The sequence below is a fragment of the Solanum lycopersicum genome, chromosome 1 (genome assembly GCF_036512215.1).
Source record: "Solanum lycopersicum chromosome 1, SLM_r2.1".
NCBI lineage: Eukaryota > Viridiplantae > Streptophyta > Magnoliopsida > Solanales > Solanaceae > Solanum > Solanum lycopersicum.
The window spans coordinates 7,201,664-7,273,752 of NC_090800.1; the positions used below are offsets into that span (position 1 = coordinate 7,201,664).

A 72,089-nucleotide genomic window follows, 5' to 3' on the forward strand; every position below is an offset into this window, starting at 1 on the left:
GGCCTACAAATTGGACATGGGAAATTGATTTGGGGTTGAGGGGGATGGGCTGAAATTGAAATTAATTGTTAAAATGTAAAGGGAATTCAATTTAAATAATAGCCAATTGAGTTAAACGAAAATGAATTTGGTGTAAATTTATTAACGAGCTTATTTATTTAGTAACATAACTATTTAAATTGTAAAAATAATGATTCAAAATATAGTCGTGATTTAAAGTAAACTAGTTTAATAGAATACCTTCTAAACTTAAGATATACATATATACACACACACACACACACACACACACATATATATATATATATATATATATATATATATATATATATATGTATATGTACATATATATATATATATATATGTATATGTACATATATATATATTTTTATTTTCGCAAAAATTTATAAAACTAACTTAAATAATTTGAAAACTCAAGAAGCTCGATAATTAATTTATACTGACGTGGGTCAAAAATTGGGTGTCAACAATGTCCAGTCTCCCCACATCCATAACACTCTCTGGAGTCAAGCATAGGTCTCTCAGAGAAGTGTTGACCGGTCTGAGGTGGACCCCAACTACAGTCTGCAGTGAAGACTGAATTGGTCGGACTGAGTAACCTCCTGAACCTTGTCCTCTAGAGTAAGAACCATTAAACTCACCTCCCTTTCGAAACCTTTTTGATGTCGATGCCATGGTGAAGTCATTTGGCTTCACTCCTTCCACCTCTATCACGAAGTCTACCACTTTTTGAAAGGATTTTGCCGTAGCCGCTACCTGTAAGGCTGAAATCCGCAGTTCTGACCTCAACCCCTTCACAAAACAGTGAATCCGCTCTTGTGGACTAAAACAAAGTTGGGTGGCATACCGGGATAATGCACGAAACTTAGCCTCATATGCAGTAATCGACATCCTACCTTGCTCTAGGCTCAAAAACTCATCTCTTTTCCTATCCCTCAAAGTCCGAGGGATATACTTCTTCATAAACAAGCTAGAGAATGATGCCCAAGTCATAGGTGGTGCCTCTGTTGGTTGACACTCAACATGTGACTGCCACCACATTTTGGCGTTCCCTTGAAACTGATATGTCACAAACTCAACACCAAACCGTTCTACTATACCCATCTTGTGTAGTAGCTCATGACAGTCAACCAGAAAATCATAGGCGTCCTCAGATTCAGCACCCTTGAAGACTGGAGGTTTCAATTTCAAGAACTTACTGAAAAGTTTATGTTGATCATTTGTCATTATAGGCCCTGTAGTCAGACGAGGAAACGTGCCTATTTCCAATGGAACATCCATGCGGGGAGCCGCAACAGTTGCCTGTTGTACTTCCGGACCCTGAGGTGCTGGTGCAGAAAACACTGGAGGTGTTTGACCTTGATCAGATAACCCACTAAGATAGGCAAGAACCTGATTTATCATTTCTGGGGTAGGTTGGGGTGGTAGTTCCTCGTTCTACACCTGCTCAGTTTCCCCTTCCTCACCATCTCTTACTACTTCTTCAGTCGGTGGAGGAGTCACCGCCCTAGTATTAGATGGGCTAGGTGCTCGTCCTCTTCCTCTAGAGGACGTCCTCCCACGACCTCTACCACGGCCTCTTGCCGCTATTCTTCCTCGAGCTACAGCCCCAGTGGCTGGCTCAGACGCTTCTTGTCTTGCCGATGTTGGTGTTGGCGCAGTCGTTGCTCTAGTTCTAACCATCTGCGAAATAGATTGAAGATGGTCAGATACCAATTTGTATCGCCTAGATACCAATTGGATCCAAGTAATAAAACGAAAGAAAGAAAGAATGAAATTTTCCTAAAGTCTTATAGCCTCTCAAAGAAAAGTAAAGGCGTCCCCCAACCGCTCCTTAAGACTCTACTAGACTCGTTCTTGTGTGATGAGACCAACGAACCTAATACTCTGATACCAAGTTTGTCACGACCCAAACCGGGCCGTGAGTGGCACCCACATTTATCCCCCTATGTGAGCGAACCAACCAGTCTAAACCCCATCATTTCAAACATAAGGAACTAAATACCTTGCGGAAGACTTAAAAACTCATTAACAAAATAAATCAAATAACTTCAAAAACACAAACATTTATTATTATCCCCAAAATCTGGAAGTCATCATCACAAGAACATCTATCCTCAAATTACTAATCTAAGAGTATCGAAGAAGCTAAAATAAGTAAAAAGCTAGTCCATGCCGGAAGTTCAAGGCATCGAGACATGAAGAAGAAGATCCAGTCAAGGCTAGAAGCGTTAGCTCACCCTGAAATCCGGTGTAATGGAGACTGGCTAGAGTTGCGATTGAGTTGAAGACGACGGCACGTTTGCTGCACTCCACAAATAACAAGAAAAGAAACATACAAGTAGGGGTCAGTACAAAACACGGTTACTTAGATATCATCGGCCAACTCAAAATAGAAAACAATATATATCAGATCATATCATAAATCAACTACAATACTCAATCTGTAGCAACATGTACAAGAATCTTTGATAAATAACGTCAAATACACTCATGAGGACTCAAGCCTCAATACCATACTCATTTGGGAATTAGGTTTTATTCATTCGAATTTATTACCATAATTTCAAGATTCATTATCTTTATTCCTCTTGTGTCGGCACGTGACACTCCGCTCCCCTACTACTATGTGTCGGAACGTGACACTCCGATCCCCTAATTCTACGTGTTGGTTTGTAACACTCGATCCCCTAATTCTACGTGTCAGTTCGTGACACCCGATCCCCTAATTCTACATGCCGATTCGTGACACCCGATCCCCTAATTCTACGTGTCAGTTCGTGACACCCGATCCCCTAATTTTACGTATCGGTTCGTGACACCCGATCCCCTAATTCTACGTGTCGGTTCGTGACACCCGATCCCCTAATTCTATGTGTCGGTTCGTGACACCCGATCCCCTAATTCTACGTGTCGGTTCGTGACACCCGATCCCCTAATTCTACGTGTTGGTTCGTGATACTCGCTCCACTAATCTCATTCTGTTAATTCATCAATCCTTCTTTTATACAAAGGCATCACCATTCTCATTACTTTAGATCATCAAGCCTTCTTCTATACCAAAGCATCATCATTAACAAGGGGTTTTCAAGATTTGGGATTCAATAGCTTCATCATGCTTATTTCATCACAATTATATAATCACATTCATGCAAGCATACAATTAAGCATATAGAAGACTTTACAATACAACCCAACACATATCATTTACTATTAAGAGTTAATTACGAATAGTATAAAAACCATAACCTACCTCCACCGAAGAATTTTGATCAAGCAAGCCAATTCCCCAAGCTTTTGTTTTTCCTCTTTGTTCGTCTCTCTCTAGCAATCGTTTTTCCCTCTCTTGTTCTTTCTATTTTTCTTATTCAAACCCTCTTTCTTTTACCCTAATTAGCATATAATTAAGTATAAAAGATGGCAATAATAACCCACTAATTAACTCAAGGTTACCTCTTTTAACCCCCAAGTAGTTAGACTTATTAACATTAACCCACTAACTTTATAATTGAAGCAGGAATAGTCCAAAACGCCCCCTTAAATTACTTAACAGAAATCCGACCCAGCTTGGGATTACGCAGCCTGTGACGGGCCGTCGTGCCTGCGACGGTCCGTCCTGCTGCTCCGTCACAGAGTTCAGAGACTCCATTCCATTAAAGGGTCTGTGACGGTCCGTCGTGCCCACGACGGTCCGTCCTGCCATTCCGTTACGAAGTTCAGAGAGTCGATTTCAGTACTCAATTTTCAGAATTCTAAGTATTTTGGAACGAGACATCCTCGACGGTCTGTCGTGCCCATGACGGTCCGTCGTGGGTTCCATCGTTTCAGCCAGTTTATCCAAAAATAAAATCTACTGCTCAAAACGACTAAACAGGATGTTACAGTTACACTAAATATCCAATTTTAATTTCAAATTGTTTCTCACTCAATCAAACACATTTCAAACACTAATATGCAATTTTGAATTTTGAATTTCAAAATTTAACTTTCTAAAATTTGTCTGATACATCGTCTTCTTCTTTGATACTTCTTTTTCTTCTTACTTCATTCGAACTTTTGTCAGTTTTTTACTTTGATATTTTTTTGTTCATCGTTTATCTGTCTCATGTTTGTGTGTGTTCCCATGAAACGAACCAGTGCCACATTCCGCTAGGATACTAGCTGGAGTTGCTCTCACTGTAGTGATGAGAGAGAGAAAGTGTGTGTGTGTGCGCGTGTGCGTGTGTGTGTGCGTGCGCGTGTGCATGTGCGTGTGCGTGTGTGTGTGCGTGTGTGCGTCTGAGTCTGTGTGTGTGTGTGCGCGCGCGCGTGTGTGCGCGTGTGCGTGTGCATGTATGTGTGTGTGTGCATGTGTGCGTGTGTGTGTGGAGTTTTATAGATTTGAATATTTTAATATAGGAAAAATACCCAAGTACCCCCTCAACCTATGCCCGAAATCCCAGAGACACACTTATACTATACTAAGGTCCTATTACCCCCCTGAGCTTATTTTATATGTAATTTTCTACCCCTTTTTAGCCTACGTGGCACTAGTTCGAAAAAAAGTCAACCATCGTTGGGCCCACAAGATAGTGCCACGTAAGCTAAAAAGGGGTAAAAAATTATTAATAAAATAAGTTCAGGGGGGTAATAGGACCTTAGTATAGTATACGTGTGTCTTTGAGATTTCGGGCATAGGTTGAGGGGGTACTTGGGCATTATCCCTTTAATATAAATAATGATTTAAAAACTTTAATTCTTCATTTTAATTTCTAATTTGTTACGTATTTGAAAATTACATTAGAAAAAGTTTAAAAACGCAATGTAACAATTTAAGATATTTTTAGAAAAATATAATTAAAAAACATAATGAAATGTGGTTGACTCCCTTATTTTTATTGAAACAAAAAAAAAGTTGCATATATTGTTTGAAAATAATGTAAGAACTAAAAAGTACTATGAATCACAGTAAAATGACAAATAAAAATGAATCATATAAGAAATTACTTTGACTTTCCTAAAATCACATAAAATAAAACAGATGTAGTAACATATATTATTCGAAAACGACACAAAAGGTACATAAATTAACAATTTAAAATATTTTTTAAAAAAACACATATAAAAAATTTAGTTCACTTTTTCAAATTTCATTTGTGTCACATAAATTAAAAGAAAAAAACTAACATACATTGGGCCTGCGCTAGTGTGGACACCTAATATCTAGTTATATAAAAGTGTGATGGAGAGGACGATAACTGACAAAATAGACATTATATCAGGCATACAAGGGTAAAATTGTAATTATAATTTGGTAGCCCTCATGAAAATTTGGCAAAAGATATTTTATGTTCATTATAGAAGATTTACTTCACTATAGAAGTATCTTCTCTCCACTCTCTCACTCTCCTCCAAAATAATCGCATTGCAATAAGAAAGTATCATCATCTCCTTACTCCTCCATGGCCAAATCCTCGAGTAGTTATCATCAACCAATCGAATTGAAGAACAAATCACACAGAATTTGACTCCGATTAAATCAAACACTTCAAACGAATCTCGATTCACCCATTTTTATGAAAATTCTCTGATTTTTTTTAAACAAGGTACGAATTGATGCTTCCTTTTTGCGTTGTTTGGAGCAAAATTCTTTTCACTTTCTTAGTTGGATGGATATTATGGTTCTATCTTATATTTCTGTCAATCCTATCTCTCTAAATGTTTCTTTTTTGGTATTTATTAAGGGGATTGAAATTACGTTAAATAGTTAGTTTGATCAAGGTGGAAGAGTGTGTAAATTGACTAGAAATTACGTCGGAGAAATTGCAAATGGGTGAGTATTAGAGTTTCTTCAGTTTTGATGCTCTGTTTCAGATCTTTTTGAAGTATAACATGTTGCTTCCTTGATGAAAATGTTTGTCCTTTTATATATACAATAGATACTTATTTATTCAAATTTTATTTAGTTGTTAGAAAATTGAATTAAACAAGAAGCAATTTGTAGCTAGACTGAACCAACAACTTGAATAGGGATTATTTTTCATGTTTTTTTCACTTGACACTTTTATAGTACTTCTTAATTTTAGTGTATGCTCTTTTACGTCAAGAGAAATTCTGCATTATAGGATTTTCAAAAAAAAATTCAATGCTCCATAGAAAATAGATTCAAATAGTTTTCTAAGCTATTTCAAAGTCGAAACGTTGCGACGGAAACTTTGAATCTTGTAAGCTAATGAATTTTATATCTACATTGGCGTGAACAAATGATATGATTAGGAGTAAAATAATAGTGTTGTTTAGTGGGATATTTTGATTATATTTGAAAGTTAATTTTGTTGATAACTTTCAAATTGAAAATGATTAATATGTCTCAGAAGTCGAGTCATCCAATTATAAAATATCAGTTTATCTTATAAACATTGATATGTTATACTAGAGGCCTTGAACTTCTCTTTTGCAAGTTGTCAATTAATGCAAATTTCTCCTAGATGAAACTTATATATTGTTAAATTTATAGCTCTCTAATTTTTATTTTTGCACCCCGTCAGGCCAATTGAGTGCATTTGACAAGATGGAATAAATATTGGTTGTTACAGGTAAATTACTAATTCATTTGACAAATTACATAAAAGAACAATTTTTTTTAAACTTTGTGTAGAAGCTTTAATTCATGTCATCAAGAAAGATAAAATATGCATTGAGGCTCATAAAAAGATTGTTTCCTTAGTTTGTAGTTACTACTTGAATATGTATGTTAGTGTGTCAGTTATTTTATAGGTCTGGTATTTTATATGTTCGTGTGAGAACTCTTTTAAGTTTCAGGTATATGCAATTCTTATTTGTGTTTTATATTGAGTACATTTGGTGCAATGAGTTGCCACTGTTTACTATGTCAATCCTAACAAAATTAGCATATTCATTCCACATATTCTTTGTTTTGGTGTATCTATCTAATTTTAGTTTGTACGAAGCTTTAGGACATACAAAGAGAGCAATATAATAGTCCTATGCGTAAACTTATAAGATGACTATTTGAGAGTATTTTTTCCTATATTGCAGCCTGCAATTTTCAATACTAAATTTTTTTGTTAATAGGTAGAATTAAGTGCAGAAAAGCGAATATATATTGTTATAATTTGTTTTTGTGACATGGCACAATGTATTTGATAATCCCAAATAGTCTTAGTATGTCTAAACCTATCCTCTTCACCCAACAATTTCACATGAAGACTAAATTGGGTATATATATTGTTGTATGTTCAGTAGTAGTACTTAAGTAGAACGAGTTACATTAAACCTTAAACATACCAAAGTATCTAATAGTTTTAGTTTCATACCTCATTTGTTATGCTAATAATAAGTATACAAAAAATCAATTGCTTCATCACTTCAAGAGGTGAATTGTTGAGAAGCGAGTGCTTTGGCAAAGCGATGTTAAGTATGAAAACATATTTTATTTATATTTTTAGCATTTAAAAAGGTTTATTTCTAAATGAAAAGAAGTTTGACATCAAAAGATTACATTTCACATCTTCTCCAATGATTGAATTTCAGGTAAACGTCTTTTTTATCTTCTTCTACTTCTCCATCTTGCTATGTTTTCTTCTTCTTTCTTCTCCAACGCTCTCTATTGTCTGCGAAACTTGTTTTTCTTTTCTTTCGTATTCTACTTTCTTCATCCTAATTTAAAATGTAACATGTAATTTTGATCAAAGACAATTCAGAAGAAATTGATCACAACATATAAGATGCTTTGTTAGTGTTTGATTTATAAATGTAAGTGTAATTAGTACTTTCACATATGTAAATATTCCACTACAACATCCAATAGTATGACGTTTGCAAAATATATAGACATTTTGTAGTTACTATGTTCAAGATAGTAATATTTTAATTTACTTTATATAATAGTGTTTATATGTGATTTGGTCATTTAAATTAATCTATCTTAGACAACAAATAAGACTACACGTTGGCATATTATATTTTTTATTTCTATCTATTACATAAAAGAGCCATGATTAGGACGACCAATGGAAATATTATAATTTTAAATATTTTTTAAGGGCAAAGCTATAACTTTATAATTGTACAATTAGTGGTCAAAATAATTTTCTAGAAGAATTCAATAATATTTTTCAAGAGTCACAAAAGATTTTGTTTCATGTGTGACTCCACATAATCATTTCATTTAATTTTTAAAAATTAATTTGTAGTTGTTTGATTATAATAATGTACAAAATTTTTATATAATTTAAATAGTTCATATATGTTTATTGCTACTACTACATATTCAGTATAACCTATCATCTTCCATAATGTAATTTTCGTTTAAATTATATAAAATGCTTTTTAAACATAAGTATTCATATCGTTTTAACAGAAAATGGTCAAAAATATCCTTAAACTATTCGAAATAGTTCATATATATCCTTAAATTATATTTCGGCTCAAAACTCTCCGTCCCGTCTAACTATTGGGTCAAAGGTGCAATTCTTATTAATGGAAGTTGTTAAATGTCATGTGAATGTCACATTGCACGCCAATAGGGTTCCACTGCCACTTAGACTAAAAGGAAAACGGTAAAAAAATACTCTTAAACTATCTGAAATAGTTCATATTGACTCTTAAACTATATTTCGGCTCCAAACTACCCTTTCCGTCAAACTATTGAATCAAAAGTGTCTTTCTTATTAACGAAAGTTGTTAAGTGCCAACTGAATTCCATATTGCACGCCAATAGGGTTCCACTGCCACAGACTAAATCCTTAAGTCTTTACTACTCTTTTTTCCCCTCATTTCATTATTTTCCATTAATGATTTTGCTCCTTCTCCCTTATTTCGCGGCTAAGAGTTTTAAAGTTTTCTTCGTCACTGGGTTTCAAAGTGGATCTTCGTGGTTGTAGGTTAGTAAATTTTTTTTCTTATTTTACCTCCAAATAAGTACTTATTTAATCTCCAAAATAAAATTTGTTTTATGTTAATAATTGTCACTTAAATAAGAAAACAAAAATATCACAATTCTAAGAGATAAAAAATCGAGTTGATAATGTAAGAATAAAAAAAATGACAAAATAATGAGTGCATAGTTATAGTTTAATAAAACATATAACCAATTAACGGTATAAATTTATAAATAGAATATATATATATATATATATATATATATATATATATATATATATATATATATATATATATATATATGGAAACAAAAATTAATTTGACATAGAATTATATATTATATACATATGAAACTTCCACAATAAATAAATTACATATTGACCTTCATATAATAATGAGTTGCACTTTTTAGTCTTGATTTATACTTCTTGCAATCTTAAATTATTATAAATTAGTGTCATTCGTCGAGAGTAAGGAACACATTAAATATTAAATTATGAATGTTTTACAACTAAAAAATAAATGTTTTCTTTATTGATATTAATACTTGAATTTAAAAATTAAAATACTTTATTGCCTTTATCTAAATTAGATTTTTTTATTATTATCGATAGATTATTGATTAAACCAAAAAAAAAACTATAAAAATAATTGTGAATTATTTTCATTTTAAATTTTGTTAAAAGACAAAATAGTTACAAAAACTTATATTTTATAAATATGAAATTGATCTAAAGTTTGTATTCACTCCCTTTCAGTTTATATAATTTTAATTTAGCTTAACATGGAGATTTTTTTTAAAAGAAAAAAACAATTTTAAAATTCGTTGTCTAAAACAAACCATAGATGTTCATATGACTATAAATCATCTTACTAAGAATAAAATAAATATTTTAAAGTCAAAATGTTATTTAAATATATTATACACTATTCTTTTAAAACTAACTACAAAGAAATGTATGTCACGTAAATTATTTTAAAGTAAAATTTTCATAGTGTAAAGAGTTAAATACATCATATCCCTACTTTTTACAAATTATAAATTTTTTTAGAATTAAATAATTTCAGATAAATCAGCACACATGCGGATACATCGATCGTAATATATTGCTATTGAGAAAACTTGCAGACACATAGCTCACAGATGAATTCGAGAGGGGAGGGGTGTATTTGAGAGAGAATATGTATGTATCCAAGAGGGGAGAGATGTATCAGATAGAAGATAAGGATGTATTCAAGATGGTATAAAGCTGTATTAAAGAGAGGATAGGAATGTATTGGACTGGAGATATTGCTGTGTCTGAAAGAGGATACAAATGTATTTAAGAGGAGATTTTTGTAATTCTTTATATAGTAGAAATCTTTTAGAAACTATAATAAAATAAGATATTAATTTGGATAATTTCTTTAACTTAAAATTGAAAAAAAGATAATTATTATATTGGGCCCTGAACGGGCCTTCAATTATCTAGTTATATAGAAGATATAGAAGAGCGATGATGAGGACGACCAATGACAATTTTGTAATTTTAAACATTATTATGACAAAATTCTAAATTTATAATTGTATAATTAATTGTCACAATATTTTTCTAGAAGAATTCAATTTTCATTTTCAAGAGTCACAACATAATTTGTTTCATGTGTAGCCCACAAACTCATTTTATATTATTTTTGACAATCAATTTGTATTGGTTTGATTATAATAATAATGTGAAAAATACTTTTACTTTTTATACTCTTGACAATTCGAATCGTTCATCTATGTTTGTTACTACTAGAACGACTTCACTATAATTCTACAATATTTCATGTATGTAATTTCCTTTTTTATTATATGTAATGTTACTTAAACATAAGTGTGTATATAGTTTTATTTAACCTATTTTATCTTCAAAATAATATTTATTTTATCTTAATTCCATGTATATAATTTTCTTTTAAATTAGATATAATATTTTTAAACATAAGTATTCACATAATTTTACTAAACCTATTTTATCTACAACATAATATCTATTTTATCTTTAAAAATTGTGACTTAAATAAGAAAATAAAAATAGCACAATTCTAAATAGATAAAAAAAAAAGGAATATAGAGTTGATAATGTAAGAATTGATAAATAATGACCGCATAATTGTAGTTTAAGAAAATACATAACCAATTAACGGGATAAATTTTGAAATAGTATAAATATATGGAATCAAAAACTAATTTGCAGAGAACTATATATCATATACTTAGGAAATTTCCACATTAGATAATCTACGGATCGAATTTCATATAACAGTGAGTTGCACTTTTTATTCTTGATTTTTACTTCTTACAATCTTGAATTATAATAAATTAGTGTCATTTGTCGAGAGTAAAAAACATATTAAATATTAGATTATGAATTTTTATATTTATTTTTATATTGTATATATTTTTTATTTATTATTTAATATATTTTATTATATAGATGAGTAAAGCCTAGGACTACCAAGGGTAAAAAAGTAATTTTTTGCTAATAAAAATCTATTAAGAAAGATATCAAAAGAAACAAATAATTCTAGAAACGTCAGTTTGTATATGAAGTGAATGATGATCGAGGGTAGGGCTGGCAAGGGGACGGGGAAGGGGACTGGGGGACGGGACGAAGGGGGACGGGACGGGGGACGGGGAGGGGGGATTTCATCCGGGACCGGGATTGGGGGGACGAAAATAGGTCCCATTCCGTCCCACTATATGGGATGGGATAGGATTTGGGGGGACGGGACGAGACGGGATGACATGGGACGGTGGATTCTTTTTTTTTTAATATTTATATATTTTTATTGAAATGGTACGTCTTTAGCTAATAAATTTTAAATTTAATTTTTGATTTTCAAATATCAAAATAAATTTTCTAATTTAAAGTTTCAATTTTCAAATTTTAAGATTCATTTTTCAAATTTCAAGTTTCAACTTTAAAGTTTTAAATTTCAAATTTGAGAAGTTTAAATTTGTAATTTAAATATTTTAAAGTAATGTAAATTGTAAACTTTAAATTAAGTATTTTAAAATTAGTTTAGTACTTTAGTATATATAATTAATTGTATATATTAAAATTAAAATTCAAAACAATAATTGTATAAAAAAATTTATTCAATAGAACTTATAAGTTACAACTTACAATTAACAAATATTAGTGGAGTAACTAATCTACGCAGCCACCTTCTAGGAAGGGTTCTGTTTCAATAAGTTCTCATACGTAAAACTAATATTTGTTACAGATATTAGATGAGTAACTAATTTTACGGAGCCACCATCTAGGAAGGGTTCTGTTTCTGTCACGACCCAAAACCGGGCCGCGACTGGCACCCACATTTACCCTTCTATGTGAGCGAACCAACCAATCTAAACCTTAACATTTCAATATAATATCAACAGAAAGTAATGCGGAAGACTTAACTCATTAATAAAATCAATAACTATTATTATCCCCAAAATCTGGAAGTCATCACCACAAGAACATCTACGATCAAATGACTAAACTAAGAGTATTCTAAAAGCTAAAAATACATAAGAAGCTAGTCCATGCCCGAAGTTCAAGGCATCAAGACTTGAAGAAGAAGATCCAGTCCAAGCTAGAAGCATTAGCTCACCCTGAATTTCCGATGTAGTAAGACTGGCTTGAATTACTGTTGAGTCGAAGACGACGGCACGTTTGCTACACTCCACAAATAAACAAGAAGAAAACAATAAAAGTAGGGGTCAGTACAAAGCACGGGTACTGAGTAGATATCATCGGCCAACTCAAAATAGAAAACAATATATATCGAGTAATATCATAAAATAAACTATGATACTCAACTTGTAGCAACAATAAGTACTATATCATTAACAATTACCGTCAAGTTCACACATGAGGACTCAAGCCTCAATACCATACTCATTTGGGAATCATGTTCATTAGATTGAGTATATTAACATCTTTCAAGATTCAGTATCTTTATTTCTCTTGTGTCGGTACGTGACACTCCGCTCCCTCATATTCATTAATCCTCTTGTGTCGGTACGTGACACTCCGATCCCCTAAATCTACGTGTCGGTTCGTGACACCCGATCCCCTAAATCTACGTGTCGGTTCGTGACACCCGATCCCCTAAATCTACGTGTCGGTTCGTGACATCCGATCCCCTAATTCTACGTGTCGGTTCGTGACACCCGATCCCCTAATTCTACGTGTCGGTTCATGACACCCGATCCCCTAATTCTACGTGTCGGTTCGTGACACCCGATCCCCTAATTCTACGTGTCGGTTCGTGACACTCGATCCCCTAATTCTACGTGTCGGTTCGTGACACCCGATCCCCTAATCTCATTCTATCAATTCATCAAGCCTTCTTTTATACCAAGGCATCATCAATCTCATTACTTTAGTTCATCAAGCCATCTCCCTTACCAAGGCATCATCATTAACAAGAGATTAGGTTTTTATCAAGATTTGGGATTCAATAGCTTCATCATGCTTAATATAATCACAATTATATAATCACGTTCATGCAAGCATACAATTAAGCACATAGCAGGGTTTACAATACTATCAATACATATCATTCTTTATTAAGAGCTTACTATGAAAGCATGAAAACCATAACCTACCTCCACCGAAGATTCGTGATCAAGCAAGCAATTTCCCAATCTTTGTGTTTTTCCTCTCGTTCGATCCTCTCTCTCGTTCAACTTTCTCTCTCTTTCTCTTGTTCTTTCTATCTTCTTTATTCAAACCCTCTTTCTTTTACCCTAATTAACATGTAATTAAGTGTAAAAGATGACAATAATAACCCACAATTTAACTCAAGGTTACCTATTTTATCCCCCAAGAAATTGAGTTATTAATATAAACCCACGAAATATATAATTATAGCAGGAATAGTCCAAAACGCCCCTTTAAAACTTAACCAGAAATCCGACTCAGACTGGGATTACGCAACCTGTGACGGCCCGTCGCGCCTGCGACGGTCCGTCATGCAGGTTCGTCAGAGACTCGATTTCCTTAAGGAGTCTGTGACGGCCCGTCGTACCTACGACGGTCCGTCCTGCACTTCCATCATGACATTCAGAGAATCGTTCCCTGTACCAAATTCTCAAGAGTTGAAGTGTTTTGAAACGGCGGATCACGACGGTTCGTCGTGCCTGTGATGGTCCGTCCTGCAGGTCCGTCACAGAGTTCAGAGAGTCGATTCTTAGTACCCAATTTTCAAAATTTCTAAGTATTTTAAAACGAGACCCCTCGACGATCCGTCGTGTCCATGACGGTCCGTCGTGGGCTCCGTCATCTCAGCCTGTTTTTCCAGAAATAAAATCTACTGCTCAAAACGACTAAACAGGTCGTTACATTAGATACCAATTTACCCATCGTTCATCCCCGAACGATCACAAGAAGGAAAACAAGGGCGAAAAGGAGTACCTGAGTCTGTAAACAGATGTGGGTATCTTTCTCGCATATCTGCCTCCTTCTCCCAAGTGGCTTCTTCAACGGGTCGATTCTTCCATTGAACTTTGATGGATGCAATCTCCCTTGATCTCAACTTGCGAATTTCCCTATCTAGAATGGCAACAGGTTCCTCCTCATAAGACAAATTCTCATCAAGCAAAACTGAATCCCAACGGATAATGTAGTTTCCATCCCCATGGTATCTTTTCAACATCGACACATGGAATACCGGATGTACTCCGGACAGCCCTGGAGGCAAGGCTAATTCATAAGCCACCTCCCCTACTCGCTTAAGTACTTCAAAGGGACCAATGTACCTTGGACTTAGCTTACCCCTTTTACCAAACCGCATCACCCCTTTCATGGGCGAAACCTTCAGCAAGACTTGTTCTCCCTCCATGAACTCTAAGTCTCTAACCTTTCGATCTGCATATTCTTTTTGTCTACTTTGCGCCACTAGAAGCTTTTCTTGAATAGATTTCACCTTCTCCATAGAATCCCTCAAGAGATCAGTACCCCAAGGTCTAACCTCGAACGCATCAAACCAACCAATGGGGGAGCTACATCTCCTACCATACAATGCTTCAAATGGAGCCATATCAATGCTTGAGTGATAGCTATTATTGTATGAAAACTCCGCTAAGGGTAAGAAGCTATCCCAATGGCCACCAAACTCTATCACACATGCGCGAAGCATATCCTCTAACACTTGGATCGTTCTCTCAGACTGACCATCGGTCTGAGGATGGAATGCAGTACTAAGGTCCAACCTAGTACCCAATTCCTCATGCAATGTTTTCCAAAATTTAGAAGTAAACTGCGTACCTCTATCTGATATGATGGATAGTGGAACCCCATGCAACCGAACGATTTCTGAGATATAGATCTTGGCTAACTTCTCGGCATTGTAAGTCACCTTGACCGGAATGAAGTGCGCAGACTTAGTTAACCTATCAACAATTACCCAAATAGAGTCATACTTACCCAATGTCTTTGGAAGACCAACCACGAAGTCCATTGCAATTCTCTCCCACTTCCATTCAGGAATGGGCATCCTCTGAAGTGTTCCTCCGGGTCTCTGGTGTTCGTACTTTACTTGTTGACAGTTTGGACATTTGGCGATAAAGTTCACAATATCACGCTTCATTCTACTCCACCAAAAGTGTTGCTTTAAGTCACGGTACATCTTGGTTGCACCCGGATATATCGAATACCTTGAACTATGAGCCTCTTTCAGAATAGTGTTGATCAAATCGTCGACGCGGGGTACACATACCCTTCCCTTAATCCTCAAAACACCTTCCTCATCGATTGTCGCTTCTTTAGCCTCTCCTCGCAATACCTTATCTTGGATTCTGCGCAGTTTCTCATCATCAAACTGTCTTTCCTTAATCTTGTCAAGAAAGGAAGATCTTGCCTCCACACAAGCCAACAATCCTCCCTTCTCATTTACTTCTAATCTCATCAAGTCGTTAGCCAGGGTCTGTACCTCTCTAGCCAATGGACGTCTAGAAACTTGCAAGTGAGCTAGACTTCCCATGCTCCCTGCCTTTCTACTTAAGGCATCTGCCACAACATTAGCCTTTCCCGGATGATACAAGATAGTGATATCGTAGTCCTTTAGTAGCTCCATCCATCTCCTCTGTCTCAAGTTCAAATCTTTCTGAGTAAAGACATACTGAAGGCTACGATGATCCGTGTAGACCTCACACTTAACCCCATATAAATAGTGTCTCCATTGCTTTAATACAAACACTACCGCAGCCAATTCCAAATCATGAGTTGGATAGTTACGTTCATGCACTTTTAATTGCCTTGAAGCATAAGCAATCACATTCTTCTCTTGCATCAGTACTGCACCTAAACCAGAATAGGAGGCATCACAATAAACAATGAAGTTCTTACCCTCTACGGGCAAGGTGAGAATGGGTGCGGTAGTCAACAAAGTCTTGAGCTTCTGAAAGCTTTCCTCACACTCATCCGACCATACAAATGGAACATTTTTCTTAGTCAAGTTCGTCAGTTGTGAAGCAATAGAAGAGAATCCCTTGACGAATCGGCGGTAGTAGCTAGCTAACCCAACAAAGCTCCTTATTTCTGACACATTAGTAGGTCTTACCCAATTCTTCACTGTCTCAATCTTAGAAGGATCCACCATCACTCCATCCTTAGAAACCACGTGCCCCAAGAAGGACACTGCATCTAGCAAAAACTCACACTTAGAGAACTTGGCATAAAGCTTTTTCTCCCTCAACATTTCCAATACCAGTCTCAAATGCTCCTCATGTTCTTTCTTGCTCTTTGAGTATATCAGTTTATCATCAATAAATACGATCACGAAGAGGTCCAAATATGGCTTAAAAATCCCGTTCATCAAGATCATGAACGCAGCAGGGGCATTCGTAAGACCAAAAGACATCACTACAAATTCGTAATGCCCATACCTCGTTCGAAAAGCAGTCTTTGGCACATCCGTTGCCCGTATTTTTAATTGATGATAACCGGATCTCAAGTCAATCTTAGAGAAGACACAAGCACCTTGTAACTGATTGAACAAGTCATCAATGCGAGGAAGAGGATACTTGTTCTTTATGGTTACCTTGTTTAGTTGTCTGTAGTCTATACACATTCGAAAACTTCCATCCTTCTTCTTCACAAACAAAACCGGAGCACCCCAAGGGGATGCACTTGGTCTAATGAAGCCTTTGTTCAATAACTCTTAAAGTTGTGCCTTTAACTCTCTTAACTCCGCGGGAGCCATTCTATAAGGGGGTATAGAAATGGGGCGAGTACCCGGTTCAAGATCAGCACAGAAGTCAATATCCCTATCCGTTGGCATACCAGGAAGATCTGCAGGGAACACATCCAGAAACTCACGGACCACAGAAACCGACTCAATCGAAGGTACTTGGGTAGTGTTATCCTTGAGATGTGCCAAGAAAGCTAAACACCCTTTACTAATCATTTTCTTAGCACGAAGAAAGGAGATGATACGCACCGGATTGGAAGTGTAGTCACCCTCCCACACTAAAGGATCTGTCCCAGGCTTGGCTAACGTCCCAGTTTTAGCATTACAATCCAAGATCACAAATTGCGGAGAAAGCCAAGTCATACCCAGAATTACATCAAAATCATCCATTTCTAAGATAACCAAATCTACATAAGTGTTGCTCCCCACAAAGCTCACCAAACAAGACCTATATACCTTTTCAACTACCACGGACTCACCCACCGAAGTAGAAACACGAATAGGCATATCAAGTAATTCACAATGTAAATTTAGACCATTAGCAAATGAGGAAGATACATAAGAAAATGTGGATCCAGGATCAAACAATACAGAAGCCATGCAATCACAAACCAGAAGATTACCTGTGATGACAGCATCAGATGCCTCCGCTTCAGACCGCCCAGGGAAAACGTAGCAATGGGCCCTACCGTTTGTCTGTCCATTGCCCCTACCATGTTGTGATGTAGTGGTTCCAGTTTGCCCATCACCTCGGCCATTTTGGTGACCACCATTACCTCGACCACCACGTCCTCCAGAATAACAGCCTCTACCATGACCACCTCTACCTCTAGCCATTGGGGGTCTATAACTCTGTTTTGGACAATTCCTCCTAATATGTCCAGTCTCCCCACATCCATAACACTCTCTGGAGTCAAGCATATGTTTCTCAGAGAAGTGTTGACCAGTCTGAGGTGGACCCCCAACTACAGTCTGTAGTGAAGACTGAATGGGTCGAACTGAGTAACCTCCGGAACCTTGTCCTCTAGAGTAAGAACCATTAAACTCACCTCCCTTTCGAAACCTTTTTGATGTCGATGTCGTGGTGAAGTCATCTGGCGTCACTCCTTCCACCTCTATCACGAAGTCTACCACCTCTTGGAAGGATTTTGCCGTAGCCACTACCTGTAAGGCTGAAATCCGCAACTCTAACCTCAACCCCTTCACAATACGGCGAATCCGCTCTTATGGACTGAAACATAGTTGGGTGGCATACTGGGATAATGCACAAAACTTAGCCTCATATGCATTGACCGACATCCTACCTTGCTCTAGGCTCAAGAACTCATCCCTTTTCCTATCCCTCAAAGTTCGGGGGATATATTTCTCCATAAACAAGCTAGAGAATGAGGCCCAAGTCATAGGTGGTGCCTCTGTTGGTTGACACTCAATATGTGACCGCCACCACATTTTGGCGTTCCCTTGAAACTGATAACTCACGAACTCAACACCAAACCATTCTACTATACCCATCTTGTGTAGTAGCTCATGACAGTCAACCAGAAAATCGTAAGCATCCTCAGATTCCGCACCCTTGAAGACTGGAGGTTTCAATTTCAAGAACTTACTGAAAAGTTCATGCTGATCATTTGTCATTATAGGCCCAGTAGTCAGACGTGGAAACGTGCCTATGTCCAATGAGGCATCCATACGAGGAGCCATAGTGGCTGCATGTTGTACCTCTGAAACCGGAGGTGTTGGTGCAGAAAACACTAGAGGTGCCTGACCTTGATCAGACAACCCACTGAGATAGGCGAGAACCTGATTGATCATCTCTGGGGTAGGTTGGGGTGGCAATCCCTCATTCTGCACTTGTTCAATTTCCCCATCCTCCCCTTCTCTTATTACCTCCTCAGTCGGTGGAGGAGTCACTGCCCTAGTATCAGATGGACTAGGTGCTCGTCCTCTTCCCCTAGAGGACGTCCTCCCACGACCTCTACCATGGCCTCTCGCCGCTGCTCTTCCTCGATCGACAGCCCCAGTGGCTGGCTCAGACGCACCCCGTCCCGCCGGTGCTGGTGTTGGTGCTGGCGTAGTCGTTGCTCTAGTTCTAACCATCTGCGAAATAGAGTGAAGATGGTCAGATACCAATTTGTATCACCTAGATACCAATTGGACCCAAGTAATAGCACGAAAGAAAGAAAGAAAGAATGGAATTTTCCTAAAGTCTTATAGCCTCTTAAAGAAAAGTAAAGGCGTCCCCCTACCGTTCCTTAAGACTCTACTAAACTCGTTCTTGTGTGATGAGACCAACGAACCTAATGCTCTGATACCAAGTTTGTCACGACCCAAAACCGGGCCGCGACTGGCACCCACATTTACCCTCCTATGTGAGCGAACCAACCAATCTAAACCTTAACATTTCAATATAATATCAACAGAAAGTAATGCGGAAGACTTAACTCATTAATAAAATCAATAACTATTATTATCCCCAAAATCTGGAAGTCATCACCACAAGAACATCTACGATCAAATGACTATACTAAGAGTATTCTAAAAGCTAAAAATACATAAGAAGCTAGTCCATGCCGGAAGTTCAAGGCATCAAGACTTGAAGAAGAAGATCCAGTCCAAGCTAGAAGCATTAGCTCACCCTGAATTTCCGATGTAGTAAGACTGGCTTGAATTACTGTTGAGTCGAAGACGACGGCACGTTTGCTGCACTCCACAAATAAACAAGAAGAAAACAATAAAAGTAGGGGTCAGTACAAAGCACGGGTACTGAGTAGATATCATCGGCCAACTCAAAATAGAAAACAATATATATCGAGTAATATCATAAAATCAACTATGATACTCAACATGTAGCAACAGCAAGTACTATATCAATAACAATTACCGTCAAGTTCACACATGAGGACTCAAGCCTCAATACCATACTCATTTGGGAATCATGTTCATTAGATTGAGTATATTAACATCTTTCAAGATTCATTATCTTTATTTCTCTTGTGTCGGTACGTGACACTCCGCTCCCTCATATTCATTAATCCTCTTGTGTCGGTACGTGACACTCCGATCCCCTAAATCTACGTGTCAGTTTGTGACACCCGATCCCCTAAATCTACGTGTCAGTTTGTGACACCTGATCCCCTAATTCTACGTGTCGGTTCGTGACACCCGATCCCCTAATTCTACGTGTCGGTTCGTGACACCCGATCCCCTAATTATACGTGTCGGTTCGTGACACCCGATCCCCTAATTCTACGTGTCGGTTCGTGACACCCGATCCCCTAATTCTACGTGTCGGTTCGTGACACTCGATCCCCTAATCTCATTCTATCAATTCATCAAGCCTTCTTTTATACCAAGGCATCATCAATCTCATTACTTTAGTTCATCAAGCCTTCTCCCTTACCAAGGCATCATCATTAACAAGAGATTAGGTTTTTATCAAGATTTGGGATTCAATAGCTTCATCATGCTTTATATAATCACAATTATATAATCACGTTCATGCAAGCATACAATTAAGCATATAGCAGGGTTTACAATACTATCAATACATATCATTCTCTATTAAGAGCTTACTATGAAAGCATGAAAACCATAACCTACCTCCACCGAAGATTCGTGATCAAGCAAGCAATTTCCCAAGCTTTCTGTTTTTCCTCTCGTTCGATCCTCTCTCTCGTTCAACTTTCTCTCTCTTTCTCTTGTTCTTTCTATTTTCTTTATTCAAACCCTCTTTCTTTTATCCTAATTAACATGTAATTAAGTGTAAAAGATGATAATAATAACCCACAATTTAACTCAAGGTTACCTCTTTTATCCCCCAAGAAATTGAGTTATTAATATAAACCCACGAAATATATAATTATAGCAGGAATAGTCCAAAATGCCCCTTTAAAACTTAACCAGAAATCCAACTCCGACTGGGATTACGCAACCTGTGACGGCCCGTCATGCCTGCGACGGTCCGTCATGCAGGTTCGTCAGAGACTCGATTTCCTTAAGGAGTCTGTGACGGCCCGTCGTACCTACGACGGTCCGTCCTGCACTTCCGTCACGACGTTCAGAGAATCGTTCCCTGTACCAAATTCTCAAGAGTTGAAGTGTTTTGAAACGGCGGATCACGACGGTTCGTCGTGCCTGTGACGGTCCGTCCTGCAGGTCCGTCACAGAGTTCAGAGAGTCGATTCTCAGTATCCAATTTTCAGAATTTCTAAGTGTTTTAAAACGAGACCCCTCGACGGTCCGTCGTGTCCATGACGGTCCATCGTGGGCTCCGTCATCTCAGCCTGTTTTTCCAGAAATAAAATCTTCTGCTCAAAACGACTAAACAGGTCGTTACAGTTTCAATTAGTTCTCGAATGTAATCTAATAATATCTGTTTTCTCCTTTAAAATTTAATTCTAATTGTCCCATCATATTGATGGTGATATCCTCCGGTGTTGGCAAACTTGTTAGAAATTCTCGTGCCTCTAATTCATCATCACTGCATTCAATACAAGTTTTGATCCAAGTTGCTTGTTTTTTACTTAACTTTGGCAAATTGTTATTCCTCCTTTCGGCATTGCACCAGTCTCTAAATAAAACTGTTGTTTCCAAACTGTCTTCCGCCAATGAATGTCTATGATCACCGATTTGAAACCTTGCCGCAATGAAAGCAGCCTCCGATGCAACTGATGAAGCTTGAATAGCTAGAATATCACGAACCATTTTGCTCAAAGTTGGAAATGCATCGCTTCGTCTACTCCACCATCCTAATAAATCTTCATTGCCATCTTTGATTTCCAAGTTTTCTAAAGATTGATTAAGATATTCTTCAAAATCATCACGGTTAGTAGAATTAAGACCAATAAAACCTCGCATATAACATGAAATTGGAACTGACAAATCTATCTCAACATTAGAAGTTTAACCAACTTCTCCTTCAAAATTTTCACTAGTTCTATATTTTTCATACAAAACTTTTGCTTTTATTTTTATGCTAGACTTACACGTTTCACAATCTGGAGTTTTTTCCGGTAAAAATTTTAAAGTTTCATAAAAAGTGTCGACAAGGCCTTTCACACCTTGTAATTTATAAGCAGGATGAAGTAAAGTAGCCGTTAAAAAAACTTGAGGAATAGGAAAAAAATATTCTTTTAGATTTTTCAATCATACCTTCAATTGCAACTCTAAAGTGATCTATTTTTTTATATTTAGAAAATTGAATTGAAAGAGCACAAATATTTATTAATACGGATGAAATAGTAGGATAATAAATTCCCGAAAACATGGTAGTAGCATCATGAAAAAGCCTTAAAAATTGTAATAGTTCTTTAGTTTCTTCCCAATCTTCATCACAAATTCTATCTAATGGGTTAGCATTATGAGCAATAAAAACCATTTGTATGGGTCTTCTATATTTATAAGCAACCGAAAGCATTTCGTAAAGAGAATTCCACCTTGTTTTAATATGTTTTGGAATTTTTCTAGGTGACAATTCACATAGTGAACAATGCTCATTAAATTCCCTAATTCTAGCAGCATTGTTTGTATGAAAAATCCAGGTAACAGCATATTCAACTTTTACGCTACCACAATCAAATAATGAAATACCATCTTGTACAACTAAATTTAATATATGTGCAACACATCTAACATGAAAAATTTTATTGTCAATTGGACATAATCTAACTTTTAACATGTTAGTAGCATTTGTATTATTAGATGCATTATCTAATGTGACAGACATTATTTTATCTATAATCATGTAATAATCTAAAACACTTAAAATATTTGTAGCTAAATATGCACCAAATTTTTTCTCTATACATAGTTTATAACATATAATTCTTTTTTGCAAATTCCAATTATGATCAATCCAATGTGCAGTTACTGTTAAATAATCATTTCCATTAACACTACGACCCATGTCCGAAGTAATAGACACTCTACTATCTAATATGCTAAATAGACAACGAAGAAATTGACAATGTTTACCTTGATATTCAAAAACATCAGTTTTGACAGTATTTCTTGAAAAGACTCTATAATCCGGATTATAAGTTTGTTGAATATATTCGACAAAACCGGAATTTGAAGGAAAACTATAAGGCAAACCACAAACAGAAACCATTTTAGCTAAATTTTCCCGATCTAATTTCTTATTATATTTACGTTGTGTTATTGGGCCAGCGGGGTTAAAAGGATCTAATGTTCCTTGAACCATGTTAGAAGCCGCTATCGATGCATTACCGGTAATATCTAATTCATTAATTGAAATTCCCTTTTTTCTATTGGCTAATGCTTTAGCTTCTTTATATTGAATCGGCACACAAGATAACAAATGTCTATTTAATCCCCCCGTTCCACCTTGACCCCACCTTGTTTATGTTTAAAAGCTTGCTTACACTTATTACAAATAGCAATACTATTTTCTTTATCATAAGTCATAAATTGCCACACAATAGAAGTTTTAGGTCGTTGATACTTCACCTTCTCCCTTGTGGGAGGTATAAGGGGTGGATGTCCAAAATTTTGCTCCGGTAAATTGATAGTCTCATTTGGAACTTCTGTCACCGGAGTAGTAGGTGTTTCATCTAACTCCTCTTCTCCCAAATCAGCTGCTACTTCTTCACCTAAATTTTCATCAACATTAGAATTAATATTACCATAACGTTGTTCTAAACTTCCATGATCGAGTTCAACATTTGAATCAATAGTATAAGGAGTATCATCAACATAAGTAGAATCATTTATGTTAAATCTAACTCTACTCGTTGATTTAGATGAAGTACCACCACTTTTACTACTCTTTTTTTCTTTACTTTTTTGTTTTTACCAAAATTAAATAATTTAAAAAGTCCGCTTTCTTCGTTATCTTGTGCTTTCTCTTTTCCTTTACCGCTATTTTTTTGCTAGAACTCATACTTAATTTATATATATATATATATATATATATATATATATATATATATATATATATATATATATATATATATATATAAAGTGTAATATAAAAATAACAATAACACAAAAGTAAAGACGAATAATAAAATATAAATAGTATTAAACGAATGTACCAAACGTCTGCGTTAATAGCAGACGTTAAACCGATTGTTGAAGCTTGTGATTTGTTGTAACTTGTAATTTGTAACTCCAAGCCAATTCTTGATAACAAATATGAGATAATATAATTATATTTATTGATATAATATGAAAATTTTGAATTGAAAATTGAAATATATGGATTCTAATAATGTGAGAATTAAAATTGAATAGATATTAAGATTGACATTTGAGAGTTGAGAGTTGATAGAATATAGAAAATAGATGAGAGAAATGAGAATAGATCATTTTGTAAGAAATAGTAGAGGATAGGTGTATTTTTAGTATTAAAAATGGGTTAAAATGTAATTATAATAACTTGAGGGTTTAAAAAAAAAAATTAAAAGTAGGGGGGTGGTAGGGGGTGTTTGAGAAGTCAAAAAGAGGCATAAATCCGTTGGGGGAGGGGGGGGCACTAGCCGTTACCCCAACGGATAGTAACGGCTACATTTTTAATTTTTTTTAAAAAAAATATATTGGGGGGGATCCCGCGAACCGGCCGGTTCAACCGGGCCGGGACTGGGCCGGGTCGACCGGGACGCAGGGGTGAACCGGCCCCTGACCGGTCCCCTCATCCCCCATCCCATAATCCCCTTAAACCCTGGGGGATAGGCCGGTTCCGAGGCGGGTCGGGACGGGACGCGGGCCGGGGCGGGATGACCCGGTCCCCCTGCCAGCCCTAATCGAGGGTAAAAATGTAATTTTATACTAACAAAAATCTACCAAGAATAATAACAAAAAACTAAATAGTTCTAGGAACATATTTGGTTGACTTTATTTCTATCTACTCATTTTGTTATCACTTCACATTTTTTTACGAGTTATTGTGATATCTATTCATTAATCTATTTAATTGTTACTTTAATTAACTCCTAATATTTTTGTATTCATTGTGCTTACTAAAATGCCTGCTTTAACTTAAAAATTCATTACTTAAAAATATTGTTAATTATTTTCACCTTTATTTCGACTCTAATTAATATACCGGAAAAGAAAAAGTATGATAAAATTAACAATATATATTAGATTGAAATTGAAGAATAAATAAAATTAATTTCAATATTTTTAAAAATATATATGCTAAAAAAATGTTAAAATGCAACTTTACAAATAAAATGAATAAGATGATATATTTGTAGTTAAAGTAAACTAAAAATGTTTACTAAATTATAAAAGTGGTTCTTCATTAAAATATATAATCAAGTTTATATTTTTACTTGATTTCAAACATATTAATCTAAATATGTGAACTGATGTAAGTTTGATTTCAAAAGTTGAGGACGGTCTAGGGTAATATGATCATTTCATATATATTTCATTTTAAAAACTACAAATTGTATTTTTAAACTTCATTAAAATATTTTGGGAAAATGAACAAGTACTCCCTCAACCTATGCCCAAAATTCCAGAGACACACTTATACTATACTAAGACCCTATTACCCCCCCTGAACTTATTTTATAAGTAATTTTCTACCCCTTTTCGTCCCACGTTGCACTAGCTTGAAAAAAAAGTCAACCAACTTGGGCCCACAAGATAGTGCCACTTAGGCTGAAAAGGGGTAGAAAATTATTAATAAAATAAGTTTAGGGGGGGAGTTAATAGGATCTTAATAGAGTTTAAGTGTGTCTTTGAGATTTCGGGCATAGGTTGAGGGGTACTTGTGCATTATCCCAAATTTTTTTTTTCAAGTGGTAAATTTCTTTCACAAGTTATATGACTTTTCTAAAAACTATAAATTATACTCCCTCCGTCCGGTGTTATTTGTCATGGTTTCTATTTTCTTTGATTATTGTTATTTCTATCAACACATTTTGTTATCACTTCACAATTTTTATGAGTTATTGCGATATCTATTCATTACTCTATCTAATTATTATTTTAATTAATTTCTAATATTTTATATTGATTATGCTTACTAGAAAGGTCTACCTTAACATAAAAAATCATTACTTGAAAATATAGTTAATTATTTTCACCTTTATTTTGACTCTAATTAATGTTCCTGAAAAGAAACAAGTATGATAAAATTAATAATATATCTTAGATTTAAATTAAAGATTAAATAAAATTAATTTCAAATTTAAAATAAATATTTTAATAGATGTTAAAAAGTAACTTTACAAATAAAATGAATAGGATGATATATTTGTATGTAAAGTAAACTAAAAATGTTTACTAGATTATAAAAGTGTAGTCATTCATCAAAATATATAATCAAATTTTGTACTTTTACTTAATTTCAAACATATTAATCTAAATATGTGTTTGATTTAACAAGTTGAGGACAATCTACCGTGATATTATTATTTCATATATATATATATTTCATTTTAAAAACTATAAATTGTATTTTAAACATCATTGAAATGTTTTTTTTTCAAGTGGTAAATTTCCTCCACAATTACATGACTTTTCTAAAAACTATAAATTATAAGATTTTTCTAGAACTAAGTCTATGACACAAATAAATAGATGTTAATTCATTCTTCATTTCATTCACTCGTCGATTCTCTCCCATCTCATGTCTTATACAAATAAATTTTTCGTCCTTTATAATTTTATTTGCGTCCCAAATATTATACACTCTGTTATAAAACTCTTATTAGGAAAATCAATAATGTAATTTCGATTAATTCTCTCTATAATGACTCAACTTTAAGCAATTAATTCAACTAATCCACACTTTTTAAACACCCTAATGAATCAGTTAACATGTTAAGTTCAATATCAATCACAATTACTTTTCTCAAAATGCTTAATTCAAAAGGAATGGAACTAGTGAGATAGCTCTTCAAAAATAAAATTTTCAACAATTTCAGAAGCATGTTGATGTTATGTCATTTCCTTGATTCTCTTCAGACTTTTCAATTTCATGGCATTACTCCTTTTTTTTTGGATTGTAGAAATAATTTTTGAAGTATTTAAATTACTTGATTTCTCTTTTTATGTATAATCTCAAAACTTCACGTAACATATTGTAACGACCTGTTTAGTCGTTTTGAGCAGCAGACTTCAATTCTGGAAAAACTGGCAGAAGCAACGGACCCCACGACAGACCGTCGCAAGGTCTCGTTTCAAAACACTTAGAAAATCTGAAACTGGATACTGAAAATCGACTCTCTGAACTTCGTAATGAAATGGCAGGACGGACCGTCACAGGTGTGACGGACCATCACAGACCCTTCAGAGAAATTGAGTCTCTGAAGTCTGTGACGGAGCAGCAGGACGGACCGTCGCAGGCGTGACGGGCCGTCACAGACTGCGTAATCCCAGTCTGGATCGGATTTCTTTATACGTTTTAAGGGACGTTTTGGACTATTCTTACTTTAATTATAAAGTTAGAGGGTTAATGTTAATAAGTCTAATTACTTGGGGGTTAAAAGAGGTAACCTTAAGTTAATTAGTGGGTTATTATTGCCATCTTTATTCTTAATTATATACTAATTAGGGTAAAAGAAAGAGGGTTTGAATAAAGAAAATAGAAAGAACAAAGAGAGGGAAGGAGAATCGCTAGAGAGAGACGAATGAAGAGGAAAAACACAAGGCTTTGGGAAATTCTTGCTTGATCACTAGTCTTCGGTGGAGGTAGGTTATGGTTTTTATACTATTCGTAGTAAACTCTTAATAGCGAATGATATGTATGGGTAGTATTGTAAACCCTTCTATATGCTTAATTGTATGCTTGCATGAATGTGATTATGTAATTGTAGTAAAATAAGCATGATGAAGCTATTGAATCCTAAATCTTGAAAAAGAAAACCCTAATCTACTTTGTTAATGATGATGCCTTGGTATAAAGGAAGGCTTGATGAACGAAAGTAGTGAGATTAGGGGATCGGGTGCCACGTTCCGGTACCAGGATAGTATTTGAGGATCGAAGTGTCACGTTCCGACACCAGGATAGTATATGGATCGGGTACCACGTTCCGGTACCAGGATAGTATATGGATCGGGTACCACGTTCCAGTATCAGGATAGTATATGAGGATCGGAGTGTCACGTTCCAACACCAGGGTAGTATATGGATCGGTTGCCACGTTCCGGTACCAGGATAGAATATGGATCGGGTGTCACGTTCCGACACCAGGATAGAATGAGGATCGGAGTGTCACGTTCCGACACCAGGATAGTATATGAGGAGCGGAGTGTCACGTACCGACACGAGAGAAATAAAATAATGGATCTTGAAAGATGTTAATATACTCAATCTAATGAACCTAATTCCCAAATGAGTATGATGAGGAGGCGTGAGTCCTCATTGATGAGCTTGGTGTTGTAACCAAGGGTTATGGTAATTGTAAATGCTGCATGCTAAGGATATTAGTTGATTTTATGATATTGCTTAATATATATTATTTTCTATTTTGAGTTGGCCGATGATACCTACTCAGTACTTGTATTTGTACTGACCCCCTACTTTTATGTTTTCTTCTTGTTTATTTGTGGAGTGCAGCAAACATACCGTCATCTTCAACTCAACCGCAATTCTAGCCAGTCTTCGTCACATCGGATCTTCAAGGTGAGCTAATGCTTCTAGCTTGGATTGGATCTTCTTCCTCATGTCTTGATGCCTTGAAGTTCCGGCATGGACTAGCTTTTACTTGTTTTAGCTTTTAGAATACTCTTAGTTTAGTAATTTGATCATAGATGTTCTTGTGATGATGACTTCCAGATTTTGGGGATTAATAGATGTTGAATTTTAGAAGTTAATGAATTGGTTTTATTTAATGAGTTTGAGTCTTCCGCATTATTTACTGTTGATATTATATTGAAATGTTAGAGTTTAGATTGGTTGGTTCGCTCACATAGGAGGGTAAGTGTGGGTGCCAGTCACGGCCCGGATTTGGGTCGTGACAAACTTGGTATCAGAGCATTAGGTTTGTTGGTCTCATCACACAAGAACGAGTCTAGTAGAGTCTTAAGGAACGGTAGGGGGACGCCTTTACTTTTCTTTGAGAGGCTATAAGACTTTAGGAAAATTCCATTCTTTCATTCTTTCTTTTGTGCTATTACTTGGATCCAATCTGAATCTAGGTGATACAAATTGGTATCTGACCATCTTCACTCTATTTCGCAGATGGTTAGAACTAGAGCAACAACCGCGCCAACACCAGCACCGGCGGGACAGGGTGCGTCTGAACCAGCCACTGGGGCTGTAGCTAGAGGAAGAGTAGCGGCAAGAGGCCGTGGAAGAGGTCGTGGGAGGACGTCCTCTAGAGGAAGAGGATGAGCACCTAGCCCATCTGATACTAGAGCAGTGACTCCTCCACCGACTGAGGAAGTAGTAAGAGAGGGTGAGGAAGTGGAGAATGAACAAGTGCAAAATGAGGAATTGTCACCCCAACCTACCCCAGAGATGATCAATCAGGTTCTCGCTTATCTTAGTGGGTTGTCTGATCAGGGTCAGGCCCCTCCAGTGTTTTCTGCACCAACACCTCCGATTTCAGAGGTACAACATGCCGCCACTATGGCTCCTCGTATGGATGCCTCATTGGACGTAGGCACGTTTCCACGTCTGACTACTGGGCCTACAATGACAAATGATCAGCATGAACTTTTCAGTAAGTTCTTGAAATTGAAACCTCCAGTCTTCAAGGGTGCTGAATCTGAGGATGCTTATGATTTTCTGGTTGACTGTCATGAGCTACTACACAATATGGGTATAGTAGAACGGTTTGGTGTTGAGTTCGTGAGTTATCAGTTTCAAGGGAACGCCAAAATGTGGTGGCGGTCACATGTTGAGTGTCAACCAACAGAGGCACCACCTATGACTTGGGCCTCATTCTCTAACTTGTTTATGGAGAAGTATATCCCCCGGACTTTGAGGGATAGGAAAAGGGATGAGTTCTTGATCCTAGAGCAAGGTAGGATGTCGGTCAATGCATATGAGGCTAAGTTTCATGCACTATCCAGATATGCCACCCAACTTTGTTTCAGTCCACAAGAGCGGATTCGTCGTTTTGTGAAGGGGTTGAGATCAGAGTTGCGGATTTCAGCCTTACAGGTAGCGGCTACAGCGAAATCTTTTCAAGAAGTGGTAGACTTTGTAATAGAGGTAGAGGGAGTGAAGCCAGATGACTTCACCATGGCAACTACATCAAAAAGGTTTCGAAAGGGAGGTGAGTTTAATGGTTCTTACTCTAGAGGACAAGGTTCCGGAGGTTACTCAGTCCGACCAATTCAGTCTTCACTACAGACTGTAGTTGGGGGTCCACCTCAGACCGATCAACACTTCTCTGAGAGACCTATGCATGAACCCAGAGAGTGTTATGGATGTGGGGAGATTGGACACATCAAGAGGTATTGTCCGAAACAGAGTTATAGACCCCCAATGGCTAGAGGTAGAGGTGGTCATGGTAGAGGCCGTTATTCTGGAGGACGTGGTGGTCGAGGTAATGGTGGTCACCAAAATGGCCGAGGTGATGGGCAAACTGGAGCCACTACATCACAACATGGTAGGGTCAACGGACAAACAAACGAAAGGGCCCATTGTTACGCTTTCCCTGGGCGGTCTGAAGCGGAGGCATCTGATGCTGTCATCACAGGTAATCTTTTGGTTTGTGATTGCATGGCTTCTGTATTGTTTGATCTTGGATCCACATTTTCTTATGTATCTTCCTCATTTGCTAATGGTCTAAATTTACATTGTGAATTACTTGATATGCCTATTCGTGTTTCTACTCCGGTGGGTGAGTCTGTGGTAGTTGAAAAGGTATATAGGTCTTGTTTGGTGAACTTTGTGGGGAGCAACACTTATGTAGATTTGGTTATCTTAGAAATAAAGATAATGGATCTTGAAAGATGTTAATATACTCAATCTAATGAACCTAATTCCCAAATGAGTATGATGAGGAGGCGTGAGTCCTCATTGATGAGTTTGGTGTTGTAACCAAGGGTTATGGTAATTGTAAATGCTGCATGCTAAGGATATTAGTTGATTTTATGATATTGCTTAATATATATTGTTTTCTATTTTGAGTTGGCCGATGATACCTACTCAGTACTTGTGTTTGTACTGACCCCCTACTTTTATGTTTTCTTCTTGTTTATTTGTGGAGTGCAGCAAACGTACCGTCATCTTCAACTCAACCGTAATTCTAGCCAGTCTTCGTCACATCGGATCTTCAGGGTGAGCTAATGCTTCTAGCTTGGACTGGATCTTCTTCCTCATGTCTTGATGCCTTGAAGTTCCGGCATGGACTAGCTTTTACTTGTTTTAGCTTTTAGAATACTCTTAGTTTAGTAATTTGATCATAGATGTTCTTGTGATGATGACTTCCAGATTTTGGGGATTAATAGATGTTGAATTTTAGATGTTAATGAATTGGTTTTCTCGTGACACATATATGTCATTATATAATTTATAGAAAAAACATATATTTATTTATTCTATTATTTTATTATAGTTAATATCTTTTTAAGCAAGTTATATAAATTATTAAATTAAACCTCATGTTAAAATACTGCAGAATATATTATATCAATTGTTGTTGATATTTTTAAATCCTCTCTCTTTGATATAAAAGATTAATCCATCATGTTTATTAATTACTTTGGAAAAAATTCTTTATTTAATATACAAAATTGTTCTCCTAATTTTAATAAATATTAAGACAAAAGTCATAAGTTTTTTTAATCTTTTTATTACTTTATAAACAATGAGATGATTCCTTATAATTTTGATCAGGCATATTATTATTTTTAATAAATATTATGTTTTATTGTTATTTTCTATCATGTTTATTTTAAAATATCATAATTTTTCTTTTATAAACCTAATCAAATTTCTATTATAAGATTGTAGTATTGGGCCCGTAAACGGGTCTTTCATTATCTAGTTTCTATTATATAGAAGATTGAAGTGGGAGGACGACCAAGGGTGAAAATGTAATTTCACGCTAACAAAAATATATCAAGAAAGATAATTAATAATTCTAGAAACTCTATATATGAAGTGAATAATGATCAAGGGCAAAAATGTAATTTCACGCTAACAAAAATCTATCAAGAATGATAATGAAAAAATTAAATAATTTGAGTAACATATTAAGTTATTGTTATTACCATTAACTTATTTTGTTATTACTTCACTTTCTTTTCTTTTATGAGTTATTATGATATCTTTTTTATTATTACTCTATTTTACTATTACTTTAATTTAATTCTTAATATTTTTTTATTCATTGTGCTTATAAAAATGCCTACTTTTTATATAAAAATTTATCATGATTAATTATTTTCATCTTTATTTTGGCTCTAATAAAACTTGAAAATAAATAAGTATGATCAAATTAATAATATATATTTGATTGAAATTAAAGAAAAAGATGTTGAAAAGTAACTTTAAAAATAGAAATGAATAGGATGATACATGTGTATTAAAGACGACTAAAAATGTAATTTCATTCTAACAAAAATCTAACAAGAATAAATAGTTCTAGAAACATCTTTATATATATGAAGTGATTGATGATCAAAGATAAAAATGTAATTTCATGCAAGAAAAAATCTACCACGAATGATAACAACAAAATTAAATAGTTCTAGAAACATATTTAGTTATTATTATTAGTATTACCTCACTTTTGTATTTTCTTTATTTTTTATGAGTTATTGTGATATCTGTTTATTATAAGAAAGTAAATAAAGAATGATTACACTTAGCTCTTAATAATTATATATCAAGTATAATATTAGGTGGAATCAATCAAAATTAAAATTAGAATTTATATGTATATTTAAATTTTGTGTATTGAAATATTTTTAATTTTCTGATTTTAAATATGCTATATAAAAAAATTAAAATTCAGAAGTTAATTTCTTTTGATATAAAATAAAATAATAAGTTCAAATAAATCGAAAAGGAGGAATTCATATATTAAAAATGAAATGTAAATGTATTATTAAAATGAGCTTTCATATATTTCTTTTTAAGAAAATCATTTGGCTTCTTTCTATTAATTTGTGCATATGTGTGGAGCTTTAAAGATTTGAACATTTTAATATAGAAATATAATGATTTGAAAATTTTAATTTCTTCATTTTAACTTCTAATTTGTTACATATTTGAAAATTACATTAGAAAAATCAAAAAACACAATGTAACAATTAAAGATATTTTTAGAAAAATGTAGATAAAAAATAATAAAATTTGATTGACTCCCTTATTTTTGTCGAAATTAAAAAAAGTTGCATATATTGTTTGAAAATAACGTAAGAACTAAAAAAGTACTATGAATCACAGTAAAATAACAACTAAAAACATGTGAGAATCATATAAGAAATTTCGTTGACTTTTCTAATATAACTTGTATCACATAAAATAAAACAGAGATACATATAATTCGAAAATAACACAAAAGGTACATAAATTCATAATTGGAAATATTTTTAAAGAAAATACAATGTAAAAAATTTAGTTCACTTTTTCAAATTTCATTTGTGTCACATAAATTGAAAAAAAATAACAGCTGACATACGGTGGGTGCGCTAGCGCAGGCACCTGATATCTAGTTTATATAGAAGAGTCAAGTTGAGGAGGACCAAGGGCAATTTTGTCATTTCATAAATATTTTACAATGTTTGTTTTTATTTTATGACATCAAAAAAGGTAATAGATTTTTTTCTTTTCCTTTTCAGTGTTAAATTTTCATTAAACCAAAATATCTATTAAACAATGTCATTTTAGTAATTTTTATATTATTTAAGGGTGAAATAATAATTGCATAATAAATGACCAAAATGAAAATCTATAAGAATCCATACATGTCTTAACTTTTAAAATTGGCCCATAAAAATATTTTCATAATTGTGTTAAGATGAAGGGTTTCTATTAATTAACTTTTTACGAACAATAATAAATGCTAAGTTTGTTTTGACATGTTTTGGAAAGAAAATTTTGAACTAATTTTAAATAAAATGTGTTTGAATAGTTAATATTTTTTTTTCTAAAAATATTTTAAAGAAATATTGCATAAACATATTTTTAATATTTGTTACAGAATATGATCACTAAACTCGTACATGATTATTAAAATAATCTTTAAAATGATGTATCAATATTTTTAATTAATTTGAAGATATATAAAACTATGTGACTAAAAGAATGAACAATGTTTGACTATTTAACAGAAAAAGTTTATATAGAATATTCTCTTAATATCAAAATATAAAAAACTATTTGACAGGGAAAATTTGACAATAAAGAAATTAATATTCAAATTCTAAAGAATATTAAAATGCAAACTAAAGAAAAATGAGTAGTTAAAAAATTATGTTATGGCATCAAAAAGATAATAGATTTATTAATAACAATACAACCAAATATCTTTTCTTAAATGATATGTGTATCCTGATATGTGACATTTAATTTGGATCCACATTTTCTTTAGATTTTTTTCTTTTTTTTTTTTGTGTGAAATTTTCATTAAACCAAAAATATCTATTGAACAATGACATTTTAGTATTTTTTATATTATTTAAGGGTGAAATAATAATTGTATAATTAATGACCAAAATGAAAATGTAAAAGAATCCATACATGTCTTTACTTTTAAAATTGGCCCATAAAAATACTTTTATAATTGTGTTAAAATGAAGAGTTTCTATTAATAAACTTTTTACAAACAATAATAAATGCTAAGCTTGTTTTGACATGTTTTTGAAAGAAAATTCTGAACTAATTTTAAATAAAATGTGTTTGAATAGTTAACATTTTTGTTCCTAAAAATACTTTAAAGAATTATTGCGTAAACATATATTTAATATTTCTTACATAATATGATCACTAAATTCGTATCTTGATTATTAAAATAATCTTTAAAATGATGTATCAATATTTTTTAATTAATTTGAAGGTATATAAAACTATGTGAATAAAAGAATGAATAATGTTTGACTAATTAACAGAGAAAATTTATATAGAATGTTTTCTTAATATCAAAATATGATAAACTATTTGACAGGGAAAATTTGACAGTAAAAAAAATAATATTCAAATTCTAACTTCTAAGGAATACTAAAATACAAACTAAAGAAAAATGAGTAGTTAAAAAATTCAAAAAAAAATATAAAAATAAAAATGTCAATAGAAAAGGGTTTGAGAAATATCGAGGAAGAAAAAAATAATAATAAATAATAATTTGAAAAAAAACAAGTATATTGATTATTTTGTGGGGGGTAAGATTTAGAATTTTCTTTTACGATATGATATTTAAAGTGTAGTATAAAAAAATTATTAATGTAATTTAGAATATAACATTATGTCAATTGTTATCGTATAGAGAAATAAAATTATTTTTGTCACGACCCAAACCTGGTTGCGACTGGCACCCACACTTTCCCTCCTATGTGAGCGAACCAACCAATCTAAACCTTAACATTTCAATATAATATAAACAGAAAGTAATGCGGAAGACTTAAACTCATTAATAAAAACCAATTCAATAACTATCAATATTCAACATCTATTATTCCCAAAACCTGGAAGTCATCATCACAAGAACATCTACTTTAAACTACTAATTCTAAGAGTTTCTAAGAAGCTAAAAATACATAAGAAGCTAGTCCATGCCGGAAGTTCAAGGCATCAAGACATGAAGGAGAAGATCCAGTCCAAGCTAGAAGCGTTAGCTCACCCTGAAGATCCGGTGTGACGAAGACTGGCTTGAGTTACTGTTGAGTCGAAGATGACGGCACGTTTGCTGCACTCCACAAATAACAAGAAGAAAACATAAAAGTAGGGGTCAGTACAAAACACGGGTACTGAGTAGATATCATCGGCCAACTCAAAATAGGGAACAGTATATATCAATATTATCGTAAATCAACTATAAAACTCAACATGTAGCAACAACAAGTATTATAATCATCAATAAGTACCATCAAGTTCATCCATGAGGGCTCAAGCCTCAACACCATACTCATTTGGGAATTAAGTATATTAAGTTGAGTATATTATCATCTTTCAAGATTCATTATCTTTCCTCCTCTTGTGTCGGTATGTGACACTCCGATCCCCTACATGTGTCGGAACGTGACACTCCGATCCCCTACATGTGTCGGTACGTGACACTTCGATCCCCTACATGTGTCGGAACGTGACACTCCGATCCCCTACATGTGTCGGTACGTGACACTCCGATCCCCTACATGTGTCGGAACGTGACACTCCGATCCACTAATACTATGTGTCGGAACGTGACACTCCGATCCACTAATATCATTCTGTAAATCATCAAGCTTTCTCTATTCCAAGGCATCATCAATCCCATTACTTTAATTCATCAAGCCTTCTTCTATACCAAGGCATCATCATTAATAATGTATATTAAAGTTTCTTTTCAAGATTTGGGATTCAATATTTTCATCATGCTTATCTTATCACAATCACATAATCATATTCATGCAAACATACCATTAAGCATATAGTAGGGTTTACAATACTACCAATACATATCATTCACTATTAATAGTTTACTTATGAAGCATGAAAACCATAACCTACCTCCACCGAAGAATTGAAATCAAGCAAGTTAATCCTCAAAGCTTAGTGTTTTCCTCTTCTTCTCGATCGTTTCTCTCTCTCCCTTCTTGTTCTTTCTATTTTCTTATTCAAACCCTCTTTCTTTTACCCTAATTAGTATATAATTAAGAATAAAAGATGGCAATAATACCCCACTAATTTACTTAGGGTTACCTCTTTTAACCCCCAAGAATTTGAGTTATTAATATAAACCCACAAAATCTATACTTAAGGAAGGAATAGTCCAAAAACGTCCCTTAAAACGTGTAAGGAAATCCGATTCTGCCTGGGATTTGCGCAACCTGTGACGGGCCGTCGTGCCTGCGACGGTCCGTCCTGCAGGTCGTCGCAGAGTTCAGAGACCCAAATTTCCACCAAGGGTCTGTGACGGTCCGTCCTGCCATTCCGTCACAAAGTTCAGAGAGTCGATTTTTAGTACCCAATTTCAGATTTTCTAAGTGTTTTGAAACGAGACCCTGCGACGGTCCGTCGTGCCCATGACGGATCGTCGTTTGGTCCGTCGCCTCAGCCTGTTTTTTCAGAATTGAAGTTTGTTGCTCAAAACGACTAAACAGGTCGTTACAATTTTCATGACTATTTTTATTTTTGTAGAGTTAGAAACAATATATTAATAAATATTTTTAATTTTTAGAATATAACATTATGATAACTGTTTATTGTATCTAGATATAAATTTGATTTCATGATTGTTTTATTATTGTGGAAGTTAGAAATCAAGTTTTTAATAAATACTTTCAATATTAATACCAAAATAAATAGTAGTATTTTTATCATCGAAGACAATAATAAAATGTAACACAAAATTCACTAACAAAGCAAACTACAAACGTAGTATACATAAGTTGAAGCAGTAGAGATTTGAAAGGCTTAGAATCAATCTTTACAAATTGGTTGATCAGTGATTAATATTTTATCTTATGTAAAGCTTATGGTACAAATATTACAAAAAGAAGATGATAATATTGTAGAAAATAGATACCACTTGCCAAAATGTATGAAGATCGATGAACTTTTTCAAAGATATCAACATTTAATATATTCCTCGAATGCAAAATATTTTAACTCATAATCTAATGCAATTCTCTATTTCATTGCTGCATAGATTTTTTTGGAATTCAACTTTCTCAATTTGGATTGTAACGACGCAGTTATGTCGTATGAACATTGAAAAAGATTATTAAGTAATATATTAAAGTTGTTTACGGTAAAAAAAATAGTAAAAGCATAGAAATCTCATATATTTAGAGGCTAATTACATCCTATTCCAGAATTTTCCTCAATTACAAAAATCTCGAATTTTTTGTTGCTCTCGAATACATTCATTGATTGTATGATACATTACTAATGATATATATATTACTTCATGGGAGGATGTATCCAAGAAGGGATATCTATGTATCCAAGAGGGGATGGATGTATCCGAGAGAGAATAAGAATATATCCGAGAGAGGATTATAACATTTCAAATTTTGAATTTATGTAATTTTTTCAACAAAATAGATGAAATTATATTGGGCCCGTATCACATATCTTAAACTATCTAGTATGTATGTGTGTGTGTGTGTGTGTCTATATATATATATATATATATATATCGAAGAATGAAGAAGAGGACGACCACAACTCAATGTTATTGTACATTGTGCAACAAATGTTGTACAAAATTTTACGTTTAGTTATTTAAAATAAAAATAAGGATATTTTTATCTTTTTATTCTGTTCTTTTCTTCTACCATTTTCTCGATCATTCTTATTCTTATTTTTTCTTCTTCTACATTAACGAAAGGACTTTGATTGACTATAATTTACTTGTCTCTTTAATCTTATTCAAACAAATTCAACTATTGTCCAAAATAATATTTTTTCGTACATAAAAATTGTCAATTATTTTCAATTACTTTGACATCAAAGAAAACATTGTACAATTTTCAGAAAGCATCTAATAATAAATACAAGTAACTTTGTAATCTTCTTAAAACGAAATTACATATAATTATGTACACGCATATCTATCCATTTTATTGTTTTTTAATTTGTTTCTAACAGAAGTATTAGAAATACTCCTAAACGTAAATTATTAATTTCAGTCTCAAATTATTGACAGCTTCAAAAATACATTTTGTTTAATTAAACTTAAATACACCTTCGATCTTATAACATGAGTAAAACAAACCCCTAAATTCTCGTCAAGTATAAGGGTACTTTCAACAATTCTATCAATTTTTTACTAAGAGTTACATGACATATAAGAGTTTAAGACCACTTGTCATGTTTTGTGGCAAATCAAGGATATATCTAAATTTAATTAATTATATAGAGAAATTTTTTTAGGATTATCAATAATTCTGAAATAAAACTAATAATTTACGTCAAATTCAACGATATTTTCAAAACTTCTCTCTTTATTTTCTATATTAATATTCATATGATTATTACATCAATTCACTTCTTGTTGTTTTTGTTGTTATTATTGTCTATTTTTCTCAATTATGTTCATTTGTCTTTTTATATATTATTACCAATATAAATGTCAGCACCTAGAATAAGATGATTTTATGTGAAACACATCAATTTTACTAGAGATTACATCAAAACAATCATCATGACACAAAACTTTAGTGAACATGTTTATAGCATCATTGCCAAGAACATGGAAATAATAATAAATAATCATATAAAATAACATTATTCGTAATAGAAGCAATAATAATGTTCCAGATTAACTTGAGTTGCATTAAAAATATAATAACAACAATGACATAATAACTAACAACAGTAGATTAAAAATATAATAACAACAATGACATAATAACTAACAACAATAGAATTAAATTATCACGCTTCGATGTCAAATAAGTTAGGAATGTTTTAACCTTTTAATTATTGATAAATTTTAATTTTGGTCCTTATAATATATCACTCCCTTCAAATAATTAGGAAATAATTCATACAAGTATAGCTACCTAATTTACATTATAAATATTTAGCCCAAAACACAATTTGGTATACAATAATATACATTTGACATACAGTAGTAATATACAAAACTTTCATATGTCTTTTTAAAAATATTTGATACAAATATTATACGCCATCATATAATATTATACAATATTATTATTGTTGTTTATACAATTATATACATAAATATAAAATTCTCTACTCTATTATACAAATCAAAATTTTGCCAAACTTTAACAATTGATTTCTCTCATACTATAAGATGAAATCTTTTGAAAATTCGTAGAGCGATAGATATGTTAATAGTATATCATATCCATAGATGAGATATCATGAATCACAATAGAGTTTAATTGAAAAAAAATATATTAAAATGGTTGACACTTCGCTCCTCGATTTTTGCTATAATAATTGCATTTGTAATTTGTGATTTTTCAACTTTTCACATGACATGTCTCTTTAACGTGGAAAGGTAGATTCATTGATGGTCTATCATCCCCGTTTTAGTTTGTTTAAAAAAAATATTTATTTCATTTTTAGCAACTCTTTATTTTAAATGTTTTAGATGACATGTTTAAGATCACAAGATTTAATAATATGTTGTATATTTGATATATTTTTAATTTAAGACCATAAGATTCAAAAGACTTTTTTACTTTTTGAAAATCTATGTCAAGTAAAAACATAACAAACAAATTGAAAAGAAGTATAATTATATGAGAATTTACTGTTATAAGTTGCAAATTTATCATATCAAAACAATATAAACTAAATTTGAAAATATTAATTAAAATTCATTTGGTTTGATCTCGATAAATGAAAACTACAACAACTAATAACATATGTAATGAAATTTTTTAAATGGGAATTGGAAAGGGTATTATGCATATTTTATTCCTACTCTCCCGAAGGTAGAGAGATCGTTTCGAACGTTTAGCTCAAGAACAACAACTCAAAGTAGTAATTAAAAGGAAAATTAGCAATGAATTAAAACATGGCTACTAGTAAGAAAAACAATACATATCATTAATAAAAGGAAATGTAACATTAACAACAGTACAATAATGTGATAATCCAAATATGATAAACAAAAATAGTAATATATATATCAAAAGCAAGAAATTACAAGAATTAGGCTAATACTATATTCCACACGGTGTTCCGAACTACAACTAACCCTAATTCCATTAGAAAGCAAGACAACGCTTAACTACGTAAACTTTCTAATATTCTACCTTAATAAACGACCATATATCCTATCTAATGTCCTTCGTAAGGTGAAATCATGCACAATTTCTTATCTAATCACATCTCTTCCAAATATTTCTTCTGTCTATCTCTACCTCTTTTAGTAATCACTATATCCAATCTCTCGTCCCTCCTCACTAGTCTGAGGCATCTAAGTATATCCTATTTATATGTCCAAACCATCTCAACTTGTTTTTATCATCTTTCCCACGACATAGCTCACTCCTAACTTATCTCAAATATCCCCATTCCTAATTTTATCTCTACAAATATGCTCACACATCCATCTAAGTATCATCATGTTCACAACTTATATCTACTGAACATGAAAATTCTTGATTGGCCATGTTGATATTTATACATGTCATACATGTCAGCAACTAGTTAGTTAGGATCTTTCAATTAGTTAGTTACAGATCAATTAGTTAGTTACAAATTAGTTAGTTGTTAATCTGTTAGAATTAGTTTTTTTTATCACATTATATATATAACTACTAGTTCATTGTAATCAACACACTGGTTTTCATCATTCTATCAAATCAGATTAGAAGGGCTTTCTCTTCTTCCTTACTTTATCTTTTCATCTTCCTTAAGCTCCATCAATTGAGATCTTCTAGATACACTCTGTTTCTTCTGTTTCAACATGGTATCAGAGTAGGGGTAGATCACTGTTCTTCTCGTCAATCAAGTTCCAGCTTACAACTCGTTTCTGAGAATCGAATTCATCTTCTTATCGATTTCTTCAGTGTTCTGTTATTGTTCTCTGTGAATCGAATTCATCATGGTTGAAATTACAGGTCAAGCTTCCACATCAGGAACAGGAGGGAACATAATCGATGTTAGTAACCCTCTCTACATACACCCATCTGATAATCCAAGTTTGATCCTAGTTCCAGTAGTTTTTGAAGGAGTTGGTTATCGATCATGGCGACGAGGCATAATGAGATCATTATCTGTGAAAGACAAATTAGGATTTATTAATGGAGAGCTTAAACGCCCTTCTTCAACATCTCCTCAATATCGCCAGTGGGAGAGATGTGATAACATGGTCATATCTTGGATTCTTAATTCCCTTAGCAAAGATATTGCAGACAGCGTAGAGTACGTTTCAGATGCAGTAGAATTATGGAAAGAGATAGAAGATCGATATGATCAAACGAATGGTGCTAAATTGTTTCAAATCCAAAAGGATATCAATGATCTGAGTCAGGGAGTTCTTGATGTTACTGTGTACTACACTAGGATGAAGAAACTCCGGGAATAATTGAGTAATCTGAGTATCAAAAACCAGTGCAGTTGTACTTGTAGCTGTGGGGGTAAAGAGACTATGCATAAGGCTGAACAAGATCGAAGGTTAATTCAATTTCTAATGGGTCTTAATGAAGTTTATTCTGTTATTAGAGGTAGTATTCTGATGATGAATCCACTACCATCCATGGCTCAAGCTTTTGCACTACTTGTACAAGAAGAAAAACAAAGGGAGTTTAAGCCACATAGTCAAATGTTTGCTGAAGGAAGTTCAATGAATTCCTCTATACGTGTTGGTTCGTCAAATCCATCAGGTGGAAGGCTAAATTCTGCCAATACTAGTTCATCAAATTCGTCAGGAGGAAGAGTATTCAGAACAAATTATTCACCAAGCAATTATCCTGCAAATAATAGGCCTAGACCTTTTTGTGAACATTGCAAGAGATCAGGGCATATCATTGATAAATGTTACAAGTTACATGGCTATCCCAATCAAAATAATTCTTCTAATGGACAAGGTTTCAATCAGCAAAGATACAACAATGTTCAGAATCAAAGGGTACCAGCCAATTACAATGCAAGTAATAGGTATGCTAAAGGTAAAGGAGTGGCAGCTAATGTTCTTACAGATCCAACTATGGGAGAAACTAATGCTCATACAGCTTGCAATGCTAATCTTACCAATGAACAATATGGTCAGCTTATTAATCTGTTGCAACACCTTCAATTGGGACAATCTGGAGATGTTGATTCTGAGGAGCAGGTAACTTGTGGAGCTGCAAACTTTGCAAGGTATAATAGCTTGCAACTCATCTATTGATTTTGATAAACTGTTGTGTGGTTGTCTCAAATCAAGAACTGATTTATGGATACTGGATTCAAGAGCTACACATCACATGACCTTTAACATCAACCACCTTTCACATATTACTAACCTGCCTTATCCTCTCTTAGTTAAATTATCAAATGGATACAAAGTTAAGGTGACTAAAGTTGGAGATGTTAGAATTAATGACATGATCACATTGTTTAGAGTTCTTTTCATCCCTTCTTTTAAATACAATTTGATTTCTATTAGTTCCTTGTCTCTACATCTCAATTGTACTGCATCATTCTCTAATTTATCTTGTATCTTGTAGGGCCCTTCAATGAAGAAGCCTCTGGAAATTGGTGGAGAACAAGATGGATTGTATTTCCTTTGCTCAGATTGTTTAAAAAGGAAAAAAGACAGTCCATTCATTTCACAGGTCTCATCTTCAATGCCTTTTTTTCTCACAACAATAAGATAGGCTCTCAATGTCAATGTTTCTCTCATTCTTGCAGTACCATCTCTCATTCTTGCAATCCTTTATTCAATTCTCAGAATGTTAAATCAGCTGTAATGAACACTATTCCTAGTAATACAAATAATGTACTTTCTGATTCTATGCCTCTTTTACATCATGAATCTTGTAATGACTTGTTGTGGCACTATAGACTTGGGCATGTACCTTTTGTAAAAATGAAAGGGATTACATCCATTCCTGTAGTTTTTTCATCCAAGCAGCCTTTTACTTGCAATATTTGTCCTATGGCCAGACAAAGTAGACTTTCTTTTCCACCTAAAACTCATACTACATCAAAAATATTTGAGCTTCTGCGTGTTGACTTATGGGGTCCTTACCATGTACCTACTCATGACAATTTTAAATATTTCATTACCTTAGTTGATGATTTTAGTAGAACAACATGGACACATTTGTTGAGTTGCAAAAGTAATGCTTTACATATTATAAAATCTTTTGTCAACATGGTAGAAAATCAGTTTAAAACAAATGTTCAAATAATAAGATCAGATAATGGTCTTGAGTTTGTAAATCAAGAATCTATTTTTTACTTTCAATCCAAAGAAATACTGCATCAAAAATCTTGTCCTTATACACCACAACAAAATGGTGTGGTAGAGAGAAAACATAAGTATCTACTAGAAACAGCCAGAGCTCTTCTTTTCCATTCCAAATTACCTACTAAGTATTGGGGGGAATGTATACTTACAACCACATATATAATCAATCGACTTCCTTCTGCCTACCTTCACAACAAATGTCCTTTTACTATGTTGTATAATCAAGAACCTCAATATTCTCACATGAAAAGTTTTGGTTGTCTTTGTTTTCCTACTACATCCAAACATCATAGGACAAAATTTGAACCAAGATCTACACCTCATGTATTCTTAGGATATCTTTTTGGTGTTAAAGGCTATAAGGTGTTAAGTTTGAGCAGCAAGAAAATACATATTTCTAGAGATGTTGTGTTTCATGAATCAGTATTTCCTTTTTCCAGTATCACTAATTTTTCTATTAACAATCCTTCTTCAAGTTCTACATTTGATAATGCTTTTCTTGATAATGATAATGTTGGTCTCACTTCTTCAGAACCTGAACAATGTGATCCCATTTTAACTTCTTCTCCTTCACCAAACCTTACATCCTCAGAATATGCTCCTCCCATCAGAAAATATACTAGATCTAATAAGCCTCCAGTTTATCTTAAAGACTACATGACCTCTTTACATGCCTCTTTTTCACACCACCGTCATATAGCTTCTACATCCTTGTATCTTGATAGTCAGTCACTTATATTGAGTGTGTCACATGATTGTGAACCATCATCATTTAATGAGGATGCAATGAATCCTGCTTGGCAAGATGCAATGACACAAGAGTTGACTGCACTGCATGATAATAACTCCTGGGAACTTATGCCACTTCCTGTTGGTAAAAAGGCCATTGGATGTAAATGGGTTTATAAGGTAAAACATAAAGTTGATGGGAGTATAGAGAGGTACAAGGCAAGGCTAGTTGTAAAAGGCTACACTCAGCACTATGGGATAGATTATAAAGAAACTTTTTCTCCAGTCATCAAAATGACAATTGTGAGAGCTTTGATAGCCACTGCTGTACAGAAGAACTGAATATATATCAGTTGGATGTTAATAATGCTTTCCTTCATGGAGAGTTGCATGAATAAGTATAAATGGATATTCCACAGGGATTGGATGTTTCCACTAAAGTCATGGTTTGTAAACTTAAAAAGTCACTATATGGTTTAAAACAGGCCAGCAGACAATGGTATGCCAAGTTGTTTGATGCTTTGAAGTCCAGAGGATACAGTAACTCCTTAAATGATTATTCTTTGTTCTATAGAAAACAAGGTCCTTCCATTGTGTTTATAGTTGTATATGTAGATGATATTCTACTTACTGGAAATGATGTTGAAGAGATTGATCAATTAAAGGATTATCTTCATAACTAATTCAAAATAAAGGATTTGGGAAAGCTACACTATTTTTTGGGCTTGGAGATACTATATACAGAAGCTGGAATACTTATATCACAGAGGAAGTTTATGCTTGATCTTCTCAAAGAGTATCACTGCACATAATACTCTAGTCTTGCTTCTCCTCTTGACTCTATAATCAAGCTCAAAGCCAATGAAGTGAAACTTCTGGAAGATCCTAATTCATACATAAAGTTAATTGGAAAATTAAATTTTCTCACTAATACAAGATTAGACATTACATATGGAGTATAACACCTGAGTCAGTTTATGCAGGAACCTAGAGAGCCTCATTTGCAGACTGCATATCATTTGCTTAGATACCTTAAATAGGATCCAACCTTGGGTTTACTCATGTCCTCTACTAATGATTACCAGGTCCAAGCTTTTTGCGATTCAGACTGGGCATCCTGTCCTGATTCAAGAAAATCTGTTACTGGCTACATTATATTATTGGGATCAAGTCCCATAAGATGGAAGTCGAAGAAGCAAGAAACTATTTCCCTTTCTTCAGCTGAAGCTGAATATAGGTCCATTAGAAAAGTAGTAGGGGAGTTGGTATGGTTAAGTCGATTGTTTGAAGAACTAGCTGTGCCATGGTGCTGGTCCTTTTCCTATTTTCTGTGATAGCAGTCAGCATTACAAATTGCCAAGAATCATGTATTCCATGAAAGAATGAAGCATATTGAAGTTGACTGCCATTTTGTACGAGCTAAGCTTCAAGAAGGGTTAATTTCATTACATCATATTGGAACTGGGGAACAACTTGCTGATATTCTTACCAAATCACTCATTGGAGTGAAACATACAACAATCTTAAGCAAGTTGGATCTGCTCGTCACACCTCCAACTTGAGGGGGGTGTTGATATTTATACATGTCATACATGTCAGCAACTAGTTAGTTAGGATCTTTCAATTAGTTAGTTACAGATTAGTTAGTTGTTAATCTGTTAGAATTAGTTTATTTATCACATTGTATATATAACTACTAGTTCATTGTAATCAACACACTGGTTTTCATCATTCTATCAAATCAAATTAGAAGGGCTTTCTCTTCTTCCTTACTTCATCTTTTCTTCTTCCTTAAGCTCCATCAATGGAGATCTTCTAGATACACTATGTTTCTTCTGTTTCAACGGGCCAATACTTTATCTTATACAACAAAGTGCTCTAACTATTACTATATACAACTTACCTTTAAACTTTGATGGTACCTTTTTCATTAGAGACTCATAATACAAGCTTCCAGTTCATTCTCGATATACTAGTACTATAGTGATCTAATTCATCGTTACTAAAAAATATATGCGGTAAAGGTATATGATTTCATTTGTCATAGGTTAGTATAGATTCCTCGGTATGTGAGTGAATTAGCTATGAAGTAATGTCATATATATGATGCCCCTATCACAAAGTAAAGTTAAAAGTGCCCTATCGATTTTTAGTTTCAGGCGTTAAGTGTTTAACCTAAGGTCGAATTCAAATAGTCATATCTATAATGTATTTACTGTCCCATGAACTACATTATTAAACATTTATGAGTTTTCTTTCTAACGACACCAAATTTACATTATTGGAGTTTGAAGTAAAATGGTATGACCGTCTTACCAGAGATTGTATGTGCTGAAAAGCTTGAAGCCACTCCAACCGGCTACACATATTTAAATGTAATTTTCAGCGCTAAAACATTGTTTTACTCCCAAAACTTGTTCAAGTCCAGGTTAGAGCAAGGGATGGGCGATTTCTTCTGTTTTCCATTGATTTCTTTCTTCAAGTTAAATATTTCAATCAATCTAACAGTCATGCATTTGATTCCTTAGTCCTTAAAAAATATAATTGTGGCCCTAGGGGATGATTTGAATTAATTCTAAGGTGGGAAAATTTGGATTTATGAGGATCTTAGTGTAACACGTCGGTCTTACAAAGAGCTAATTCTAGAATGAACTAAATTGGAAAGAGCTAAATTGAGAAGTTTTCAAGTTAGACTTAAATTGTGAGTATTCTGTCAAATTCAAATAACCATATCTTTTAGCACATTAAGAGTTAGGTGACCCATAAGATATCAAATTGAAGGTGTTCGAGTCCTCTTTCCAACGCCACCAAATTTGTCTCAATCAGAGCTTTGAGCAAAAAGTTAGGACTGACTTACTAGATATGCACAAGCTTGGCAGTAGATCCGCGATAGCTCTGCGTTACGGAGCCAATATGGACCTCACTGCCTGCTGAAAAATGTTTTTGACTTCCAGGTCGTTTTATTTATTGTTTTCAAGGGCATTTTAGTCCTAAAAATCTTTAGGAAGTAATCTAAATTACCCTAAACGAGTAGAAAAATCAATTTTCATAAATCAAACCCTCTCATTCACTCCTAAATATATATGCTCAAAACCTTCAAGAAGATGCTAAGGCTAGGGTTCATCTTCCAAGCTTTTCTTCAAGTCTCATCAAGCACATTGTTCTTTCAGGTATGTGAGGTTTCTCATAGTAATGGAATTGTTCTTCCTCGCGCCAATCATGTTGTCGTTCCATTAAATTCATTGATGAAATTGTTTATGTAAAAGTTCTTGATGAATTCTTGAGTTTTAGGTTTGTGCTTTAATAAAGGGTGGTTTCGAGTTCTTGCAAAAAAGTGTTGTCTCTTGCTATATTTTGAGTGAGATTTCATGGAATTGTATTGATCTATTGAATCAAAAAGGAAATTTGGAAGAAACCATTCTGTCCTAAATGAATTAGGACCCTAAAGATCATAGGAAATTCTGGATTTTGGGGTGGGATGACGAAGGATCCCTCTTTAGGTCGCGAAGAGGATATGGAGTCCCTTGCCTAAAAAATTTGACGAACAAAATTTAAATTCCTTCTCCACATCGCAGAGAGAATAGGTACTCCCATGTCTCAGATTTTTTATGTGTGTTCCTTCAAATAATATCTTCGCTCTCTTCTTGATATTTATCCTTATAGTTTTTCCTAATCATTGAGAGATGCTTCATATCCTAATAAAATATATTAAATCACGTTTCGTTCCTTTTACAAACTAAAGGAAAGTTAAGAGAGGAAGTTCAAAGGTTCTAGTTTATACAAAAACTTAAGAGTTTCTCAATTTTATATATATATATATATATATATATATATATATATATATATATATATATATATATATAAAAGTAACAAGTCCCTTTTGATGAAATGGGTAATATTGAGCATAAAGTTATATCAATTATTTTAGGTGTAGTATCGAGTACTGTATTGGTTTAGAGTCTTTTATAACTCGAAAGTCCTATAAAACTACGCAGTTAGCGTAGAATAGGATATCATTGATTTTTCATACAACTCTTTACCGCCTCTGAGAAGGCATATAGTTGGATTCATAGTCACTGTATCATCTTATACCGTCGGCTAGGTATAAGATGGGTCCTTGCAACGTGCGGTGAGACGTTGTATCATTGCTAGGCTCATGGTAATGGTTGTCGGTTCGAGAAACTCCCCACAAATGTAAACTATATTATTTTCATGTTGTTTTTCATTGTATATCATGTTGTAAAGTTTAAATGGTTTTCATTCCATTCTCATGTATTGATCTAGTTATGTTGTTTTCAAACAAGTAAGTTGTTTACTCTAACCTTATTACTTATCGCTGCATTCAATGTACTGATGTCATTCGACCTAATTGTTTCATTATGCAGATACAGATATACAATATCATCAACAGGCGCTTTGTTCAGATTGTTATCTATTCAATCAGATTGTGGTGAGGCCTCTCTGCTTTTGGGAGACTCCATTTCCTTTTAGTTTAGTAGTTTAGGAGGTGTCGTGGGTCTTGTTCCCACACCTATCATAAGTTGTTAGACGTTTCATATACAGATGGTATTAGATATTTTCCGTTGATTTCTCGTGATGTTTTGTTATTTTACAACTCATGTTAAGTATTTTAAAAAGACAATGTTTGAAGACTTATTTTGAATTTTTAAGTGTTCACCTATTTTAAGCTTCCACATATTAATTAGTGTCATGTAAGTCATGTAGAGAGGACAAGGGTTTGCTTAGGGATTAGAAATAGTTCTCAAGTGTCAGTTACGCCTAGGGTGTAGGCTCAGAGTGTAACCTTAGGGTGTAAGACCTTCAGTTAACCTTAAGAATGTTTTTTCTTAATTTATTTACCACGGTTCTCTAATGTAACCAAGAAATTGGTAGTTTAAATGAATTTAGAGTTGAAATCCCAAGTTTGGGTGGAAAATTCTTAAGGTTGGTTGATGAGTCAGAAATTTTGACTCATTTAAGGCTTAATATCTAGAGTTTTAAAGTTTTCAATGCCTATTTTATGCTCTATACTAATGTTTAAATGCTAATTTACAGCAACAAGCGCAAAAGAGCAAGACATGGACATTACTGGCAAAAGGGGGGGGGGAAGTTGAAGACAAGAAAGGGTGATGATTGTCATGCCGAGTGGTTCTTTAGCTCACCAAAAGTTACATCAGGCCAGTCATGGAAAAAGCCAACTCGGCGACGGAAAATAGTGTTTCAGCGAAGCTGGAGATCCTGATCGCCTGAAGTCACAGAAGAGGAATGGTGAAGATTCAGTCAAGAAGGCGGTGGAAAGGGACATTTGGCGCATCACCGACCTAGTCGACGAAGCTCGATTAATTCCGTTGAATGGCTCTGAAGTGAAAAATCTGGGAACATATAAATGCGATTTTAAAAGATGAAATAGAGTTCCGGAGTTTTCAGCGATAATTTCTAAGTTTTTAAGAGTTCCTACATTAGTTTTTTTTCCCTTTAACACTATTCTTGGAGTTTATTAGTAGAAATTTGGGGTTTTATCGTTTTTAGCTTATTTTGGAGAATTTAAAGACATGTAGATTGTTAACAAACTGATAGAGAACATAGTTGGTAGTATTTTCTTGCTTTTTATAATGTTTGGCTGAAACTCTCATTCTTCGGAGTTTGCTTATGTGATTTATTGTTTCAGTTAGCTTATGGGTGTTAGTATTTATTAATTTAATTATTGATTTGTAGTGGTTTAATTGATAGGTGAATTTTAATTGAGGAATTGTAGTTGCAAATGCAATTCTAGTTTAACATTCTTGGCTTGTTTGAGAAAGAGGTTTTAGAATTAAAGTTATCAATTGACGATTCTAGTGATTGGATTTTTATGGATTCAACTTGAGAAAGTGGGTCTAAATTAAATCCTACTAATCTAGCTCGAGATAGTAGATAAATTGAGGTTTTGGGTTGTTTGTATTTGTTGGGCTTGTCGAGGTTCGAGAGAACTCGCTTGATTTATAATAGTTGATTGATAAATAGTTGTTCACCTAAATCCTAGTCTACCCACTAAGATTCAATGGGTTTTAGTAAATAATAATCACCCGTACAACAAAATTGACATTTAATTGATCACATCCCCAAGGATCCCTTCTCTACTTGATCACTCTCATATTTTCATAGTTGTTATTTGCTCACATTAATCGCGTCCCCCCCTTCAATTGACACTAGTTGTCAAACCCCTATCATTTACTTTAATTGTTTAAAGAATGTCAAATCATACAATCGAGTAGAACATTTCTTTCACTTTGTAATTGAATTCTCTATCGTATCACTCCCTGTAGAATCGATTTCAACTCTTTGTTGGGTTTATACTTGATTGTGACCGCCTACACTTTAAAATCAGATGAAGTGTAGTTGAGTGTTATCAGCCTAGAGTTTCAGATTTGGATATGATTTGGAACATTTAGGTCATTTGTGATTGGTTTTTGTATTATACTATTAATTTAGATCAACAACAAACTAAGTTTCACATAAGAAGTCAAGGTACACGATCATACTTCTTCACCAATTGTTTGGCGCCTAGGTAGGCTATAAGTTTCCTTAATTTGAGTATCTAGACTCGTTTCTATTGTATTATATATTGTAGATGTTTAGATATTGCATGCATAGGTTTTTGGGCACTGAGTTTGGATGGTTGCAGATTGTTTTCTTTTCGTTGTTAAGGCGGGAGATGAGATAATGATTAGGGGTGGTTCTCTTGTTTTTGTTTAGCCTTGAAATTCTTGATTAGGATGGTTGTGTGGTCCAATAGATATACATTTTCATGTTTATTGTCTGATATATCGCTTGTGTATTATATGTAATGACAACATGTTGATAATCTCATGCAATGAACTGGTTATATGACTTATGGTTTCACGTGTTATTGTATATGGAGTTTGTGATTGTGCCTGATTGCATGTATTTGATTGTTTGCTCGGATACCACACATGATATATACTAACGATTGACTCAGGTACCACATTTGATAGGCGAAATGGTCTGGTAGACCCTTATACTTGTGTCAATGTGTATATTGAACTCTTCTACTTACACTTTTGTCATTTGAACCCTTAAACTCAATAAAACACAATTAACAAATCCCTCTTGCCATTGACCAAGCTTATGTGTCTTTGAGATGGCTGAGTTGACAAAAATATGTGACTTCACGCATTTTAAGGCGAGTGAAAAACTTTTTTTAAGCTAAAAAAATGTTAAAATTATAAAAGAAATATTTTTTTAAAAAACAATTAATAAATAATTTATTTCTTCAATCAAACTTATTTGCCTTCCAATCTCCATCCGCATCTGAGCAGTAACCTCAAAGGAGCAGCAGCCATGGCGAGAATAAAGATTCATGAGTTGAGGAATAAATCGAAGATAGACCTTTTGGCTCAGTTGAAGGATCTGAAGGTGTAGATTGCTCTTCTCCGTGTCGCAAAGGTCACCGGTGGTGCTCCTAACAAGCTATCCAAAATCAAGGTGGAAAGGTTGTCAATAGCACAGGTTTTTACTGTCATCTCACAGAAACAAGAGTCAGCTCTTAGAGAAGTTTACAAGAAAAAGAAGTACTTGACTCTTACGAAAAGTTTAGCCAGATTTGATTTTAAGGTGATCAAATATGGTTGTGCGGTGGCTAAGGGTTGTTGTTGCTTTGAAGGAGGAAATAAAACTAGTGATGGTGCGCGACGGAGATGAAGACGGGTGAGAGAGAAAGTTGCACAAGTGAGATTCTTGATGAAATCTTGAGAGTCTCCATTGATGATGGAGTTTTTGGGGGTAAAAATTTGCCGAGGGGAGAGGTTTGATTCAGTTCATGTATGGAGGTGTAACGAGAAGGTTCATCCATTTATCCACAGTTCTCGAATTCTTGGTGTTTACAGAAACAAAGTCATAAACAGGGTACTGATGAGGAGTTCAAAGGTTTTAGCAATAACATGCACAAATTCCAAGAAAAAGAACCCTTTATACACAAATTATGTTTAATGTCTAATGTCCATAGTGTCACAGAATCATCTAATAAAGCCAAGGTTAGTTTTAAGTGGAAGAAGTGTCTATAGGAAATGGTGAAAGAGAGGTGGAGGAGACAAAGAATGGTGCTATTGGTTTTGGGATTATGAAGAAATTGCCAGGATTTTGTCCAATTTGCCTTTGGTTGTTGTTGAGATGTTTACTGTTGTTGCCTTAATGGTCTTAGAAACTTTCATTCACCATGTAGAGGCTCCAGATTGCTACTTGAGGGAGAAAGTATATGTGATTTGCCGGCAAAAATGGTGACGACACCGGCGATGGCTTTCTTTTGGTCGTGAAATTGTGAAAATAGGGAAGATTAGAAATGTCAATAATAAATTAAAATGTTATTATTTTATAATTTATTAAATAATTTTCATCAATATTTTTTAAAAATAACTATGACACAATTATGATGTGGCATTAATATATGTGACGTGGATATAACATGTCAATTACATAAAGGAGAGTGAGCTACACTTATGGTTGGAGGGGCTTAAAAATCTCATTTTAATTGAGTTTAAGGGTTCAGATGACAAAAGTATAAATAGAAGAGTTCACAATACAAGCTAATACAAGTATAAGGTCCACCAAACCATTTCGCCCACTTGATACAAAAGTATCCATATATAGTTAGCTCGAATACTATGTTGATACACTAACTAAGGATGGCTCGAATACTAAATTGATACACTAACTAAGGATGGCTCGGGTACAATGTCGATCTACTAACAGTTTGAGATATGGGTTCCATAGGAGGACCAAGTATGTGTTTATGGTTACATGAGTGAGCCGAGTATACTTCTTCATAATGTGATTGTTGCATATTTAATCCTTGAGTCGTCTAGGTTACTTGAAAGGTGTGTTGAATCAGGTTTGGCTTGTTATGTTGATGTTGTTCATGATTATGGTGCATTCCAACTCAGGGTGAGGACAGGGAGTTCGGGCTATGTTATACTTGTGATTATAATTGTATGTTATTTATTTATAGAAAACTAAGAGTTCTTACTAGTTTATTTCCACATAATTGTTTTAACTATTGGGTTGAGATTAGAAACACAATTCTTTAGTTCTCAGAATTATTTTGACTATTGGTTGAGTTTATGAAAACTCAATTCTTAGTTGTTTCTAAATTGTGTTCGTATTTATCAGGATAAACTTGATTTTATAAATGGTGTTAGGTTTAGTTTGGTATGGCTGAGTCGGTATAAGGCATCATTTTCATGTACTACTCCAAAACAGTCAAGAAATTAGCATAATAGATTGAGAGAGAATAACATGTTTTTGATAGGGCAATTCATGAATATTAATGTGGTAGAAGAGTTAGGCTATGATTTGACATTATGATGTTGTAACAAGGGGGCAAGAGATCAAGGTGTTGTTATGATGTTATACTCGGGAGGTTAAGAGTATGTGGATAAAAGCTTGGGGTGGGGGTAACTTTCATATTGCAGGTCCCCTTCTAAAGTCTATTTTATATTATGTGGTAGGTTCGGATCGATCGATGATGTCTATCAGCACATGTTGTTTGTACTGATACTACTTTTGCTATATCACGTGGCATAGTCTGGTTGCAGAAATTCAATGATATTTCATATGTGAAGACAATGATGATCTCCGACAATTTCTATCATCTTTCCATATGGTGAGAGTTGTGTCTTATTTGTATTCTTAGAAAGTTTTTTTTACCTGTTTAGACTAGTTCCTTAGGGGTGTTAGTATGTTTCCTTGTGAAATACATTGGAGGTTTAAATCAATTTATGGTAATTTCACAAACATTTAGGGTGTTAGATTATGATTAGTTAATTTTTCCTCGTGTTATAACTAGTTTGGAGGTTGAGAGTTATCCTATCTAGGTGGTAAAGTAGGAGTTCACACGGTCTGATAGGTAGGATTGTAACGAGTACGATGCGTAGCTTTACCATCAATCTTTAAATTTTATTAAATTAAAGACTCAAGATACTTTAATAGTTTTATTTGATATTTTTTAAGTTTTTAGTGTCTAATAAAAAAATTTTATCATAACTATATATAACATATAAATATTTTAAAAATATTATTTTTTTACAAGATTTCCTCAAAAATCAATTTGGATTACATATCAACCAAATTTTAATGGGTTGGAAGGGTTGGGTTGAGATGGATTGAGCTAACAAATGGACAGATCAATAACCAATCCAAACTTAAATAAATTGGATCGGCTTGGGCTTTGATTTTGCCACCTCTAATCTTGAGCTATAATATTAAAAACAAAATTGGCGTGTTCCTATTAGTTGTAATCTGTAAAGAGTGGAGTATACATAATATTTACCCCTATCTCTGTGGAATAGAGAGACTGTATTTGATAAATCATCAACTAAAAAAATATTTTTTTAAATTGTAAGACTACAAAAAGTAAAAATAAATTTATACATGAACAAATTATTAAAGAAAATAAAAACACCAAAAGCAAAAATTGAAAAGATGATCAAATAATTGTTGGATTTTAAAAAGGTGTGAATGGAAAATGAAGAGTTGCGACTTTTATGAAGAGTTGTGACTTTTATGAAATGTTGTGACTTTTATGAAAAGTTGTGAATTTTATGGAAAGTTGTGACTTTTATGAAAGGTGATGACCTTTCTGAAAGATTGTGACTTTTCCAAAGGTTTGTGACCATTCCGGTAAGGCACAATAATGACCTTTTCGCACTATCCTTTGTTGTCTATAAATTGAGGGATTTCCTCTTATTTTAGATATACTTTAGGACTTCTTCTTCAACTACTAAATCTAGTATTCTAAGTGTACTTTACTGCCGTTGAGTGGTTCGCTGACACCGGAGTTTTTGGTATCTATACTTTGGTGATTGAGATCATTTTACCCTGGGAGGTCATATTCCAAATCAAACCTCGGATACTAGAGGGGAATAATTTCCTTAAGGGGACACTGTGAAATTAGTGGACTTGATCTTTTTCCTATTAAAAATTTTCCAGATTCTGGTATGTGTTTTACAAACTTTAGATTTGTTAATTAATTTCAGTTCTTCTATTCTTTTGTTCTTCACTGGTTCATTAAACTTGGTAACTTCGTGTTTCTAAAAAGTTTGTTGGAATCAGTAAGATTCTTTAGACACATATTAACAACAATTTCTTCTTTAAGAAAAATATTTCGTATTTTTTTAAAAAAAATATGTTTCTGATTCTAGTTTCGCTACTAGTTTTAATTTTCTAGTTGTGAAAATGTTCTTAAACTTTGTTTTCTTACAAAGATGTTCAAAGTTTTGTTCTAAGTATGTTTGAAATACAAGATGAACAACAATCTTAAGGAAATTATTATACTGTTAGTATTTTTTGTATTATAATGATTGAGAGAATCTGATCATGGAAGTAGAAGATAAATGCATTACTTCTCCATAATTCGTTGCTTTGTTTAGCAAGGTCGAAGTGAGAATGTAACAAAAAAAATTTTATGGTATTTTGTTTAAAGATTACCAGGTAACCTTCTTATTAAATTATCTAAGGAGGAAAATAGTTTCTAAGAGTTATCATCTTTGGTTTTTAATTTTTTTTTATGTGTATCTTTGGAAAAAGATCTGCAAACCATATGCAGTGGTATGAATTTTACTTCGCAAATATTGTTGCTTTTAAAATTCTTTAGTTTGCAAAAATGAGAGATGCATATTTTTTATTTGATAAAATAGTATGTCAAAATGTTATAGTTGGAAGACTATTTGATAAGAAAAACATTTCTATGTGATAAAGAATATGTGTTATACTGTTTGAAGAATTTTTTTTTTGTAGTTTTGTACTCCATGAGAAATGTTAATGTGTCTCATTTTGTAGACTAAAAACTTTTGTGGTTTTATACTCTGGATAAATTGAACTATGCAATTGGTTTGAAGAATATAAAAACTTCACATAATAAGTCAATGTTGTACTTTTGATTTTCTATAAACTTCAATGTAATATAGAAATAAATTGTACAATTTCTTTTTGTCTTATTGTTAGTATTTAAAATACTAAGTGGTATGTCTATTTATGATAGAGAAAAAATACCAGTGAATTACAATTTGTGATTTTGTATTTCTATGGAATGAACTTTGACATTGTGTAAACATTGCCAAAGAGAATTGCAGCACTATAATTCTTTCGTAGAATAATGTTTCCAACATTAAAATATGTGGAAAAACTATTTTCAAATACTTGAAAAATATTTTTGAGATCACATTTGAAATGTGGGGGTTATTTGCTTATGATTAGACTTGGTGTATAATTTAACTTTGGAGCAAAAGATATGAAATTTAATGATACTTTTGTATTATGTTATACCCACAAAATTCTTGGAGTATATTTGATATTGTGGTTGTTGAGTTTCCCTATTACTAGTATATAGTGTGACTAGTATGAAACATCCAAATTATATATATACTTGTTCAAAATAATTGTGTTCTTTTATGAAAAAAAAATCACTTAAAATGTAGTGATTTTTCATGAAAAGATATGTCTATTATAATAAAAGTATTTGCATAGACATGAATATTGGTGAATAGTCATTTGTTATGTTTTTGTAAAAATAACAGTTGGACTATATTGTCTTTATTGAACCCAATGAAACTTTGTTCATAGGTAGTTCTTTAACAATCACATTGAAAGTTATGGAAAATGTACTTCTGAAAAGGATATTTGACAATCTAAACAATGTTTCTATCACACAAAATTGTAAGAATAGGAACAAAATATTAGTGAGGAAAAAGCTACCTCGCGAAGAGCTTTTCAAACTCAATGTTTTTATTTGTTCTTACTTGATTGAGTCAATGTTTGTGACATGAACACTTGGGGCATGTCAATTACAAAACCTTGTAAGAAAAACTGATCAACTTAGAAGTTTTGCCTAACTTTGAGTGCAATAAATAAAAATGTCAAGTTTTTGTGGAATCTAAGTATGTTGAGCATTCTTATAAATCTGTTGAAAGAAATTCTAATCCCTTAGAGTATTGATTTACACTGACATTTATGATATGATGTTAACATCATCTCATGGTGGGAAAAAGTATTTGTTACTTTTATTGAGAATTGCATTAGAAATGACTATGTCTATTTGCTAAATGGTAAGGATGAAGCAATAGAAATGTCTAGACAATGTAATATCGAAGTTGAAAATCAGCGTGAAAAAATATATAAGAAGTGATAAGAATGGAGAGTATAAATTTCATTGTGCAGAAATATGTTTGGAAAGTGAAATATCAAACTACTGTCATATTCACCTCAATCTAATGAAAAATCGAACGTTGAAAGAAATTATGGATGCATAATTTATAAGTTCGGGTTTACACAAAAATTGTGTGGACGAACTATCCTTACTGCAAAAGGGATCAATAAAAAGTTTTGTCCTTTTAGAAAGAAAGCGATTTTGTTTGATCAGAATATGATCTTTTCCATATGAGAAATGGAAAGAAAGGAAATCCAACTTGAAATATTTCAAAGTGTGGGGGTATCTAGTCAAAGTCCAAGATCCTATTCCTAAAAGAATTAAAATAGGACCTATGAGTGTGGATTGTAAAATTAGACTTGAGTAGTCTAGAGAAGGGTCTAAAGGGCATAGGAAATGAAAAGGATAATGTACTTAATAAAGAGATTCAGAGGCTTAGTAAAATGTTAAAGGACATTTACTTCCTTCGAATATGATTTTGTAACATTTTATGTGTCTTCTGTAGACTCATCCTTTGGAAAGTTGGTGTCAATAAATAATATTGAAAGTTAATTGATCTTCTTCAAGGAAATAAACCTTTGGGTTCAAAATGAATCTTTAGAAGGAAAAATACCAGTTGATAGAACTGCTGAAAAATATAAAGCAAGACTTTGTGTCAAAGGCTTTTAAAAAAAAAGATTTTGATCTTGTCGATATATATACTCGTTAGTAATTAGAATTACATCCATTCGGATGCAAAAATTATTACTGTAGTATATGACCTCCAAATTCATCAAATAAATGTGAAAAGAACTTTCTTAAATGTAGAATTGGAGGAAGAAATTTACATGGAACAACCCGAGGGTTTTGTGGTACCTGGTAAATAAAAGAAAGTATGTGAACTTGTTAAGTCACATTATGGAAGCATCAAAACAATGACATAATTCAATCAAACCATGTCGGCAAATGGATTGAAGAATGATGGAAGTGATAAATGTGTTCACATTAAAATCATAAGGTCATTTTTTGTTTAAATATTGGTGATATGTTGATAATCAATAGAGACACTAATGACATAAATGCTACTAAACGTATGCTATAAAGCAAATGGAATGAAAATTATTGGAGTTGCTAATGCGTTCTTAGATATAAGAATTCATAGAACTCCATAATGTTTAGCATTTTCACGGTCTCATTGCGTTGAAAAGGTACTTAACTAGTTCAAATATTTGAATGTCAATATTGTCAAGTGTCTACTAAATGTGAGCTTTGCATTTCAAAAGAGTGAAAACAAAAGTGACTCGCAATTGGATTGTGCTAGATTGTTGGGAAGCGTGATTTATATCATATAGCGTGTGCGATCAGATATAGCATTTGCTATTTTAAACTGAGTCCGTTCACAAGTGATCCCAAATAAATTCATTAGATGACAATAAATAGAGTTTTGGAGTATTTAAAATAATACTTAAAACTATGTCTTGCATTATAACAATATCCAACAATATTGAAAGATATAGTGATGCAAATTGAATCATCGGAAGAATGAAGTAAAATTCACGAGTGGATATGCATTTACTATTGGTAGAGGAGCAGTCTCTTAGAAATATTTCAAAAAAGACATGCATCGCTAGCTCTACAATGATCTTTGAGCTAGGTGCTCTAGATAAGGTAGGTGAATAAGTTAAAAGACTCCAGAATTTCTTGATAGATATTCTATTTTGGCCCAAACCATTGGCATTAGTATGCATACATTTTTACAGTCAAGATGCAATAGGTAGGGCATGGAGCATGACGTATAACGGAAAGTCTCGTCATATACGACATAGACATGATACTGTTAGAAAACTACTCTCTAGTGGAATTATCAGAATTGACTATGTAAAGTCAAAGGATAATGTGTCGGATCCACTTACAAAAAGGTCTAACTAGAGAAAAAGTTGAAAGATCATCTAAGGGAATGAATTTACGGCTTAGGACAAGTCATCATGGCGGTAACTCTATCTAGCAGACTGGAGATCCCAAGAGTTAGATTCAAGGAGAAAAACAAAGTTGTGAATGACGGTTCGGCATTGTCAATAAACTCAATCCATTCTCATGATGAAGACAATGCTCAGGGACAAGGATACAACATTAAGGCTTGTTAATGAGTTAATAAAGCTTAATGGTTTTAATGATTTGCTAAGTTTGGCAGAGTTGACCAAATAGTATATCTACGAGATAACACGGTTAGAAATCACCTATGTGAGTGTGAAGTGTAAGCCGCTTTAAAGAAGATGATTGTCAAAAGCCCATCTCTCTATACACTCATGAAACCAGGAGGTGTTCATGGCTAAAACGAACACAACCGTGAGAACCATAAATGGTAATGATTTAATTGTGTGACATATGGTTGTCTAGGTATACACCAAAGTTCGACGGTTCAAAGATATCACATCTACCGATTGACCGAGTATATCCGACATATGTTCACTACGGAAAGTCCAAGGGGAAACCTACTTATCCAGATGCAATTAATTCTTGCTTGTAAAGTACACATACTTGTCCGTTTCTTTGTCTTCGAGTCATTCCCCATTCATGCGGGGGATTGTTGGATTTTAAAAAGGTGTGAATGGAAAATGAAGAGTTGCGACTTTAATGAAGAGTTGTGACTTTTATGAAATGTTGCGACTTTTATGAAAAGTTGTGAATTTTATGGAAAGTTATGACTTTTATGAAAGGTGACGACCTTTCTGAAAGACTGTGACTTTTCCAAAGGTTTGTGACCATTCCGGTAAGGCACAATAAAGACCTTTTCGCACTATCCTTTGTTGTCTATAAATTGAGGGATTTCCTCTTATTTTAGATATACTTTATGGACTTCTTCTTCAACTACTAAATCTAGTATTCTAAGTGTACTTTACTGCCGTTGAGTGGTTCGCTGACACCGGAGTTTTTGGTATCTATACTTTGGTGATTGAGATCATTTTACCCTGGGAGGTCATATTCCAAATCAAACCTCGGATACTAGAGGGGAATAATTTCCTTAAGGGGACACTGTGAAATTAGTGGACTTGATCTTTTTCCTATTAAAAATTTTCCAGATTCTGGTATGTGTTTTACAAACTTTAGATTTGTTAATTAATTTCAGTTCTTCTATTCTTTTGTTCTTCACTGGTTCATTAAACTTGGTAACTTCGTGTTTCTACAAAGTTTGTTGGAATCAGTAAGATTCTTTAGACACATATTAACAACAATTTCTTCTTTAAGAAAAATATTTCGTATTTTTTAAAAAAAAAAAAATGTTTCTGATTCTAGTTTCGCTACTAGTTTTAATTTTCTAGTTGTGAAAATGTTCTTAAACTTTGTTTTCTTACAAAGATGTTCAAAGTTTTGTTCTAAATATGTTTGGAATACAAGATGAACAACAATAATAACACAATAGTAAGGTCATGTGGAACAATAATAATCATAATATTGATAAGGAGAAGAGGGATAAAACAAGGTGCTCTAATATAATTCTCTCCAACCATATGAGAAAGAAATGACCTGACAACCTGCTAACCGTTTTTCTAATTCTTAAACTTCATATTCCCTATTTAAGATCATTTCTTTACTGAGTTGAGTCATTTTTTGTCTGATTATCTCTCTTAAAAGTTTTATTGATCTATCGCTATCTCCCTTTAGGTCTATTACTATTAACCTTTCACACCTTCTCACTAGGAGATTTGCACTCCTTTTTACATGTTCAAACGATCTCAACATCATTTTTTCATCTTGACCTCCATAGAGGTCACTCCCACTTTACTTTGTATATTCTTATTTTTAACCTTGTCTTCTAGTATGCTAATACATCCATCTAAGAATTTTCATTTTTTACTATTATAATCTTTTAGACATATACAACGTTCGGTCTCATACAACATATTGTAACAACCACTATATGAAATTACCTTCAGTGACTTATTCTTATCATATAGGATACCAGAAAAAAATCACCCACTTCAATATGATGTGTGAAATTATCGTTGATATGCTCATTTTCTCAAATTTGAATTAAAATGTATACTTGATGCCCCTTTCTTGGAAATGACTTGTGTATCAATCCTCACTTCTACATCTATATCACATTTTGCGGCCGTGACCTTATAACTCTAAGTATTTTGTTTGTCATACTCAACATTTAATCTCTAGATCATACTCCAAACCTATAGTCAATTATTAACTTTGTCATGTGTCTCGACAATATACTATACCATATGCAAATAAATAGATTATGGCATTCCCTTAACTTTGTCATGTGTCTCGACAATATACTATACCAAGACAAATAAAACTAGGCTAATAGCTGATCTAGATAAAAGCTACTCTCTCACTTTGTACCAAATTTTTTGTCACGTTTAGATTTCGAAAATCAAACTACATAAATTTTGATTGATATTTTAATTTGTTTTTTACTATATTAATATGAAAAAAAAACTTATACTTGATGATAGTACATCTCATATAATTTTTGAGTATCTAAGATTTAATTTTATAATATAAAATTAATCTAATTTAACTCTCTAAAAGAGAAACTTGACAAATATTTTTGAATTTAACATATTAAAAATTTACGTAAACTCATACTGAGCTTTTAAATTTTTCCATAATAATATAAAAATAAAATAAAAACAAGGTAATGTATATTTCATTTATCTAAGTTTATATAATACTTTTTTATTTTAAAAAAAAGACAAATTAGCTGACTAAAAAAATTTTATAATTAATTTTAATATTTCTTAAAATTCATATCTAATCCTCAATACAATTTAGTGAGGGGACACATCTTATATCTACATCAACTGAGGGGACATAACTTATGGACATTTGGAGAGTGCATAGGGTTTAACAAGGAACAAATGGAATCTCTCTCATGTTATACATTTGGCAGGCACAATACCTGGAACAGAGTGATTTTCTATGCCTAAACCTTAGGTTTCAGCCACTATTCCCAATATTTGTGTTTTTTTTTCTTCCCCATATTTGTGTTTTTTTTCTTCTTATTTAATATATAATATATTTTAGTTTATATAAGTTAGTTTGACTTAGTGCAGAGATTGAAAAAGAAAGAATTTTTTTTAAATTTGTGACCTAAATAAATTAAAGATGTGTATGTTGTAAATTATTTTATTAAAGGTAAAATAAATATATATAGTTAGATATTTACTAAATATAGAAATTTATCATTCTTTTTTGGACTAATTAAAAAAAATGAGTCATATAAATTTGGACGGCAAAAGTATTTATATATTTTCTAATTTTAAATATGTACAATTAAACACTTAAACTCAGATACAATTAAAAAATAAACAAATGAGTTAAGTTAAACTAGCGTCCGGTAAGTTTTGAAGGGTATTTAAATTACTACATGTACAAATATAAAGTAGGATAAATTTTAGGAATCACATAATTTTTAATATGAAATCACAATTTATCTCTCTTTAGTTTGTAACTACATTAATTCTTTAAAAAGTAACACAAATCAAATATAAAATATATAGTTCGTATACATTAAAGAGTATCTGAATACATTATAACATTAATCGGATATATAATATGTAGCTCAAATACATTAAAAACTAGCTCGAATACATAATAAGTAGCTCAGATACATTACAAAATAAACCGGATACATAATGTGCAGCTCAAACTCACTAAATACTGGCTCTGATACATTAAAGAAATAAGAGATTTTAGAGGTTTTTATAAATAGAAAGAAATATTGAAAATAATAGAAATATAAGATGTGTATTTCAATAATTTTTCATATAAAGTAAGATTTAACATATATAGAAGGTGTCTACCATAGCTCTGTCCCTGCATCTATAGTATAATTACACATAGGATGTCATGTAGGAATAAATTGTCATGTAGGATATCCCCTAGGACATACAAGTCTGTTTGTTTCATATAAATTGAAGTATCTATTTTTTACACGAAAAATTATAGGACATAAATATAAAATATGATCAAATTTAAAAACATATTTATGTATTATGCTAAAATTATCTTTGTATCATTTGTAAGTCATCAATTTAACACATAGAAAATAACCATGAATACTTGTATCAGCTTAAAACCATGAATACTTGTATCAAACTTAAGTTGTCTACGTTATGCTTCATGAGGTGCGACTCTTTTGGATTTTGTGTGTACACAAGTTTGCTTCATACATCAAGCTATCTTTTCTTTTTAAATAACTGGTATTCAAAACTCATGTATTTCCTTTTCGTAGAAAATATTTTTTTATAAGATATTTTATACTTACTTTAATGTATGAATTTAAATTTTTTAAATATTTTAAAAAAATATATATATTTATCCCTCTGCCATAATCTTTTGTGGCTATTTGTTGATGAGGATATGACATAAATTAGGCTAATAATTCATTTGACATGAAAAAGATATTACAAGGGGAAAAAATAGGCAATTCGACAAGGAAAGGTACCTACTTATTTTTTCTCTTGGCTAGTGTTGATGGAGAAATTTCCAATTTGTTATTTTTTGTCCAAATGTGAAAATGTTCTATGATAATTAATTAGAGTAAGATTATCCTAGTACAAAAGTATTACCCTTTCTATGTAAGGAAACAAATGAAAAGAAATGTTTAGATTATTCCATCAAAATGTAATTCATAACATACAAAGAATTATTCACATAGGAGGTTGACATATTGCTAAATAATAATATTTTTAAAAAAAATTAAAGGTCTATTTAAAAAAATCAGTAAAATCTGTAAACAATTTTTCTATTACACTAAAGTATTATTGTTAATGTCGACATATTGGTAGAATTTTTTTAAATAAATATAAAAATATATTTTGGGGTCTGAAATTATTGTGATTTTTAAAAAATACTTATATACCCAAATTTACTAGATTGATCATAAGATCCTTGTTTAATTTAATTTCAATGCCCCTCTCCCCCCCAAAAAAAAAAAGAAAAAAGAATTATATAAGAAGAAGGAAATCAAAAGTCAATAAGCTTTAGCATGATAATACAAGAGCAATTGTGGGGGGAAAATAGATCTCAAAATCTTTTCTTCATGACAAAAGATTTCTTTTTGTATTAGGAATATTATATTTATTACTATAATAAAATATGATAAAGACATTGACTAAGCCATATGTCACAAGTCAAAGTTGTATGTTTTAGGATTTGACCACTATTCTTTCTTCTGTTGTCTATTATATTCCAAAGAGAGTATTAAAATTGATAGAATGTGGTCCAATAATTAATAAAAATAGAAAGAGTTTTAACTAATGATATTGTCCCATCACCAAATTCCAATCCATGTTCATTCTTGAAAAAATTAAAAGGTTTAATAAACATTAAAAAGTTACAAAATAATAAAAAACAAGAAACAAAAAGAAATCCACTTTTCTCAAGTGCATGAATTGGCCCCTTACTCATCACACCACCATCAAAACATGTTGAAAAAAGTTGGGGCAAAGGGAGGCTAAAAGTGGGAAAGTGTGGAAAATGCAATGCATAAGTAAAGATATCTTAGGAACATAATGAACATAATGGAGAATCAAACTTTTCTTGTTTAATGATTTTTATAGTTGTGATGTTGATTCAAATTGAGTACACATTAAATATTTATTTTTAATCGATGTTTATATCGAACAACTTATTATAATAAAATCATTTAACTTATTGCTAATATTATGAGATACGGCAAGTTTTATTTTAGGTATATCTCAATTAATTTTATGATTCTTGTCATCTACCATCAGTATAGATATCAAAGATTTTGTCCATCAAATTTTGGACTGATAAAAAGAAACTGTCTGTGAAAGAATTTGATTTTGAGAGAGATTCTTTCATGGAGATTTGATAGAAATAAATTTTTTTACGTTTACTATTTCAATTTATGTGATAGTATTTTCTTTTAGTCAATTTCAAAAATATGAGAAAAAGGACGAATATATTCCCGAACTTTCGTAAATGGTATGTGTATACCCCTCGTTATACTTTTAGAACACCAGTACCCTTATCGTTCAAATTTTGAAACATATATGTTCTTTACAGTAACGGAAATACACGTGTCTCAATCTTAACCGTCCATCTAATATTTGTTAAATTTCTTATCCAAAATTAGAATACCACCCATATTAATTTTAAAACTCACCCAAATACATAATACCCACCCAAAAAAACCCAAATCAATAATTTTTTAATTTTGGACGGCAATTCAACCCCAAATCGCAGAGAGCAGCTACCGTCGTCGAAATGTCGAAGAAAAATGATTTGGGTCGCCAGAAAAAAACAACACGAGTTCAATCTTCAGAGGAAAAAAGAAGAGGAAGTAAACTAGCGAAGAAGCAACAAGCAAAAAAGAACAACATGAAGCTGGATGGTGAGGACAAGAAGAAGAAAGGTGGTAATGGATTTCAAGTTGAGAAGAAAAAATTAAAGACAAGCATGACTCCATTAGTAGGGTGTGCAAAAATAGAACCAACCAATAAATTGAACCGATAAAATGTTATTGGGTTATTGTTATTGAGTTATTGGGTTTTTAATGGGTTTAAAAAATAATTATTTGGTTATTGGGTCGGTTTCGGTTTTTCCTATTGGGTTATTGGGTAAACCGATAACCCAATAAGACGATAGTTATTTACTACTTACCCTTCCTCAATATTAAATATACATAATTTAATACATAAATAGATTCAATATTAGTTTTTCAGGCTATGTGATTTTTTGGTTAGGAAATAGTTGAGAACTTTGTTGATTATCTGGTGGATCAAGCAACTATTCAAGATTGTCTCATTGAAATATTTTTTTTTAGTTTTAATTCTAGTTCGTAATTGTAGGCGATAGCTTTTGCAAGTTTGTGAATGTTAGTAATTTGATCAACATTCAAAGTTTTCTATTATGTTTTGGCGGTAAGTTGGTAACATGTAATTATTACATACGTACTATTATATATTATTTGATCGACATTTTCTTATTGGGTTAACTGAAACCGAACTGATAATATCAAAAACCGATAAATCGATAAAAAATTTCTTATTAGTTTGTTATTGAGTTAGCATATTTTCAAATCGAAAACCGATAAACCGAACCGATTATATGTAAAATCGAACCGAACCGACCGATGCACACCCCTATCCATTAGTCAAACCTAAGCTGCACAAGCAATGGAGATTGAAAAATAAGATTTTTGTTGTAATGTATTCAGATGCATTTGATAACTGAAATTGAAGTTGTTTACGTTTTTCTTCTACAATTTGCGAAAAAGACTTAATATTTAATCATGTTTCATGTTGCTATCTATATTCTTTGTTGTGTTTTTTAAAAAAAAGTCTTCCAACAGCTTCCGGTGAGATTTGATCAAATCTAATACAAAGGTATGATGATGGTAATGAGTAAATAATTAATTTAGTCAAAGAAAAGGTTAAATGGGTCAAGAAACATGTGAGGAAGTTGAAGAGAAAATAGAGGATGATTTGGGGATGAAGATGGTTGGATGAGTCTTCCTCTCATGAAGTTGATGAGAAATTGGAGGAGTATTGACTATTGAGGATGATTTAGGGATGAAGATTGGGGGAAAGATGCTATTAAAAAAATGTATAAATTGCTTAATTCGATATTAAGTGAATTAATTTGGGAGATTTGGGCTAATATTTTTGGGTTGTGGGTATATGTATTTGGATGGTTTTTACTTTAATTTCGAGTGAAATTTTTCAATTTTAAGAAGAAGTTTAACAAATATCGGGTCGGCCATTAAGATTGAGACACGTATATCTCCGTTAGTGTAAAGGATATATATGTTTCAAAATTTGGACAGTAAGGGTACTGGTATCCTGAAAGTATATCGAGGGATATACACATACCATTTATGAAAGTTCAGGGATATACTTATCCTTTTTCCTCAAATATATTGACATATTTTCTTATTTAACAAATATTTAATAATACCATCGATATTTTACTCATGTTACGTCCCCACATATTTGATAAGAAGTCCGCAAAGAGTGTACTTTTCCATATAAAAATTTAAGGGATATTAGATTTTACAAAGTATTCTCATATTTTTAAGCATTATGTCCTGCTAAATTATATCATATAAATTAGAATGTAAAGAAATTTTTAACAAATTTAAGCTATCAAAATTTTTTTTTTTTTTTTGTTATTCATCCTGCAACTGCATTTAGCCCGACTAAATTTTAACTCATGTGGGAAAGTTTCATATTGACTTGTAAAATGCTCCCTAATAAATGTAACTTTGTATTCATGAGCTAGTATCAAAACAGTTTCATACTTCTTCCGTCATTAACTATTTATTCATTTTTCCTTTTATTTTTATCACTAATTACGTGTCCATTTTGACAAATCAAGAATGAAATTTTTTTTACCTATTATATCCTCAATTAAATGACTAATTACTTTGAAAAATGTAAAAATTTTCATTCATTTCATAATTAATAGGGGTAAAATGGTATACTCACTATGTTATTAATTGCTTTTTTAATAAGTATGTCAATTTAAAAATGGACAAGTATTAGAAACGGAGGAAGTACATATTTCAGTGAGTACATCTGTCCACTATACATTACTCTTGTCATTAATTATAACTATATTCATTAAAAGATGTGTCAAGTCAATAATAAATAACTTTTTTGAAAAGAGGCCTAAAATACCGTCGAAATATTGGAAATGGTACAAAATTACTCTTCATCCACCTATTAACTCCAAAATGTCCTACTCATCCACCTATTGACTCCAAAATACCCTTGTCATTCACCTTTGAGTTCAAAATTGACCACTTATTTAACTTTGTTAAAATTAATGTTTAAATATTTTTTTAATATAATTGACACTCAACTATTGGTTATAATTTAATTTATTATATATAATTTTTAAATCAATTCACTACCCACTCATTACTAACTAAAACCCACTCAATTAATAAACCAATTATAATATCAAAATCGCCATAAACACTATTAAAATACGACAAAATTATAGATTCCTGAAAATGACATCCAAAATTATTCAAGTCCGAATTGAAGCCCCAATTAAATTTAAGTTGAGCCGCTTAATTAGGAGGACACTTTCAATAGAATTCTCTTTCAACTTTGAATTCGAAAATTATGATTAAAGCTAAAGAAGTAGTACATCCCGGATTAATTCATGCACTTTTTTTAAATATAATTTTATAAATATTTATGATTTGTTTTAAAATCTTTAATATATTATTTTTAGAAAAAATTATCCATGAAGTAACATCACATAATTGAGATGAAAGAATAATTAAGATGAACATAGTCAGACTTTTAAGTTTATCAGTAATTTATATTTAGACGCTTGAACGTATGATAATTTACTTCTATAGATGTTTTTACCTCAAATTCTTATAAAACACTCATTGCATTAGCTTTCCAGTTGTTGCATTAATAATGTGACAGATTTATTGAATTGGTGGGGTTTAATTAGTAATGAGTGGGTAGTTGATTGATTTATAAATTATACCAATAAGTTAAATTATAACTAATAGTTGAGTACCACATATTTAAATATATATATATATATATAGAGTTTAAATTTAAAACCATTAAATAAGTGGTCGATTTTGAACCCAAAGGTGGATGACAATAATATTTTGGATGCGATAGGTTGGTGGGAAGGGTATTTCAGAACCAATAGATGGATAAAGTATAATTTTGTACCATTTCCAATACTTTAAAGGTATTTTGAGCTCTTTTCCGTAACTATTATTAGACAACACAAATATTTTGGATTTACCCTCAAAGATAAAAGGATCACTTTAGAAGCGAAATTATAAAAAATATGTGTTGACAATAAGATTCGAACCTTAGTACAACAACATTAAAAAAGTCTTAAGTACTCATCCTAGAACCATTGAGCCAACTATATGATTTATTCATTGAGTGCTCTATCTTAATTTTATACAAATATCTATCGATTTATACATAGATATTTATATTTCATAACGAAGTTAATGAGTGCTCGAGCACCCGGACACTACGTGGGTCCGCACCTGCTACTATTAGTTTTAACTTATAATCTTGGAGAAAAGCTTTTGAGGGTATTGGAATAGAGATAGGACCTGAAAAAGTATTCTTGAGATATGGAATTTTAATTACTTAATTATACTCTAATAACTATGTAAAGTCAATAAAGTTATGTTCTGTCATTGCCTACTTGTTTTATGCATTTTTTAGGATGAAACTTTTAAGTAGAACTTTTAAAAGAGCTCTTAAGAGTCATCTAATTTAACCAAAGGGTATAGAAGTTTCCACTTCTCACTTTTATATTTACTCTTTTCATGTTAAAGAAAGAAAGCCCTGTGACTATAAAGGAGCCTAACTCATATAGAGTATTTTAATTAATTGAATTTAGAAAAAGGATTTTGAAGATATTCTATTTCTATGTTTAGGGCTTTTTTTTAACCTATCTTTAGGGCATAATATCCACCAAACAATTTTTTAATTTTTATATATATATATATATATAGAAATTGCTTTATCATAACAATTTATTTGAACAATTATTATGGTATTATTTTGATAAATATAGTACTTATTTAAATATACTTTATTATTTTTTTATTGTTTTACAATATTAATTAACAGTAATTTGAAGAATAAACTTGTAACAATATAACATAAAAACAAGGTACAAAATAGAGCTATTAAAGAAAAGGTTGAGTGAAGGACAAAATAGGTTTATTAAATCGAAAAGGGCCTAGATATTTCTCTACTCTGTGAATTGGTATAAAATTATTCTTCAAGTGTACTTGTTTTGTACGAATTTGTATAATTAAGAGGTACCTTAAATCCTTTTTTGTTTATTAAATAATAAGTAAAGGCAAAATGAGACAAAAACAAAATAATGGTAAAATTATTTTAAAAATCAATTATTATGTAAAATAATATTTTGTCACGTGACAACAGATTTAATAATATAATAAAATAAAAGAAATTTAAGAACATTCTAATCTATTGAATATCAAATGAAAAGTCTATGAAAGAACCACTAAAGAACTTAATCAAAAAGGTATCCTCTTGTTTAATCTTTATCTTATCAAAATATTAGTGGTGTAAATCATGAAGAATTTGATGAACAAAGTTATGGCAAAATTGGAGGCTAAAATTGTTTTATATGGTGATTAATTACTTGTTTCTAATTAAATCATTTTCAAGGCCTGCAATTATATTCTTAATCTCCATGATGTATTTAGCACTAAAAATATCTCATTATCATATTAATCAATGGAAAGAGGACGACAATTATTTCGATAAACACAATGTTTTTTTTATCAACAAGTGCTAATTGGGAATCTTATCAAGTGATGAATCATTGTTATATGTTGATTATATAAGTACCAAAAAATAAATGGACTTTTGATTGAAATTATGGACTTAACTTTTTCTCACTTAATCATGTTATATTTAAAATATAGTATTTTGAAAATAATTTTTGTCAAAATTATTTTGATTTTTTTTTTGCAAATGGATCGTAAACTGAAATTATTACCTCTCCTACGTCCTATTACTAAAAGAACATTTTTTTTCCACTGAAAAATACTCAATAATTATTTCTACACATATATATTTTCTCAATGAACTAGTTTGATGAGAAATGAATGAAAAAATTATATCATATAACATAAATTTTTCACTAATTTACTACGAAAAAACCTTTATTTCTAGTAGTGCCACCCCTTCTCCCGCCTTTTCATAATTGACTAATAGCCTATTTTAGCTAAATATTTTAAATCTATTTACTTATTTTTTCGAATATTTTTTGCCAAAATCATTTTCAAAAAATAAATAAATTACATTTCAATTGTAGTTCGTGTTTTGACTAATTTATTTCATAAATACTTTTATCAGTATTATAACAATTTTTTGTGCTTTGATAAGGTGTGTTTCACTAGAATTTTTTTCATATTCTAAGAAACAGTTTTTCCTATTGCAAAGTCACTTTTTTTTCCTTTAAAATTCTTTTGGTTTAAATTCTCTTAAATAAACATTTTCTTTTAAAATATTTCTTAGAGTTTGGTGAAATAATCCGCTAATGTAATATCTAAAAGTTATTTTAAATCA

The 72,089-nt window shown here is 32.6% G+C and overlaps 2 protein-coding genes and 1 long non-coding RNA gene across 3 annotated transcripts; all 3 read left to right on the forward strand.

Moving 5' to 3' along the window:
* Nucleotides 1-5,323: 5,323 nt before the first annotated feature.
* On the forward strand, nt 5,324-6,849 carry LOC104647592 (uncharacterized). The gene is made up of 3 exons (XR_741681.3): nt 5,324-5,606; nt 5,745-5,833; nt 6,549-6,849. It is a non-coding gene; the product is annotated as an uncharacterized lncRNA (long non-coding RNA).
* Nucleotides 6,850-29,275: 22,426 nt separating this feature from the next.
* Nucleotides 29,276-31,577, forward strand: LOC138348241 (uncharacterized). Its single transcript, XM_069296948.1, has 2 exons — nt 29,276-30,743; nt 31,262-31,577. Exons 1-2 carry the CDS (start codon nt 29,555-29,557, stop codon nt 31,291-31,293), a joined length of 1,221 nt encoding a protein of 406 aa, XP_069153049.1. The 5' UTR covers nt 29,276-29,554; the 3' UTR covers nt 31,294-31,577.
* Nucleotides 31,578-41,732: 10,155 nt separating this feature from the next.
* On the forward strand, nt 41,733-42,215 carry LOC138340888 (uncharacterized). The gene has a single exon (XM_069293061.1). It carries the CDS (start codon nt 41,733-41,735, stop codon nt 42,213-42,215), a length of 483 nt encoding a protein of 160 aa, XP_069149162.1.
* The last annotated feature ends 29,874 nt before the right edge of the window (nt 42,216-72,089 follow it).

What these genes read in the sequence shown, in the direction of transcription:
- LOC138348241 (XM_069296948.1), top strand. Translation starts at nt 29,555, where the DNA reads ATGATCAATCAGGTTCTCGCTTATCTTAGTGGGTTGTCTGATCAGGGT. An exon ending in ATCTGATGCTGTCATCACAG is followed by an intron (nt 30,744 to 31,261) that starts GTAATCTTTTGG and finishes TGTGGAGTGCAG; the next exon opens with CAAACGTACCGTCATCTTCA.
- LOC138340888 (XM_069293061.1), top strand. Translation starts at nt 41,733, where the DNA reads ATGGTTGAAATTACAGGTCAAGCTTCCACATCAGGAACAGGAGGGAAC.